This window comes from Neofelis nebulosa, chromosome 16 (assembly GCF_028018385.1).
Source record: "Neofelis nebulosa isolate mNeoNeb1 chromosome 16, mNeoNeb1.pri, whole genome shotgun sequence".
Classification (NCBI taxonomy): domain Eukaryota; kingdom Metazoa; phylum Chordata; class Mammalia; order Carnivora; family Felidae; genus Neofelis; species Neofelis nebulosa.
Window position 1 is genome coordinate 20,007,860 of NC_080797.1, and position 63,336 is coordinate 20,071,195.

A 63,336-nucleotide genomic window follows, 5' to 3' on the forward strand; every position below is an offset into this window, starting at 1 on the left:
GCAGAAGGACAGTGAGGTCTCCAGTCCCAGGAGGGAGGCCAGTGGGGAGAAGGCGTTCCAACTCCTGGCGCTGGTCAGATCCGTGCAACCAGGGACCCCCCCCCCTTCCACCTTCTTCGTTGCTCTTAGTTTGGTATTGAGTCACCTCGCCCGTTCTAGAATCCAGAGATTTGGGAGGCAGGGAGTGTATCCAGACCCAACAATCACAGAACGAGACAAGATGAATTCCCACTCCACTTGAGAAGAAATGATGTGTGTGCGCGTTCTGGCAAGTTCTCTGACCCTTTAAAAAAACAGGCTTCAAACGGATAAGTAATATCTTGCAGGCTAAGTCAGACCGTTTTGCTGTCAGAGTGAACACGAGTTGGCCTTGGGAGCTAGTGGAGAGCATTCATTTGCCTGTGAATCTTTTTACAAACCCTTACCAACTCCATAGTGAGTAAAAGAAAGCAAATTTGAGTTTGTCATATTCCTCAGGCAAAATACAGTCTGTTCTCCCAGGAAGCAAATGAATGGCTGTTTTTGAGTTTCCTATAAAATCAGCATTTCTTCCTCCCTTAGAAGTGACACAAAGTCTGATCTGAGGGTGAAAGTCGTAGCTAGGACAAAGGAAGTTGGGACATCATCAAAAGTCTGTACCAGGGTGTAATAAGAAATACATCTGGTCTTTGTCCTCTGTTCCAGGCACAGCGCTCCTAATGTACCCTTGCAGTTTCCCAGGTGAGAGGAGGGGCTTTGGATCACGCCTGAGTTCGTGTGAAAGAGGGGACTTACTGTGGGGTCCCTACATAGCCTCTGGGTGGGGCTGGTTGTGAGTCATTAGCAGGTTACAGCTTCTGGCCCCTTCCACCAATGGCAATGGAGGCTGAAGACCGAGCTCTACAAAAACTCTTGAAAACCAGATCTGATGAGCCTCTGGGCTGGTGCCAGGAGGACAGTGCAAAAGGCTTGAACAGACACTTCACTTCAGAGGACATACAGATGGTGAATAAGCACATGAAAAGATGTTCCGCGTCATTAGCCATTAGGGCAGCGTAAATTAAAAGCATAACAAGATGCCTCTATACATCTAGTATATTGGCTGACATTTTAAAAATTGATATATCAAGCATGGGTGGAGACGTGATGTACCTGAAACTCTCATTCATTGTCGGTGGGAATGCGGAATGGGGAAGTCGCTCCGGAAAATTCAAAAAGACAACCTCCAGGAACACGTCGGTGGTTGCCAGGCAAGGGCCGGGAGTGGGGAGAGGGTCCCACTCCCCAAGGGGAAGCTGGAAAGGGTGTGTGTGTGTGGGGCGGGGGGGTTGTCGGGACAGGGGGGACTGTCCTGCCCTGATTGAGGTGGGCAGCTACACAAATCTAAATGCCACAAAACCAAAAGCAGATAAAAGTCGGCTTTATTCTAGGTTAAATAATTTCTTTTTAAAAATATTTTATTTATTTTTGGGGCGCCTGGGTGGCTCAGTCGGTTAAGCGGCCAACTTCAGCTCAGGTCACGATCTCGCAGTCCGTGAGTACGAGCCCCGCGTCGGGCTCTGGGCTGATGGCTCAGAGCCCGGAACCTGCTTCCGATTCTGTGTCTCCCTCTCTCTCTGCCCCTCCCCCGTTCATGCTTTGTCTCTCTCTGTCTCAAAAATAAATAAAACGTTAAAAAAATTTTTTTTAATTTATTTTTTGAGAGAGCACAAGCAGGGGAGGGGCAGAGAGAGAGGGGGACAGAGGCTCCGTAGCGGGTTCTGCAGGGACAGCAGTGAGCCTGGATGCGGGGCACGAACCGAGAGATTGTGACCTGAGCTGAAGTCGGACTTTCAACTGACTGAGCCACCCAGGCGCCCCTATTCTAGGTTAATTTAAAAAATAAAGTAGGAGCAGGGAAGGGGAGACTGAATTAAGAGGGAAATGGTTCTTCTTGTCAATGTTTTCTTCCTTTGAAGGACGGTATCAGTCTTCTACCCACGTGAGGACACCCCCAGATGCACCCGCACCGGCTGCGGGCCAGGGGGAAGGCTTCACCACAACAGCACCGCGCTCATGGACGTCCGGGCCCCCAGAACGGCTGGAATCCAGACATTGCGGTGAAGTCCTCACTCCAGGGTTCTGTCCACCCAGAAGAAAGCGCAGGTTTTCCTTCACCCAAAATCCATTTTCCCCTACCCCGTCCTCCACGGGGCTGCTGCCTCCGCGTCTGTCTGGAGAGGGCACCCCTTTTTGTGTGCAGAGCTATCTTCCGTGGGATGTATACTTGCACTTGCTTGGACCCCCTTTAACGTCGCAAAAACGGCACTTCAGGCTGCGAAACTGCGAACTTGGCCGAAAGGCCCAGAGACCCGGGGGCTGCCGGTCGGTTTCAACCCCCAGAAGCCGGTGTCTTAGCAAACAGCCCAGCCGCAAGGTGGAAAGTGCCTGGTTCCTGGAAGGACTCTGTGGAGTAGAGAGGCACTGACAGACGAGACTACCCCCTCCAGACCATTAGATGAGAGAGAGAAACTTTTGGTTTGTTTTTAAAAAAATGGTGGTGGTGGGGCGCCCGGGTGGCTTAGTCAAGCATCCGACTTCAGTTCAGGTCATGATCTTATGGTGTGTGGGTTCGAGCCCCGCGTCGGGCTCTGTGCTGACAGCTCAGAGCCTGGAGCCTGCTTCGGATCCTGTGTCTCCTTCTCTCTCTGCCCCTCCCCCACTCATGTTCTGTCTTGCTCTTTCTCAAAAATAAATAAATATTAAAAAAAATTTTTTTTTAAACATCGTGGTATGGAGGTGCTATCTAGCTAAAGGCTGTGGGTCAAACCTGTTTAGTGGAGAAAGGGAGAGGAAAAATTGGCCTCTAGTTGCCTTCTTCCTTCCTATTCGCCTTTTTCTGGTTGATTATAATTTCCAAAGAAGACAGGTCTGGGATGTTTAAGTGGGAGGGGAGGGCAGAGGGGAGAAGGGGCAGACAGCCACCTGTGGCCTCCTTTCTCTGCTAGGGAGGCTGTCCCAGGTCTCCGTGCATCCCTTGGGGCTGCTGAGAGCTGGGCAGAAGCAAGGAGGGCAGGATAGAGTGGGGATAGAAGGAGGGAGAGAGAACAGGACACCAGAAGGAGGGCCTGCAGGCCCACAGTGCAGGACCAACACTACAGTGAATGCAAAATGCTTTTCCTTTTGTTTTGTGCAAGATTCCTGAGAAGTAGACGGCTCCCAGTGGGGCCATCTCAGAGGGCAACTCCGGGCCGCGGGAAGCCTAGCCTGTTCCTACTTCCAGGCTACTGTTCTCTTGGCACTCAGCCCATTTAATCCTCACGACAACCCTCTGAAGTGGATGGCATTCCTGTTCCTGCTTCACAGATGAAGTGACCGAGTGTCGGCCCAATAAGCCACTTCCCCTAAGTCACCCAGGCGGGATGCGGCGGACCCAGAATTCGAGGCTGGCCTCTGACATCACAGCTGGAGCCTGAACCAGTAAGCACGGCGGCCTGGCTCATGTTCTAGGTGGAGATGTTCTAGGTAGGGGCGCCTGGGTGGCTCAGTCGGTTAAGCGTCCGACTTCAGCTCAGGTCACGGTCTCGGGGTTCGTGAGTTGAGCCCCACCTCTGTGCTGTCAGTACAGAGCCTGGATCCTCAGTCTCCCTCTCTGTCTGCCTCTCTTTCAAAAATAAACATTTAAAAGAATATCACAGCAGTGACCTGAGTCCCCAGTACTCTCCGGCCACAGGGTGAGGCAGGAAAAGGCTTATGAGGGGGAGGCAGAAAACCTGGATGCAAGTCCGGGCTCAACCACTTGCTGTGTGACTTCTGAGAAATCACTTCACCTCTCTGGGCCTCCATTTCTTCATTACAAAGAAAGGGACTGTCCTGAGGACTGAGTGCACAGCATGAATGAAGCAGTCTGTAAAAAGTAACCCTCCACATGACCGTAAGATGGGATGATAGCTCTCGTCCACCTCTTCCCTCTGTTCTGGAACTTGCTGGCCTCCCGAGTTCTGGGAGCATTCCATTCCATTCCATTCCAGAGTGGGGCCCACAGAGAGGCAACTGTATTTTCTTTTCCAATAGGTAATATAGTCACAGTTCAAACATTTAAACTTACAGAAAGGTAGATGATGAAAATGTTCACTCCCATGTAACTAATGAAAGCAATTTCTTAGGTACCCATCCAGAGATGTTCTTTAGCACCTACAACCGGACAAGCATATGCATTGTTTTTCTATCCTTTTTTTTTTTTTTTTTTTTTTTTTTTTTTTTAGTTTGCTTATTTATTCTGAGAGAGATAGGAGGATGTGCATGGAGGGGCAGAGAGAGAGGGAGAGAGAATCCCAAGCAGGCTCTGCAAGATCAGCACAGAGCCCAGGGCGGGGCTTGAACTCACGAACCATGGGATCATGACCTGAGCCAAAACCAAGAGTCGGATGCTCAACCCACTGAGCCACCCAGGCGCCCCTGCACTGTTTTTCTTTTATGCTTTTTACCAAATGGTAGCATGCCAAGTCATTCGTTCATTCATTCATTCATTTGTAATTGATCATTGAAACCAGCCATCTGTAGTCTCTTCTGCTCCTGCCTTGCTTTTCTTTAGTTTTTCCACTTTACACCGTAACTGGGACATGTCTCCGGATCTGGACATCAGTGGTTCTAATTCTTTGTTCTGGCTGCTGCATCCTGTCACCTGGGCATACCGTAAGTGTGGAGTCCGTCCCCTGAGGACAGCACCCCGGATCCCTTGTCATTCCCGTAAACCACGCCTCTAGGTCATTTCACAAATGCACGTGCACAACTGGGCGTTACTTTTCTAGAAATGGAATTGCTGGGTCGCAGAATCTGTGCATTCGGCAGGTATTGCCAAATCGCCCTCCATGGAGGTTGTGTGGGTTTATGATATTGCTGGCAAAGCACGAGAACATCCTTCTCCACCTTTGCCAGTTCGGGCCATTGTTAAACCTTTGATCTTTGCCAATCTGCTCGGTGGAAAATGGGGCCTGAGTGTCACTTTCATTTGACTCTTGCATTCTAAGTGAGGTTGAGCATCTTTTTAGTGCCTAGCCGTGGACTAGGTCCTCTCCGCACACAGCCAAAGGCCATGGCCTTGCCCGCTAGCCCCCCTGCAAGATCCAGGACCAGGTTTCTGTTTCTGTCCCCCAGCTTCTTGCTGAGTCACTCAAGAAGGAAAGGGCAGCAGTCTCGGGTTATTTCTGCTCCGGGAGCCATCCGAGCTGCCAGTCCTGGGAAGACCTTGGTCTCTGGCATTCTCTGTGGGCATCTGGCACCCGTGCACACCGGATCACTGCACCTGTCAAATCCGGGCTCCCTGGTCCTCCTGGGAGAGATGGGGTGCACAGGTGGGGGTCAGGGCAGACAAGTTTACAAACTAGGCATGGAAAGATCTCAGCTAGATTTGGAGAGGGGACATTTGGAAGGAACACATGAGCAAAGTCCTAAGCTGCAAGTGACAGAGTGAGAGGGGCCCGGTCAGGCATAGGGGAGGGAGGATTTCGTTGTTGGGAAAGGCTCTCTGGGCAGGGTGTGCGGTGAGCCACGGTGAAGGAGTTGGGAAAGTTGGGGAAAGATTCTCAGCAGAAACCTCCAAAGTCATCTTGCATGAGATGCACGCACCCCGGGGCTGCTCTGTTCACCAGTTCGGGGCTGGAGCTAATCCCGGCCTGGAGTTGGAAGTAAAGGTACCCCTTGTTGCACGTGGAGGGTTCAGACGACCAGCGAGGGGCGCGGGGAGGCCGGGTACCCTCGCCGGCCCTCTCTGAGAGGTGGCTCAGCGTCCGTGGGGCAGCCCAGGTCACATCGCTGTAATTTAACCTCACTGCCGCCCTATGCATCTGGTAGCCTCTTGCTCCCGGACAGAAGATGCCAGGAGGAGCCAGTGGCTAGATTCCTGGGCCCTGGGGAGTCTGCCGCTGTGATTTCCAGACTCAAACAAAATGCAAATTTGCACTGGAGATTGCTGAGGCAGAGTCATCCTGGAGCCCTTCGAAGCACAGGGCTGCTGTGTAAGTTTATGACCTCCGGGGCATCTGACCCCACAGGAGAGCTGGGCCGTGGCATCTGTGACCTATAGTGGAGCCTGGGGCCTGTCCTAGGCTGCACCACCACCCACAGTCCGGCCTGTCTTCTCTGCTGGAGCGTTCTTCAGCGATGGACCCAGGGAGGGGCCCCCTTGTATCTTGGACCTCATTGCTGGTCCATTCCACCCCCCCCCACCCCCCCCACCCCCCCACCCCCCACAAGATGCTGCTCTGTGCCGGAGGGAACATCACCGGACAGTGGGCAAGAGGAGGCTGCCTTCCTGCAGCGGGCTTCTCAGTTGTGGCCACATCACAAAGCAGAGTTTTCAAGAACTATTGTTACAGATACTCTCCTCCCCTCCCCGGCCCCTCCCCAGCCTCCCTGGGGGAAACGTACAAAAGTTGAGGCTGTCCCCGAGGGCACCAAGAAATGCTTAATTGCTTTCTCAGAGAATTGTCACCTCCTTCTGGTTTCCTCCCCTCTCCAGTACCCCGCTCTTCCCCAATCACCAGAGGCTCTTGCTTAGAGAATTAGGGCTGTGTGCTCCCTGGCCGCGTCCCAAAGTAACCAGCAGCCGTGCGCCAAATAGCAAGCAGCTCGCTTCTCCAAATATATTGCTGCACCACCTTTGCTGAAAAATAAGAAGCTTATGTTTTGGGGAATAGATGTGCATTTTTTCTGGGAGCCAGGCCCTCACTGGCAGCAGACGGATGGCAGCCCAGGCCAGCTGAGTCAGCCAGACTTTGGCGTAAGCAGACAGTGAGTATCAAGGCAGGAACGGGAGCCAGCCAAGGAAAGCAAAATACAGAGAGATAGTTGGAGGTTCTCACCCCAGGTTAGTCAGCACCTTGTGCAACTTGATTCGGGTGAAGGGCCAAGTGGAGGGGTGTATGTGCTTTGTAAAGCGTGGGCTGGAAAGCTGTAACGGACCCCCCAAACTATATAGCAATCATTCATGTTTTATATAATGGTTCAAATTATATATAATGGCATAATGACTCAAATACCTTGGAAATCTATTTCTTAGTCATGTAACACCCCAAGGCAGGTATTCTTGATGGGCCAATGGCTTTCCTCCACATGGTGATTCAGGGACCCAAGCTCTTTCCATCTGGGTCCCCTGCCATTCCCCAGGGTCTACATCCAGCTGGCAGAGGAGGGAGGGGAGTATGGGGGGGGGGTGGGCACACCTGCTTCTTCTGGCCTTGGCTTAGAAGCCGCTGAGTTCTCTTCTGCTCACATTCTACTGGTGGGGATGAGTCACATGATCATACCTGGTTGCCAGGGCAGCTGGGAAATGTAGTTTCTGCTCCTTAATGACAAAAGCTATGAAAGCGGAGCAGAGATTTTGATGATGGCTCACTGACCATCTATCTGCCACAGGATGAAATCAAGGCAGTTAGGTCATGTGACTGGGGAGAGAGCAGTTCATTCTGAGTTTGAAGGAACTATCTGGAAGGATAATCTGAGTCTTAAACTAGGGAGTCTGGCTTAGATAATTTGCCAGAAGGGACTTCACCTCACTGTTGCCAAGGACCGCAAGATCCAGCAGCATCAGAACTGGGCGGAAATATAGGAGAGAGTTAGCAGAGAAGCGAACTTCTAAGAGACCTGGATAATTAGACCTAAGACGGGGTGTGTGCTTTTCACCTGCAGTGGGTCTATCTATAAACAGTTTGTGTCCAAACTTTCCGGCCCGCAGAGTGGAGCTGGGGTCTCTGGCAGAGGCTATGCGGACAAAGATTTGGGTGCCTCGGTGTGGAGGAGGTGCACAGCCAGAGTGCAGGATGGGGTTTTGGGAAAAAATCTGAATGCTGCCTTTTCCTTCTCACCTGGGCTCAACATATACAACCTGTGCAGACACCTGCTCTCCATTGCACAGTAACAAATGACCACAAAACTTACAGGCGTAGCAACATCCACTTATTAGCTCATAATTTTGTAGGTCGGAAGGCTGGGGTGGGCTTGACTGGGTCTCCGCTTAGGGTCTCAAAGCCAAAATCAGGTGTTGGCCAGGCTGAGCTGTTACTGGGGAATAATCTGCTCCCGGGGTCCTTTAGTTTGTGGGCGGAACCAGTTCCCTGGGGTTGCAGCACCAAGATCCCCACTTTCTTGCTGGCTGTTGGCTGGGGATCTTTCTCAGTTCCTAGAGGCTGCTCTCCAGTCTTTTCCATGCACAGCCCCCATCTTCAAAGCCGGTGATGGCGCATCAAATCCTTCCCATGCTCGGAAATCTGACTTTCCTTTTGCCACCAGAGAAAATCTGCTTTTAAAGGTCTCATGTGATGAAGTCAGGCCCACCCACATACCTGTCCTGTTTGAAGGTCAGCTGGTGAGTCACCTTAATTCTGCTGCGAATCCTTTTTGCCACATAATGTAATATAACCACAGGAGTGAAACCCAGGGAAGGAGGTCGTGGGGACATCTTAGAATTCTGACCTCCATGGGACCTGAGTCTTTGCATCCGAGACCTAGAGCGGGGTCCTTTGGAGCTAAAGAGACTTTTGTTTTCTGGTCAAAAAGCTGCCCCGCTTGGTCCACCCAGCCTCGGCAGGTGGCAGGTTGACTCACAAGTGCAGGTCTGAGAACAGAGAGGAATGCCCCCCTCTGCCGCCCCTGCAAGTACCTTTTTCTCAAAGCCTTATGGAGACTGGGCCGCCCCTGAGGAGCAGCTCAACACTACACAGAGCACTCTGCACCCGAGAGAAAGGAAGCTGGGGCTGCCATCAGGGTGCTTGCTAATGGCCCTGACTTGCCTCCCCAACACCCCTGCCCCTCCGCCCCACCCCGCACTCAGGTCTCACGCCCTGAAGAGAGCCCCACAGTTCTCCAGCCTTCCTCACACCCCCTCTCAGAGAAGGGCAGGCCTGGGCACAGTGACTTCAGGACTTGGCAGCTCCCCTGGCATTTCCTGGCCCACTTCCTGGCCACCCAGATGGTGCCCAGCCTGGAGAGGCAGCTCCCGGTTTGTTCCCCACAGATGGTCTGCCATGAGGGAGGGCAGGGGTGAGAGGAGTGGGGAGGTCCTGCCCCCTGGGCCTCTTGCTGCTGCCTCTCAACCCAGCCCCACCCCCTCACTTCCCAGCCCCGCCTCTGGTCCCTCTGATGGCTCCCAGCTTCCCCAAGGGTCTGCCCTTAACACGCTCCCAGCACTTTCTGTAACACGTGTCTACATCCTTCTGATGCCTTTTCCTGGGAGCAAAGACAGGTGGGGAGCCTCCTCTCCCCACCCCAACCTGGGGCCTGCTGCCTTCCAGCTATTCAGGAAGGGAGGCACCTGCAGCAGAAACCACTGAAAATGTTTTCTTAGCTCAAGGCCCGTCTCCTGGGGCCGTGGAGCAGAAGAGCCCTTTGTGTGGCCCCCTGCTTCCCGCCAGGAACTGGAGTCTCCACCCCACCCGACTAGACCCTGGTCTCCCTTCTCGTTGGCAAGTTCTGGGGCCTGGAGGACTTGAAGAAGGCGTCTCTTTTGGTCACCTTAACCCAAAGTTCCATGGAAAACCATCTGCCGGGACTTGCAGCCTTTCCCTTTCCCTGGAACCCCATGTAAGGCAGCAGGAGGCCTGGCAGGGTTCTCTGCAGGCAACAAGGGGTGTGGGGGGTAAAGGGCCCTGGGAGCCCTCTCGATTCCACGGGGCCGAGCAGAATGTGCAGCCCACTGGACAGATCCGCTCCACAAGGGTACCGAGTGGTGTGCGGGGATGTGATGTCTGCCCTGCTCGGAACTTCAAAGCTGTAGGGAAAGTATCCTCTTGGCCAGATGGTTATCATTCCTGCAGCCAGTGTGCGTTCAGGGAAGCATGGAGAGTACTGTCCGTCCACGTTGCTGAGGAGCTGCTGGGAGCCCCGCAGTCAACCTGACCGGACCAACCGCTTGGCTGGGGCAGGGGGCGGGGCGGGGAGAAGATGGGGTGCGAGGCTGGAAGTCAAGACCCGGAGGGCTGGCTGGTTGAGGAGTCAGGACGTCATCGTGGGGCACTGGGAAGCCACCGGAGAGCTTTGCGCAGGGACAGGGTCGGGACTGCATAGAGAGGGAGGGGTCCGCCTATGGGGAAGGAGGGGACAAGGATGCGGGTCAAGGGACCCGCCTTGGGCCAAGTGCCTCCTCTCCAGAAGCACCAACAATCTACAACTGAGTCCGCCACGAAAACGATGTCAAATCTGATCTGGCACCAAGCAGCTCTGCCAAAGGAGACTTTTGTCTTCAAGCCTCGTCTCCGCATTTTCTCCTCTGGTCGCCTAGGGTTCCCTGTGGCTTCTGCACCGGATGCTGCTCCCTTTTCTCCAGGACACCATCCCCTCTGCATCCTCAAAACCCTGCTTGTTTCCTGCCTCTCCTCCTTCTGCCCAGCCCACCTGACGTTTGCCTCTTCCCTCAGCTTTTCAGGGACCAAGCCCTGCACCAGACGGCCTTCTGGAAGAAAGGAGAGAGGCGGCAAAGTCTAGACGCAGAGCCCCTGGAATGTCCACCAGCCGCATGGAGCGTCCCTGCCCACTGCCCTCTCCTGCAGTGAGCCCCTCCAGAGTCAGAAGGGCCGTGGCTCATGGCAGCAAGGGGCCAGTCCCCTCCCCTTTCCCCCAGGCTCGGCCTCCCCACGCAAATCTTGTGTGACATGAACAGGTGGACTGACTCCATGGTCCCCAGGCTCTGGGACTCAGAAGGTCACTGTCAAGTTGTGAGCATACTCCTCCCGTGTGTGTGTGTGTGTGTGTGTGTGTGTGTGCGCAGACATCAGGAAGCAGAACCAAACCCTTGGAAAAATCAACAGCCACACCTGTTGTTCACCCAGAATCTCTCCTTCCTAAGCGTGGCCCATCCCATCTTGAGGTCAGAGAGGACCTGAGGCCGGAGGGGGTGGGGCCACGACCGGCAGGAAGTCCACGTTCAGGAGTGATTTCTTCTGCCTCTTTCCACAGAACCAAGGAGCGACCTAGACCCACCTGACCAGCACAGCCCAGGGGAGTCGGCTTTAATCCTGGCCTCTCTCGGGCTCAAAAGAATCTCGAGATCACAATAGGTAGGGTTAGATTACTTGGGCAGGCAACTCACTTCACAGATGTAGAAACTGGGGTTTGCAGAGGCCCCAGGGCTCTGGGGCCAGAACAGGATACACACTGGCAGCCAGGTCCCCTGACCCCTAGGTCGCCTGGCCTCCCAGGATGTCCGACCCCCACTCTCCAGGTCACCTGACCTCTCAGGCTGCAGCCCTTCCCCTGCAGTGAGGTTCTCCCTACATGGAAAATCCCTTCTAGTGTGTAACATAAAATAATTGTGGGGCGTCCCAATTGGGGGCGGGGCATGGGCCCTGAAAGAATCCCCGCAAGGCAGAACAAAAGACATAGAAGTTTATCGAATACGCTGCGAGGGAGCGGCGGGCAGGACAGAGGAGAGACTGTCTGCCACAGGGCAGTAGTGAGGGGCTACAGTTATGGGGCGGAGGGAGGGAGGATGGGGACACGTGGAATCTTCCCTTTTTTGGTAACCTTAGGAACTGCGACTGGCTGTCAGCCCATCCGTCGGTTAGGGCCAATGACTTAACTAGCCTGTTAACGTCAGCTCCGTGGTGGATGTGAACCCTTTTACCTCGCTTAAGTTTCCAATGCTGGAGCCTAAAAGTGGCCTCTGCAATAGTCAAGGAGTCACTCTTGAGGACAGGGACGGGGATCAAGGGGTCACCTTAGAATGCTGCCATCCACAGGGCCTGAGGCTCCCATCCGCCCCCACCTGGCCTCACCGCCAGGCCAGCTCCCGGGAGGAAGTAGCCCTCCTCCACCATCGGCCGCCCCTGTCAATCCATGAGATGTTCCAGAATCCCCAGTACATTGATTAGAACGGTGGCAGAGCGGGGGCGCGGAGGGGGGCGGTGGACAGAGCCGCAGGCAGACCACTCTCGCCTCCCAGGGGCAACTGGCACGAATCCAGGAGTTTCAGGCTGTGGTTTCAGCTCTCACCCCAGGAGTTCGCAGAGGCCTGCAGGATGCCAGAGGGGAGACAGCCCGGAACGAGCCCGTTCTTAGTGTAGGTGCCTCCCAGCCAGGACATGCCACTGTCTTTTTGCATTTCTTTCTTTTTTTCAATGTTTATTTATTTTTGAGAGAGAGAGAGCATCCGTGTCTCCTTCTCTCTGCCCCTTCCCTGTTCATGCTCTGTCTCTCTCTGTCTCTCAAAAATGAATAAACGTTAAAAAAAATTTTTTTTTTAATAAAAACAAGAAGACCGGAAGGAAGAGGTTGTGCACAAAACCTGCGGGTTCTTGTCCAACTTCTGAGACCTACTGTATCTGTGACTAAGCCGTCACCTAACCTTTCCGATTTCTGGTTTGCTTGCCTGAAAAACTGGGATGGTACTCACAGGCTGTTGGTGACAGACTGACTATACAGATGGACAATGGCCAGTCCATCCATAAAAATAGAACTGTGTGACCCACAATCTGCAGCAAGCAGCTCCAGAATCCAATCGTGACTTGCAAGAACCGGCCCAGGAAGCCAGCCTGTTAGCCGTGAGTCAGGCGTGCAGGAAATCAGACCACTATCTCTAGGGACTGCTCCCAGAAGCCAAACAATCACCCCGTATCAATCGCCCCCAAATGGCCTGGGTGTGATGGATGGGTGACAGCTTCCCGAATTCTTGTCCCTGCGTGGGACGAACTGGACAAAACCAAATCTGCACCTAATCCCTCAACCACACAAGATGCCCTGTACCTAGTGAAGCCCCTGCAGGTTCCCTGGACGCTGACCGCCCATCAAGGCACATCTGGGGTCTTCTATTTATTCCACTATGAGCTTTCCCACCTCCTGTCCCCCTTGAGTCCTTGTCAAACATGGGCGATGGTGGCTGACTTCTTGTAGCAAGCTCTGAAGCGATAGCCTTTGCTTGTTCCCCTGTGGGGTGGCTTTCATTTACTCCCATACTGGGGTCAAAGAAGTTAGAGGAGGGGCGCCTGGGTGGCTCAGTCGGTTAAGCATCCATCCGACAGGGCATGATCTCACGGTTCCTGAGTTCGAACCCTGCATTGGGCTCTGTACCTGCATGGGATTTTCTCTCTCTCCCTCTCTCTCTCCCCCGCCACCTCTCCTCTTAAAATAAATGCGAAGAAGAAGAAGAAGAAGAAGAAGAAGAAGAAGAAGAAGAAGAAGAAGAAGTAGTAGTTAGGGGATATGGGAGTTGGTTAATTGCCCAGAACTCTAGAAATGCAAGGTGGAAAGATTCCAGGTAGAAAGGTTTCCGGCTAGGACCAGAGGAGGTATTCGGAGAAGGGTAATGGCGTGAGCCTCTTGACCTCAGCCATCTGAACCTGCTCCAGGCCATTGATCTGAGCTCTGAGGCGGGCAGTATTTGGGGCAGCCTCCTCTAGGCCTGTTCTCCTCACGTGCAGCCACATAAGCACCATAAGGACGGTCCCCAGTGCAAAAAGAGGAAGCAAGAAATAAGAGGGGTGAGGCCCAGCTACCAAGGGCCACCAGGGTACGTGGCTTTCTGCGCCCATCCCCCAGCTATCCCTTCCCTTCAGAGTACCTCTGGGGACGTTTCAGCGTCTGAGTGCCTGCACCCAGGCTAAGCCCCCACAGGCACAGCATGATCAGTAGGGCAGGGAGAGCTGAAGACCCCAGTTCATGCGGTGGTGGACACGCGCCTGTGATGGAGGGATTACGTCAGGGATTATGACAGGGGATTACGTCATAACACAGGAGGAACGGGTCCTTTTCTCTCTCTGCGTACAGCTCCTTCCACAACCTTCTCTCTCCCCAGCAGTGCTCCAGGGGCCAAAGAGCAGGTGGCCCCTCCCTCTGTCCCCAGGTCTCCTCCAAACTCAGCAGGCCCCGCAGGAGCATCTCTCTCTTCCCCTCCATCCTGGCCTCTCACCCTCTCTCGTCTAGACTATGTCGCTGGCCTAAAGGGTCTCCAGCTTCCTGAGTCAATCCACTCTCCGTAGGCCCCCCCACCCCCACCAGACGGATCTTCCTACAGCACAGTCCTAACAAGCCCCTTCAGAAGCTCAGCTGGCCATACAGAGAGGCCTTTCCAACTTTACACCCAACTACTCACTGTTTTCACCTGACTCCGGGAGCTAGACAAAGGAGCATGTGCCTCATGTGTGCTTGGATGTGTAGACTGCCCCTCACACCTGCCTTCTGGATCTGGGCTCGGGGCCCCCTCCAGCATCTCCCGAAGCCTTGCCCAGTGGTTCGAGGTACAGAACCCAGTGATAAACAGGCCCGATCCGAGCTCTGCCTCCCCCCCTGACTAGTTGTGTGTTCTTTGGGCAAACTGCTTAACCTCTTTGACCCTCAGTATGCCCATCTATAAAATGGACATCATAATTCCTGCCTCGTAGTGTTACCATGAGGATTCTACAAGACGGTGCCTGCGAAACACTATGCCTGAAGCCTGGAATGTGGGAAATGCTCAGAAGATGCTACGTGTTGTACAAGGTGCTGCAGGTAATACCCTGAGGTTGGAAATGACTTTCCCAAGGTCATGCAGGCCACTGGTGTCAGAGAAGGGCCAGCTGTCTTCATTGTTTGTAGAGAGGGCACTCTGGGGAAGGAATTTGGGTTAGTTGCCTCCATGTGAGTTTGTGGCACCGAAAATTCTAGAAAGGTGGTGCCCTCTGGTCAGGAGAACCAAGACAGACAAAAACCAGTAACGACTGGCATGTCTTGGTGGCAGGCAATCCCTGGATCTTTCTGGAAGGGCCTGTCGCTCGCTCTGGCGAACCGAGAGCCCATCCCTCTGCCGGGTGGGGAAGGGCCAGCGGCAGGTGCAGGTGCCCCAGGCGAGTGTCAGTGGTCAGTTCTAGGACAAGTTGGGGGCCCTCTGGGATCTGGCTGAGTGGCTCCATTCATGGGGGAAGATGACAGGGTTACCCTCTGTCATCTTGGGTGACAGATGATCCTGGGGCTGGGACACTGAGATCTGCCAAATTCCCCATGGGTCCCAGGAAGGTGCAGACACCCCACTGGGAAACTAACAAATGAACCAACAAAACATGGTCCCCATGACCAATCATCCCAGAGGTCCAGAGATTTGGAAGACCGGATCCCCTTGGTGCACACGCGGAGTCTGGATACTCGGGAATCAGCATCCCTATCCCTGCCCCCCCCCCCACCGTATTCCCTCCTTGACTTCACTCTCCCTCTGGGTGGGGAGCCCTTGGAGGCACTCTTCTGCCCCAGCCCCGGCCTCATGAAGTCTGCGGGTCTGCCGAATGCAGCGCCAGCACGGTGCTCATGGCCATCTTGCCACCTGCAGTCAGCCGGGTGGGCGCTCGGACCAGCAGGGACACCTTGGCACAGATACACAGTTCCTGCATCCCCAGGCCCCAGGGCCACTTCAGCAGGTGGTCGAAGGAGCCCTCCCAGCAGCCCTGCCCATCAATCCCAGCCTTGTTCCCCAACAATCCTCCCACGTCCCTGGGAGACTGGGTCACTCTGTCCTCCCACAGAAAAAGAGCAACGCCCTCCCCACCGGGGCCTTGAAAGCCCTCCATGAGACCACAGCCTCCCATTCCAAACCAACTCACACATCCCTGCCCCCTTCAACTAGAGGACCCTCTCCCCTTCCACTCTCCCATCCCCACAGCACCCACTCACCCACCCCCAGCCTCCGAGAGGTGCTGAGGGAATCAGGGGCTGCAGTTCCCCCGGGGCATCTTGGCATTCCTAGCCCTGCCTGCTAAATATACATCTAGGCAAGTCCCGGAAGGAAACACCACAGACCAGTTAACTCTTTCACCTCCAGCAGCCACAAGAGGGCAGAGATGGGGTGGTGCCCAAGGAGCCTCTGCCCAGCTTAGCTGGAGGGCGGGAGAACGTCCCCTCACTGCAGCCAGAGGGATGGGATCTTAGAGCCAGGCTCCAGGGGGACCTATAGGAAGGAAACCACCCGTGCCTTCACCGCCCCCTCACGCTCCTGCCCAGAAGGCGATAAAGGAGGGCGGGGATGGGGGGCTCTTTGCTCAAATCTCATGGTGGCTTGGGGCTAAGTCAGGCCCTAACCCACTCAGCTCTCCTTTTACAGAGAAGATGAGGGAGTGCATGGCAGGAAGCCCACCTTCTCCCCGGCACAGGGGCTAGGGGGTCCCCCTTCCAGGCTACTTGAACAGAGAGGTGTGAAGGCCTGGGAGTGGCCCCAGAGAGGCAGTGGGAGTCCCGTGGAAGGCTGGCCCTGGATCAGCCTCCACCTTCCCTTCTTCCCTAAATGGTGGTCAAACACCCCAGCATGGCACCCTCAGCCTAGGTCTGCCTTTCCACCTGCACCCGAGCCTCACCAGGCCGTCCTAGCTAGGAATGGGGGGCTGCAGGCTGGCGAGCTCAGTGGGGTGGGGACTAAGGTGGGCCGGCCATAGACTCTCCCTCCTGCTTTGTGGCCAGAGGAGGAGCTCTGGAGCAGCTCTAGGGAAGGTTCCAGCCATGGATGGAACCACCCCGGGTCCCACCTCTGCTTATGACTCATGGCGGGGTTTGGCAGTCTCCCTCCCTCCTCACCTCCCCGGCCCCTTTCCCTCCATCCTTGTCATGTGGGGCCACTGCCAAGGCTCAAACTCCCTTGGATGTCCAAGTGGTTGCCACCAGCCAGGACCCACTGGCCAGGGGGTGGGTCCAGGTGGAACTGGACTAGGGTGGGGTGGGTGGGACCCCAGAGGCACTGATCAAGGCCCTGGGGCTCTGAACTCAGGCAAGCTCTCCCTGCCCCACCCCCCTCCCCCCAGCGGAGAAGGCAGTTCTGCTGAATCTGAGGCCAGCGGGAGGGGCTGGCTGGACCCTGCCATGGAGGGTGGAGGGAGGAGGCCAATGAAAGGGCCCTTCACACAGTGCCACGCACAGGAAGCCATCCCAGCCTCCAGAATGATCTGAGAAAACTACAGTGACCCGTGGGCTGCCTGGACTAACCAACCCCAGCGTGGCAGCTGGCGTGGCTTCAGGGTGGAGGAGAGTGACAAGGGGAACAGCTGGTCCCTCCCACCCCACCACTCCTTGCTGGCTCTGGGCCCCAAGGCAGGCGCGCTTTCCTTGCAGTATCTTGGCTCTTCCTCTAAATCTGATTTCAAGCCCTGCCTGAGGGTTTCCATCCAGCCGGTCCTGCAGCGCCCCCTGCTGTCTGAGTCCGTAGCGACAGGCAAATGTTCCTCCCCGGAACTCTAGCTTCACCTTTGACAACGGAGGCAGGCATGGGGAAAGCCCCCACCCCCAAGACTCCCGTGTCCCAGACCATCACTTGTTCCTGCCGGCACGTCTACAACCTGGCCGACCAAAGGGCTCAAGGCTTAATTCAGTAAGTCTTGCTCTCTGGGGGGGCCCCTCCCCAGCCTGGTTGCCAAAAACAGCAGGTCCTCCAAGAAGCCTCTCTCCTTGCTCCCAATCCCCACCCCGGGAGGACAAGGACAGCCGTGCTCCCCATTTACCCAACCAGCGGGTCTCTTTTTTTGGATGGAAAGACAAAGGGGAAAGGGCAGTGGAGCCCTTCAAGGGGAAAGCTCCAGGGTGCCGGAAATGAATCCGCAGAGGCAGCGCAGGGGCTGGGGGAGCGAGCGTGCCCAGGGAGTCCCGGGTGCTGACACCCACGTGGGAGAACCCGGCAAGCGAGTGCAGGTAGCAGGGAATGGTGGGCTATGCTGGAAAGCTGTGCAAGCATCTGAGCCCTGGAGACAGGACAGGAAGTTCTGTTGGCCACAGGAGCGACAAAGGGGACCCAGGAAACCTGGGCCACAGCACATGTGCTCTCCTGCCTGAGAACCAGGGAAAAGGGTGGGGGGCAGCGTCTCAATCAAGAGTAGGAATCTAAGGAGAGCTTTTCTGAACTAAAAGGTACTCTCAGGGGCGCCTGGGTGGCTCAGTCGGTTGGGCGGCCGACTTTGGCTCAGGTCATGATCTCACGGTTTGTGGGTTCGAGCCCTGCATCGGGCTCTGGGCTGACGGCTCGGAGCCTGGAACCCGCTTCGGATTCTGTGTCTTCCTCTCTCTCTTCCCCTCCCCTGCTCACGCTGTGTCTCTTTCTCTCAAAAATAAATAAACATTAAAAAATGTGTGGAATTGAAACGATCTACAGCCGACTCCGGGAGACGAAGGTATTTCCGCGGACGGGTTGGCGAAGAAGAGAAAGGGGGGCACCTCACCACTGCCAGGAGCCGGTGAGAGTTGATAATCAAGATGCACAAAGGAAGTTGCGTAACAATACTTCCATTTACATTTCCGCGAAGGGCTCTTGGTTTTGTTAAAGGTTACAAACGTGGTTAAAAGGGACTGTTGTCTAATACATCTTATTCGGAAAATATGACAGTGGGTCCCAAATCCGGTAAGTCCAGGACCAAGAAGTTATGTGATGCAAAGCATCCCTGACGCTGCCCTTCTCCTAATCTGCTGCACCCGGGAGGAGCAGGAACAGGACCAGGAATCCGCAGCCGGTCTCGTCACCAGCCGAGGGCCCTGAGCCACATCCTTTAACCTCCCCGTGCTCCCGCTTCCTCAGTCTGTTAAGACGGTTACCACTCAGGGGCCATTCGGAAAAACTGATGTTGCCCCCCTCCCCGTGGGTACACCTGGGGTCGTGTGAATATTAACACCCTGGTGGGGCGCCTGGGTGGCTCAGTCGGTTCAGCATCCAACTTCGGCTCAGGTCATAATCTCACAGTCAGCGCCCAGGAGGCGCTTGCGGGGGAGCCCTCGGTGCCCTATGCGCACCCAGGGGCAGCCCGGGCCGTGCTGTGCCAGCAGTGGTGGAGCTTGTGGGTCCCCACTCATCTCTCTGAAGGACCACTCATCTCTCGTGGGACCAGAGGTGTCAGAATTCAGAGGGACCAGAATTCAGAACTTTTCAGAACAGAGAAAGATCATGCGTGGCCTGTCCTCCTCTGCGTTGGGTGTAACCACACCCCCAGAGAGTCTGCAGGGAACCCCGGCATCAACACCCCATCACCCTGCGTCAGGTCAGGTCAGGTCAGGTCAGGTTTTGCCACCAAATGTGTCTGGGGCGCCTGGGGGGCTCGGCTGGTGGAGCGTCCAACTTCGGCTCAGGTCATGATCTCGCGGTTCGTGAGTTCGAGCCCCACGTTGGGCTCTGTGTTGACAGCTCAGAGCCTGGAGCCTGCTTCAGATTCTGTGACTCCCTCTCTCTCTGCCCCTGCCCCGTGGGTGCTCTCTCTCTCTCAAAAGTAGATAAATAAACTTAAAAAAATAGAATTACGGATAAAGTTTAGAATTAGGGATAAAAGCTGAAGAGCCTGCCTTTTTCCCCTTTGGGTGTGGCTGAGAGTCCCCTCCTGGACACTTGTTCTGGGGAGAAGAGGAAAGAGGGAAAGTTGAGCATTTATTCTGCACTGATGGCATGCATTTCTGGCTCTTTCGCCTCGGCCACGCCACTAAGGGGTTGAGTGCAGGCGGGCCCCAGCCTGGACCTCCCATTCAGGGGAAAGGTCAGCTCAGCCAGACTGACTAGAAAGCAGAAAGCAGCCGCTAATGTGTTTACCAAAAGCCTGGAGCAGGTGGGAGGTGCATCTGCTAATCTCTCCCAGCTGCCTTTCCCAGAGCCCAGGAGAGGCTGGGAGGGGCGGGCAGAGCCCCAGGGACCCAATCCCCTGGGCCATCTCCTCCCTCCCCATAATGGAGAAAGAGGCCTTCCTCCAAGTGGAATGGGTTAGATCCTCCCTTCCCATCCTCCTGCCCCTGGGCTGAGAGGGCACTTCCTTTCTCATCACCAACAATGAAAACCCTAGGCTATTCTGGGCCCCTGAATCTATTCTGGCTCCAGGGCAGGGAGTTGAGTGGAATCCAACCAGGATGCTTGAGACTCAAGGGGTTCTGTCGCCCCAGGGCTGGGACATCTAATCTGCTTTAAGATCATCCCCTTTCCCAAGCAAAACATTTGGTTCCCCCAGCCAGAATATGCTGGAATCCTGCAGATAACTTCCTTCCACCCTGGCCACTGGAAGCCAGAGAAGTGATTGACTCGGGGAGGGAGATATAGGCTCTGGGGGAGAGGGGTGGGGGTGGTGGTGGCTGGAAACCATTCATACTTGTCTGTCCATCCGTCCATCCATCCATCCATCCATCTTGCCTTTCATTCACTCATCCAATCAATGTCAATCTAGCCTTCATAACGTGCCAGGTGAAATGTCCCTTACAAAGGAATGAATGCCAAGGCAGCTGACACTATCAGCCTGTGCCTGGCAGAGCCCTCTCCTTGTCCCAAGAAGTGAGAGTTGCTGGTGAAGCTAATGGGAAAGCTGGAAAAATTGTACCCCCCTGCACCCGGGGAGCTGCCCTCACAGGAAGGAGCCTTAGTTGCAAAGGCTAGGGTGTCACAGTTTTGTGGGCACACCACAAAGGCAGCAGTATATCTGGCCCTGAGCCACACCCGAGCACCCTGGCTGGGCCCCTCCTCTACAATTCTGCCCCTTTGGGAATTCCCGGGGGCTTTAGCACAGGTTCCACCACCATGCCCTCTGGCTGTGACCCCAGGATGCAGGGCACGTGGGCATCATGGATGACCTCTCGGATGGTGGCCCGGAAAGTCTTGCTGACAAAGCAGTAGAGGCTGAAGTTGACTGCTGTGTTGAGCATGGCCGCCATGTTGGCCACATCCAAGGCCAGGTGGACCCTCCAGTCCCGGTGGACAGGGGCCACATACAGGTGGTAGAGCATGACAAAGATCCGGGGTGCCCAAAGGAGGGTGAAGAGCGTGGTGACGCCCAGGAGGATAGCTGTACCCTTGCCCACCCGGGGCCGCAGCCCACTCTGGCTCCTCCTCCGCAGCCGGCAGATGATGGCCGAGTTGGTGACCAGGAAAACGCCACAAGGGATGAAGTAGACGATGAGACAGTGAGCCCACTTGAGCGCCTCATCCATCATGCTGGGGGGGTCCGCGTCCCTCCACACATCCAGCCACCAGTAGAAGGGGATGCCGGTCAGCAGGGCAGCACCGAGGACAGCGACGATGGCTCGGCGGGTCCGGCCTGGGGATGAGGCGGCCCGGTGGTGCAGGGGATGGCACAGGGCGCTGTACCGGTCGACCGTGAGCAGGACAGCAATCCAGACGGAGGCATGGTTGGCAGCAAACTCCAGGATGTTGGCCGTGCGCACCACAGCCCGGGGCACCTCCCGGGCCAGCACGGCGCCCTGCAGGAGGAAACCCACGAACACGATGACCACCTGGGTGACGATATCCGAGACTGTGAGCGCCAGAAGGTAGTAGTAGGAGGGTTTCCTGGTCCTGGCGGCCAGCCGGGCCAAGGCCACTGTGGTCAGGAGGTTGACTGATGGCGACAGAGGTCACAGGGGGCAGAGGACAGAGGTGTTAGAAGGGCTACTAAGACCATGTTTCCAAGGTGTTATTATTATCTCCCTCTCCACCTGCCTGCTTGCCCAGACTTCCTTTTTCCTCTTTCCGGGTCCTTCTTAAAACTCACTTTAGGGCACCTGGGTGGCTCAGTCGGTTAAGTGTCTGACTCTTGATCTTGGCTCGGGTCATGATCTCATGGTTCATGAGTTCGAGCCCCACATCGGGCTGTGTGCTGACAGCAGAGTCTGCCTGGGATTCTCTCTCTCTCTCTCCCTCTCTCTTTCTGTCCCTCCTGTGCTTGTGCTCTAGGTCTCTCTCAAAATACATAAACTAAAAACAAAACAAAGTAAAACCTCACTTTATCAGAGAGGCTAACCAGATCAGTCCTGCCCTATCCATCCATACACCACGGCCCATTGACTTCACCCCAGGGCAAGGCCTCTGCCTTCCACACAGGCAGGGGTGGGTAATTCCCCAAGGTGGAGACCTCCTGTTCTTTCTTACATCCACTTCCCTACCTGCCCCCCGCTTTGCTGCTCTCAGAAGCGGTGGAAGGCACGGGAAGCTTTTGACTGAGTTGAGGGCAGTCCTACATGAACTTAGTCATCCTACAGCAGTGCCCACTCCTGGGTACAGAAAAGACTGTCCCTTCTGGTGAAACCTTGGCTTTAGCCATTAAGCACCCCAAATCCTGGCCCTTCATTTTTTAGTCCCCACTGTGCTTTGCTCCCCAACGAGCCAAATCACCATATAGAGTCAAAGGGTATCCTGAGAGTCTATGATCCTGGGTCTCAGGGGTACGCACAGAGGATGGGTACTCATCGAAGGAGGAGCCCCATTTCTGCCCACCCCCAACTTCCAGACCCCAGCTTCCCACTCACCAGGCAGCCCCAGGCCCAGCAGGATGCTGTAGTAGATGACAGGGATGACACCAGCCACACATGGGGACCTCTCCGGGATTTCTGGCCAATGGCCTTCCAACTCCTGGCTTGGCCCACTGCCATTGGCTGGGGGCCCCAGGGCGGCTTGAGGCTGGCCAGCTAGGGAGGGTGGAAGGATGAAGTTAGAGCCTTAGATTTCTCTCTGCAGCCTGACCCCGACCCTGAGATCTTTATTCACCCCTACTCTGTGCAGACGCCCCCAGCTAGGCCCAGCCAAATGGCAATCCCAATTGCCAGGCCCATCCCACCCCACCCCTTGGTGGCCTGGCTCCCCCATTAGAGGGAAGAAGTCCTCCATGGCGTTTCTTGCTCCCATGGATGCTGTTTCTCGATTGCATGTCTCAAGGTGCATTTCCTGCCTGGAAGGCAGGGCCCAGGAACAGGCTGTGCGGCACAGAAGGGTGGGGGTGGGGCACCTTTTGAAAATACACGTTCCAGGGCCTCGCTGCTGGGGGTCTGAGCCAGGGGGTCGGGAGTGGGGCTCAGGCAGCTGTAATTCTAGTGAGCACCCTGGGTGATTCTCATTGACGGTGACTCAACAGCCACACCCCTCCCACCACCAAGGAGTGACATTACTGGAAGGAGCAGCCCCCATCATAGGCTGGCACTATTGGAGTTGGGGCGGCCCTAGTTTCCAGATGGGGAAACTGAGTCCAGAGGAGTAAGGTGACCACATAGTCTGGTCCTTGCTCCCCTCAGCCCACACTGTAGGTCTTTAGGTTTCATGGTCCAGCTTTTGATTTCCTATGGAGGCACCCCTCCAGTGGTTCCCCCCCCCACAACCCCCGCCTCCCCTCCCACTACCCCTCCCCTGCAGCTAAACCTAGTTTCCCCGCCTACCACACTCAGTGCGTTTTGGATCAGCTTCAAGCTTCTAGATTCCTCACCTGTTCTTCACCTGCCGGCCACTGTCCTCTCCCTTCCCGGCCTGTTCTGGATACTTTACCTGCCTCTCGCCCCTCAAGCGTCATGCTCCTGGGTCCTGAGTCCTATGTCACCTCGTGGATTTTGGCGGGGGGATCCCCGCAGCTTCCGGCATGGCCAGCTTTCCAAGGGGTGGTTTGTCCCACGGTTCTTCCTGCGGCACTGAGACCTAGCTGGTCAATACAGAGAGGTCGGTGGTGGGAGGAGGGAGGAGGAGGAAGGAAAGGGTGGGGCTGAGGCTCTGGGGGTGGGGGGAGGGAATGAGTCTATACAGTGGATGCCTCTGAGAGCAAACTGGGAACCCCCAGGGTGCAGGCAGGGAAGGGGTCAGGCTGGGAAGGAGGCCTTGAGGAGGGGGCTGGATTGGGGCTCTAGATAGGCTGCCTCATGGTCCATGGCACTCTGGGGCCGGGGGAGGGGGGCGGTGAGGATTTCAGGGCAGAAGGAAGGATTCCATCTTCAGGGCTGGGGGGACCGCTACAGGGCAGGAAGGGGTGAAGCCACCACGGGCAGGGCCCAGATCTAGAAAGGGGCCTTATGGGCCCCGTTTGAAGGGGTCAGTCCAGCAGCGACAGCAGGCAGTGGGACCAGGAAGAGGCTGTCTGGGGGCCACTGGCCTGGAAGGATGGCAGGAAGCCGTGTGCAGTGATGACAGTGGCCACTCAGGGAAACCCAGACCCAGTGGCCCCCACAAGCTGTTGTTTTTCCAGCCTCGGTGAAACAGATCATCCCGCCCCACCCCCGCCCCACCCCCGCCCCAGGAATATCAGTCACTGGCAAACAAACACCAGCAGGTGCAGCGAGCGCTCTGGAGAGGCTGGAATCTGTGCCCACGGGCTCCCCCCGGCCACCCCCTTCGGGTAGTGACCAGTGCAGCCCCGGGTGGGCACCAGGGACAAACGTGTGCATTGACAGAGAGGAGAGCTGAGGCCCAGCCTGGAATCACTTCCCCTGCCCGCCTCTGGGAATGCAGCGGTGCTGGCTTCTGGGCTTCCTAAGTTAGCTCCCACATCTGGGGCTGAGAGGCCACCTGGACCCTTGTCCCCACTTCTACCTTCACATCCACTCTGGGCTATCACAGCGGACTTGCTGCCCCCTGGTGGCCGTGTCCTGACCCTGCAGGCCTCCAGAGAGTCCACTGGCTTCCGCCAGGATCTCTGGGGGGCAAAGCAGGACCAGAGCATGTGCTGCCCACTCAGGTCCCGAGGCCTTGTCCCAGCCCCTAGCTCCAGAGAATGCCAGAAGCACAGATAGTTCCCTAAGCCACCACCTCCCTGCCCCACGAGGCTATGAGTGAACAAGGAGCTGCTTACAGTCAAGTTGAAAAGACCAAAGACCAACATGTGTGAGGGGCCTTTCATTTATTTTTTTTAATGTTTGTTTATTTTTGAGAAAGAGACAGAGTGCAAGTAGGGGAGGGTCAGAGAGAGAGGGAGACACAGAATCGGAAACAGGCTCCAGGCTCTGAGCTGTCAGCATGGAGCCTGAAGCGGGGCTCGAACTCACGAACCGCGAGACCATGACCTGAGCTGAAGTCAGCCGCTCAACTGACTGAGCCCCCCCCACCGGGCGCCCCTGAGCACTTACTCTTGTTCCTACACTTTTCACCCTCATGGCAGCCCCACAGGCTAACTCTGGTGACCTCCGTTTGACACAAGAGGGGCCCGAGGCTCAGAGAAGTTAGGCAACTAGGCTAGGACCACAGAGCCACAAGGTGGCCGGTGGAATTTGAACTCAGGTTTGTTCCTCCCCCAGAGCTGTTCACCTGTCACTCCCTCACCGAGAAGAAATGGCACTGGGGCAGCAAGAGGCCACTGTGAGCTCAGACTTTGTGGAGAGGGGGATGTGGTTCAGACAGAGCACTCAGACAGGGAAGGGCATTGCAGTTCAGGGGAACGGCAAGGTAGCACGTGCTGGGGGCAGGAAAACAATCTGCCACCATGACGGGAGCGCCTGGCTTCCGGGAAGCTTTCAGTAGCTTTAGGGAAAGATTCCTTCTTGTTTATTATTAGTGTGCCCCTCTGAGTACACGGGGGGGGGGGGGGGGGTGTTCTGGAACCTATACTCATGATCCCCTGCTCCCGAGTCTAAGTGTTTAAAGGCATCCTGGCTCCGGAAGGGAGATGTTATAGATGGAAAGGAGTCTGCACTGTAGGTAGAGTTGGGTCTGGGGGCTCATCGCTCTGGGGTTGGGTATTACCCCCATCCAGTGTCTGATCACCCACTCTGCAGATTCAGAAAAATCATCCTGCCCCAAGCTTGCAAGAATTTTCAGTTGCTTTTACAGCCCTTGAGATTCCTTACCCAACAGGTATCATTTCTGTCTGAAACAGCTTCCCAGAAAAGACATCATAGGGTCATGGGAGGAAAAATCAAGCAGAAAAGTGGCATTGGCATCCTGGCTGACCGTGAGATCTCAGACAAGTCACTTAGGTTATAAACACTTTTTGTCTCGGGCAGGAAGTAGCACTTGTCTGGGAATTGTTGTAGCCTGTGAACTCATCAGACTTGCTCTCAAGACATTAAGGAGTTTCCAGATTCACAGAAACCCCGTGGAAAGAAAGTGGAGTGTCTCAGATCCTCTCTCTCGATGGCTGTGCAGGGCAAATGCCCTCCTTTCTCTCTCCTGCTCCCAGATCTCACACGCTACGCACATGCGTGCATGTGTATGCACACACACCACACATACACACGCATGCACACGGCCCAGCAAGTGTCAGACTAAGAAACTGAGGACAGAGAATGGCTGTTTCTGGAAAGTCAGTTCCTTCCTTTCTTTCTTTCTTTCTTTCTTTCTTTCTTTCTTTCTTTCTTTCTTTCCTTCTTCCTTCCTTCCTTCCTTTAAAAATTTTTAAATGTTTATTTATTTTCTGAGAGAGACAGAGACAGAGTGTGAGCGGGAGGGAGGGGCAGAGAGAGAGGGAGACACAGAATCCCAAGCAGGCCCCAGGCTCCGAGCTGTCAGCACAGAACCTGACGTTGGGGCTTGAACCCATGAACTATGTGATCATGACCTGAGCTGAACTCAGACGGTTAATTGACTGAGCCCACCCAGGTGCCCCTGGAAAGCCAGTTCTAAATCATTCAAGGAGGTTTAGGGGCAATGAAGTCAGTAATTGTAGGAGGTGGGGCCTCTCAGAGGTGGGGGGCGGGTCGGAGGTGACTTTTCTGAGTGTTCTTGGTAATCTGGGGCCTCGTGATCCCTGTACCCTTGAAATGGCATCCGTCTAACTCTGGGAGATAAATCTTAGCTTGGGGGTGTGCGTGACAATCACCCAGCATGCTTAGAAAATACAGGTGTCCTGGCTTCTAAGTAGAGCATGGGAGATTCCCACGAACATGGGCTATGCTTCCAGAAAGACAGATGCAGCCTCGGTGAGTCTGGAGTTAAGAAACGTGTTTATGGAAAGCTGGTTTTCTGAGTAGTGGGTTCTCTTACCCTCATCTCCTTATCACCAATAACATTCCTGCCGAAAAGCATTGCCCGTGGAAGCAGGGATGCTCTCAGAGGCCCAGAACCCCATCACACTGAGGATCTGTCTTGCTGGGCCGGGCCGGGGAGGTGGTACAGTCCATGGGAAGGGCAGGCAGGCAGCCAAGGGTTGGTGGATCTGGATGAGGGGAGCCAGGCGTGAAGGTCAGGGCAGCCGGGAGGGGTTTCCGCTGGGCTGGATGGTTCCATCTCTGCCAACCCGGACGAGGCAGGTGCCAGACCCAATTCTTGCTCTCTCTGCGGCGCTGGAGAGGGGGTGGGGCTGTAGGAGTCTCTGTGCTGTGCCAGCCGGGAGCAGAAATCAATGCACGGAGCTGGTGCCTGGGATCCAGACCGCGAGCGAGGGCAGGCTCCACCCCCAGTCAAGGACTCAGCCTTGGAGGAAACTGAGCTGGATCTACTTGGAGCCCCCCCACTTCAGCTCATCAACCCTGAAGGAGTCCCTCCCCGGAAGAGCTGGGCCGGGCCCCACCCGGTTCCCGGAAAGGTGAGGCCTCACAGGACACACGGACACACCCAAAGCCCTTGAGTTCTAGGCCCCACCCTCCGCTCCCTGTTCCTTTGGATTTAGAAGAGCACTCCTGTGCACCAACCCACCCAGCTCTCTGCCTCAGTTTCTCCTACACACGGGTCTGCCGTGTGTCTCCTTGGAACTCTGGGAAGGGAAAAATTACATTTGGAAGTTAGAAGCTGGTAAAAGAAGCCTTCCAAGAGATGAGCCTAGAGACCGAGGCACTCAGGGAAGGTGAATTAAAGGAAGTGACAGGGCAGACAGGTGGCCACCTCAGCATCTCCAGTCCCTATGCTCAGCTTTGTGCCAGTTGGGCCGGGGGTGTGCTGTCTGCTGAGGGCCAGCCCTGCTCTGGACAGAGGGCCTCCCGTGCAGTGGTGCCCAGCCCAGGGTGCTTTTGCTGTGCCCAGCCCTGCCACCTTAGCTCACCTTGATCCTGGAGGATGATGGTCCCAGTCCCCAGGGGGCCTCTCGAAAAGCCCATCACCCTTCCCAGAGCATGCAGGGAACCGGCTTCGACAAGGAACACGAAAGTGATACGAGTTACCCCACGGGCCCCTATTCGAGACCCTTGTCCTCCTCCCTGAAGACCTAGCCCACCCCAAAATGGAAGAGGGGGAGGGATGGGGGCCCAAGCAGCTCTTCCCTCTTCTCTTCCGGGGCCTTCTTTGCAGCCCGCTCACCATGGCACTTTAGCCAAGATGCTGCCAAGCACATTCTGGGCCAGGACGGAGACTGTGCCTGGGGATTGGGGGAGGGGACTGGGACCCTCTGGGCCAGCAGCTGCCAGAGGTCCTGGAGCCCCTTGCCTGCCCTTTGGAGAGCCTAAAACCTCCCAGGAGAGAAAGGACCAGCTCCGCTGGGTGGTAGAAGATGTGGGGGAGGGTGCCGGATCTGTCCCCCTCGGGGGCCCGCGGGCAGCACAATAGCCCCAGGCCGCCGCTCTCTGGCTTAAGTGGTTGCCTGGGCAACAGCTGGGGCCAGTTTCCACCAATCCGAAGCAGAGGCTGGGTGGGGGGAGGGAAGCTGGCCCGGAAGGGGGGTGCCATCCCCTTGTGCTGAATCCTATATAAGGAGGAGGGATGTGAGCACAGTGGTCTGGGCTTCGAGGTCCCTCCAGCGAGCTCGGGGCCGGGGCACAAAGATGCTTCGGCTGGGCTATACCAAGCCCGGGTCCTGGGCCAGCTTCTGGGCCATCCTGACCTTGGTGGGTCTGGCCACTCGAGCAGGTGAGTGGGCAGTGGGTGGGGTGAGGGTGGAGGGCAGGGAAGAGAGGCAGGACTGCTGGGCCCTAGCGGCACGAGGCCGGGAGAGGGCGGTGTCCAGCAGGCCAGGGCGATTTGATCACCGCCGACTCCGTGGAGGAGGCCGGCCTCAGAGGGAAAAATGGCAGGGCGGGCAGGCAGGGGTCTTAACGGCCAAGAAGACCTTTCCACCATCCGTTTTCCTCCAGACAAGTGGGCCCAGGCAGCGGCCGAGTGTAATGCCCTCAGCATTCGGGGCCTTCATAGTGACAGCGTGGGGAGGTGGGGTTGGGAAATTAACAGCCCACCCACCTCTCACCCTCCCCTTCTCCCTCTGTTCCCCTTTCTCTGACACACAGATGCTCTGCTGTCGTGTGAGCCTTCTCTGCCATAGTCCGCATGGGCCATGGACCTGTGTGTGTGTGTGTGTGTGTGTGTGTGTGTGTGTGTTGGGGCAGGTGCTCATCTGCTGCTCTCAGGCACCCACCTTGTCTCCCTCTGAGTCTCCTCACACTGTTCTCTGCTTGGGGAAGCTGCTGGCTGCATTTTCTATCACTGGGTTTTCTGTAACTGAGTGCATGTCCCCGTCTGACCCTCACGGCATCCCCAGAAACATGGCAGAAGGGCTGGATGGGACCGTGAGAGTCCCTTTCCAGCTGCAGCTCGACCTCTGTATTTTCTCTGGTCCCCCACAAGCCACCTCCTGCAAGTGGGCTTCAGTCTCAGAGGTCAGCACCCAAGAGGGCAGCTTGGCCTGGAAAGAGCTTTTCCTCCTGCCCACAGCCTCCTCCCATGCTGCCCCTCCTGCTCAGTGCTCTGCCCACACCCCCCCCACCCAACCCTCCCTCTGTTCCCAGCACCCCGAGCCCATCCTTCTCAGGGGCCTTTGCAGGGCTGGCTCCTTCTTGTCACTTCCTCAGGGAGCCATCCCTGATTTCTGCACCTCAAGTAGCCTTACCCTGACTCCTGTCACTTCCCTCATGTATCAAGAGTCCCAGACTACAGTGCTTATTTGTGTATGGAATGCCTGTCTAATCATCTGGTTTGTGCTTTTATCAGGAGGGGAGAGGGGTGGGGACCCAGTGGTTCCTCAACCCTTGCCTGGGGGTCTGGCATCCTGGAGATCAGTTCTGAGCATTTTTGTCCCCCACTGGTTCATGATCTCTCCCCGCCGGGAATCAACAACCCCCCTTGCAAGAGCATCATCTCAGGGTCTGCTCAGGGTCAGGTTCACAATCTTCCTCACCTAGGATGTGCCTGTGTGTGCATACACGCGTCCACAAGCTCCGTGGGCACAAACGGGTAGGCGCACGGCCTCCCCAGGCCTGCCTGCCCTCTGCCCACACCCAAGCACACACGTCTCCAGCTGGTCCCTCTGCGCCCCTAGATCACACCCCGGGGCCCAGGTGCCTTCTCAGCCGCGCCGTGTTCCTTCCTGCTGCAGCTCAGAGAGCCGATGTTGGCGGGGAATCCACGGGCACCTCCATCAACCACTCCCAGCTGCTGCTCCAACGCCTGCAAGAGCTTCTGCGGCAGGGCAATGCCAGCGATGTGGTCCTGCGGGTGCAGGCTGCGGGCACCGACGAGGTCCGGGTCTTCCACGCCCACCGCTTGCTGCTGGGCTTGCACAGTGAGCTGTTCCGGGAGCTGCTGAGTAACCAGAGTGAGGCGGTGCTTCAGGAGCCCCGGGACTGTGCTGCCGTCTTTGACAAGTTCATCAGGTGCGGAAGGGTTAGGGGGGAGACTTCACCCCTTTCCAAGGCCCTGGCTTCTCGGCCCCTTAGCGGACACGATGTCCACCCATCCCCGGGAGGTCATGGGGATGACAGTGCAGCCACCCCATGCATCCCTTCTCCCTCTGCCCTCTTGCAAAATGCAGCGTGACCCCCCTGCCCTTGGCTGCAAGCTCTGTGCGTTTTGATGTCAATTACCAGTGCTGGCAGAGCTGTTTCCAAACCTGGCCTTGGGAACTTTTAAAAACTGCAGATTCCCGGACCCGGCTCTGGATCACCGGCTTCAGGTCTGGGGTTGGGCCCAGCTATCATTTTTGTTTGTTTGTTTTAGAGCCTCCATGTGGTTTTTGTGTCTGGTCAGGGTTTGAAGTTCAGGGCCAGGGAGAGTAAGCCAGCTCTCTCTCCTATCTCCTGCTCCCTTCCGGTGCGCTGCACAAGGGCGCCATTCACACTAGAGTCAGAGAAAGTAACCCCGTTTTAATAGTTTAGACAAGACGGCTGCAGAATTCTAGGAAATAGGAAGAGGGTAACACAGAAGGGCAAAAGCCCCCCCCCCCCCCCCGCCCCCAATCCCATACAGCGCCTCTGCGGACCTCTGATTGGCTACAATTCAGTCACATGGCCACGCCCGCTGGAAGGGAGGCAGAGAAACCATCTTTTATTCCCAGAGGCAAACATGTGAGACCTAAAATGCAGCGGAAAGAAGAGACAGCTGTGGGCAGTTGTCACCACAGCCCCGCAGAGCACGTGCCAGTGGGGACCTGGCAGAAAGGGTGGCCAGGGGGATGGGAGCAGACAGCGACAGGGAGGGAGTGAGCCAGCCGGAAGACAGGAAAGACGCAGTGAGAAAGAGGAGCTTGCCAGCAAAGGGGGAGGGTAGAGGGAATTAACCCTTGTTGACGGCCTTCCCTGCAACCAGAGCCCCCCTACCCCCCCGCGCCTTGTTCCTTCTCCCCACAGCTGTCACAGCGGCCCTGTTACCCGCTTTCCCAGCGGATCAGCATAAGGTTCAGGGAAGTTGAATGATCTGCCCACTTGCTAGTAGGATATGGATCTGCACCCGGCTTGTAAACCCCACAATGGCAGGAGCCTGGTCTGTCTTGCGGCCTAGAGCGGGGCACCTGATAGATGCGCAGTAACGACATGCTGTTTCCATGTCCCCAGAGAAGCGTAAAGAAGAGGGGTGAAGCAGGATGGGCGAGGAGGGTCCTTGAGAGGAAGACAGGAAGCCTCAGGGTCCACTGCTCGCTTGCACCTTGCCCACACCCAAGGCCGGGTCCCCTGCGCGCGTGGGGCAGAGCCGGCCCTGCCCTGCCCGTGCCGCATCTCTACGCCTCTCCCGCAGGTACCTCTACTGCGGCGAGCTGACCGTGCTGCTGGCCCAGGCCATCCCCCTGCACAGGCTGGCCACCAAGTACGGCGTGGCGTCCCTGCAGCGCGGCGTGGCCGACTACATGCGCGCGCACCTGGCGGGCGGCGCGGGCCCGGCGGTGGGCTGGTACCACTACGCGGTGAGCACCGGGGACGAGGCCCTGCGCCAAAGCTGCCTGCAGTTCCTGGCCTGGAACCTGTCGGCCGTGGCAGGGAGCGCAGAGTGGGGCGCCGTGAGCCCCGAGCTGCTGGGGCAGCTCCTGCCACGCTCGGACCTGGTGCTGCAGGACGAGCTGGAGCTGTTCCACGCGCTGGAGACGTGGCTGGGCCGCGCCCGGCCGCCCCCCGCCGTGGCCGAGGGCGCGCTGCGAGCCATCCGCTACCCCATGATCCCGCCCGCGCAACTGTTCCAGCTGCAGGCGCGCTCGGCCGCCCTGGCGCGCCACGGCGACGCGGTGGCCGACCTCCTGCTGCAGGCCTACCAGTTCCACGCCGCCTCGCCGCTGCACTTCGCCAAGTTCTTCGACGTCAACGGCAGCGCCTTCCTGCCCCGCAACTACCTCGCGCCCGCCTGGGGCGCCCCGTGGGTCATCAACAACCCGGCCCGCGACGACCGCAGCACCAGCTTCCAGACGCAGCTGGGCCCGAGCGGCCACGACGCCGGCCGCCGGGTCACGTGGAACGTGCTCTTCTCGCCACGCTGGCTGCCCGTCAGCCTGCGGCCGGTCTACGCGGACGCCGCGGGCACCGCGCTGCCGGCTGCGCGTCCAGAGGACGGCCGGCCGCGCCTGGTGGTCACGCCGGCCAGCAGCGGCGGTGACGCGGCGGGTGTGAGCTTCCAGAAGACCGTGCTGGTGGGGGCGCGCCAGCACGGCCGCCTGCTGGTGCGCCACGCCTACAGTTTCCACCAGAGCAGCGAGGAGGCCGGTGACTTCTTGGCGCACGCAGACCTGCAGCGGCGCAACTCCGAGTACCTGGTGGAGAACGCTCTGCACCTGCACCTCATCGTCAAGCCGGTCTACCACACCCTCATCCGGACCCCCAAGTAGCCAAGCGGGCCGGGGGGGGGGGGGGCGGGGAGGGGCGCCTCTGGAGCGGGAAATAGAGGCCTGGCGTTGATGGCCTTCGGCATGTGGGAGGCGTGCCACGAATGGAGGTGCCTCCATTGGTTCCCTGGGCGGCCAGGTGCTGGTGGCCTTGGAGCTGGGGTGGCGTCCAGGGGAGGGGTGGTAGACCAGATGCTTGGTTTCAGGAGCTGATTTCACAGCTGCCTCGAAGGCAGTGCTCTTGGTTGAATAAACCAATGCTCAGCGAGCCGAGGGGATGATTGAAGTACCCAGCCCCCCCCGGGTAAAAACAGCCCAAGGACGGTCCCACAGGTGCGGGGTTCCCCCACCTTTCATTAGGTTTTCTCGAAGGTCCCCACCCCCACACGGAACAGGGCAGGTAAGGGCAACCAAATGGGCCAGCCTGGGAAATCTGGGGGCCTCCAGGACCCCTTGCTGGACTTTTTTTCAAGAGACTTAGCTGGGCAATTTCTGAGCCCTGACTTCCAGAGGGTGCCCCCCTCCCCTCAATTTGGCTAATTAGGCTTTGTATGGTCCTGTCCACCAAAAGACTCTGATCTTTCATGGGACCGACCCTGAGCAGGTGTGAAGGCTGGTGGGAGGGGGCATGAATGGACCTTGCTAGCCCCCCCCCCCCCCCCCCACTTCCCGGGGAGGGTCTAGAGAAAAACTCCTTTCTCCCAGGTATTTGTAGGTTGATGCAGTGGAACCGGCCAGGTGGAGATGGGTGTTGGGGAGGGAGGGAGGAAGGGAGTCGGATTGCCTCTTTATCAGTCACGAGCACCCCACATTCTAGACAAGGTCTAGATTCCAAAATAACCATCATGACCCAAATGGGATTTTATTATTATACTGCCAAGTAACAAAACCAGATATCCTCCTCTGCCCCAACCATAGTATGTGAAGTGACTGAAGTGACCTCCCCAACCATCCAGGATGACCTTGCCCCAGACTTGAGCCCAGGGGCCCTGTCCCACTAACAGCTCCCTTCACCTCACCACCCTTCCACGTCCAAGGCCGAGTCTGGCTGCACGTCTCTACAGGGTTTTGGCAACGGGGTTCTATTCAGGGCAGGGAGGCCAGGAAGTCCTGTCATCCTGGCCATGCTTCCTGGGCTCACCTCCCTTCCCCAGTGGCACCGAAAGCATGGAGGTGTTGGGTGGGCACCCTCATGATTCCTGGGCCTCAGGAGCCCCAGCCTTCTGAGATCCTGAGCTCCTGTTCGCAGGTCACCCCCATCCGCCCAGCCTCCACCTCCTATTTTCTGCTACACCCCATCCAGCCTTGGGGGCAGGAGGGCAGGTTCCAGTCCCCTCAGGTATGCCGGAAGCGTACGTCTTTGCCATGGGTGCTTGCGCCATGAGGCAGCCGGGGCCCACGGGCAGCCCGTCGAGAAATACCAGCTGGGTTGGAGGGAAGAGCGAGGGGTGAGGAGTCCCCAGGGCCTGCAACAGAGAAAGGGCTGGGAGCAGGGGGTTAGGAATTCCTCCCACCCCCTCTCTGGTCATCCAGCGGCCTTGAACTCGTCAGGGGCACAAGCCCAAGAGACCAGTCCCATAGACGTTCTGTGAGAGCCCGGTTTCCAACCGTGGACAGCCATAGGTACAGGGAAATCAACACGTCTCCTTCCTGGTCTGGCCAAGGGCTCCCTTTCCCCATTCCGTCCCTCCCTGGTACTGACCCGTGCTCTGGCTTGGAGGGAGTTTGACCTTGGCCAAAGGCAGCATGACCTTTCCCAGATGCCGGATACCAGGTGCTGGGTGTCCACACACGGGCACCCTGTGGTCCGAGATGCTCTCTGTGGGACGGGGCCCCAGGAGGTGTGTCTTGGGGCGGGAGAGCTGTGGTGGTTGGAGAACAGTGAGGTGAGTCGGAGCCGTATGGTGTATGCCCCCATGCCAGCCCGGGGGACAGAGGCATGGAGGGTGGCGCAGGGCTGGAGGTGCCCTGGGGCCTCTGGAGGAGTCCAGGCTCTCATCTACAATGAAGGGGCGCAGACACCCCATGCCCTGTCTTTTGCCTCACCCCTTGCCCCGTGACCTCAAAGGACCGGGACCTCCGTTTCCTCTTCTTGGCCTCCAGGGACTCCTCCCGTCTCTTGCCCGGGCTTTTCTTCTGGCCACGCATCCAGGGCCCGGGGCCGTCGCCGACAGGCCCGACTGCCTGGGATGGGGCCTCTCCTGTGCTGCTAGACAGGTTGTCCTCACTGGCAGCGTGCTGCAGCGTGGGGCTGGGTGGCCGCTTGCAGGCCAGAGGGCCCGGGGGCTGCGAATCGGCCTCACTCAGCGAGGGCAGAGACAGGCTGCTGCACTCCATCGCAGGTGCCAGCAGGTGGCGCCCCTCGGCGCCCAAAGCCCGCGAGCGCCGCCTGGCGGCCTTCACTGAGATGCACTTGGTGCCCGTCAGGATCTCCTTCTCTGCAGCGGGAAAGGAGCACCCAACCTGGGGTCAGGATCACATATTCCTCCCCCTCCCTCACCTCCAAGGCCCCTCCTCTGCCGAGACAGGAAATGAGTAGAGCCGGAAGGCCAGCTCTCCCACCTGCTTGCTGTTTAAGAAACCGGGGGGCAAGTTTCCAAGCCTTACTTTCATCTGTAAAGTGGGGATGGTGACATTAACCCCATAGGGTCGTTGTGAGGATTAACTGAGAAGATGGGCTTAGCCTGCAGTCAGAGGGTAGGGATTCCATCTATATTCGCTATTATAGTTATTATCGGGGGAGGGGCGGGGGGGGGGGACATGATCCTAAGTGCCATGTACTCCCCGTTCTAACTTCTGATTGTGCTGTCAGCTCTCTGTGTGTCCTTGAGCCGGTGGATAATCCTCTCTGGGCATTGGTGCCTCTCTTTACAGAATGGGTAGCACCAAAGTTTCAATGGTGCCAGGCTCAGGCTGGCAGGGGGCACACCTTTGTAGGACAAGGGGATCTCTGATAGGTTCTCACTGCTGTCGGGGGAAGAGTTGATCCTGCTGCTCAGGCTGACCGGGCCATCCTCAGGGGGCACCTGCAGGTGAAGTGATTGAGAAGAGAAAGGCATTAAGACGCCCCACTCAGCAGAGACAGTGCGGCCTCGGTGGGGGGCGGGGGGGGTGGCAGTGATGGCCATTTTGGAAAGGCTCCATCCCAACCACTGGCGGTCTACCCTGTGCTCCCACCCCCCAGCAGAGGATCCCGGGGCCAGTGGTGCTCAGTGCTCACCTCCTGGGTCACCAGGCCGCCGATCTGGATGGGGGGTGGGGTGGGCACAGAGGAGCTCTTCACGTGCCAGGCCCGGGGACTGGCTTTGAACACGCGGTTGGCTTCACTGAGGTTGGCAGAGGTGGATGAGTGGCTCTTGGCCAGGCTCGCCCCATTGAGGTCCCACCCCCACCCCGAGGGGAGAGAGAACCCAGGAGTTCGGGCTCCAGATGGGTACCTCCCCCTCCCTTTCGTTCCTGCTCCTTCTCCCCCAATTAGCTCTAGTCTGGGTTGGCATCCCTGGGCTACGGCTCAGCAGGTGGTGGCTCAGGCTGGCAGGACGGTCTGGACGTGGTCTCTGGCCTCACCTCTCCGTGCTGAGGGGCGGGAGGATGCTGTTCTGCGGGCGCTGGACCTCAGAGCTCAGCGTCTTCACACTCTCCGGGTCAGACTCCGGAGTCAGCGCGGTTCCTGCTGGGGCAATTCTGGGCAAGGAGCTGTCCTGGGGAGGGAAGGTGGAGGCAGGGGAGGGCAGTCGGAAGACTTGGTCCTGGACCAGGTGACAGCACAGGGTGACAAGGGCACACAAGGTGACCAAGAGTTTGGGGAGAGCAGTGGGTTCGTGTTCTGGCTCACAAGGGATAAACGGTGGTCTTCTGGTCACTTCCAGGGGCACTGCCTGATGGCCTGGTCTCTTGGGAGGGCGTCTGGGGCCACTTGTGATACCTCAGATAGCCAGCCCTGACCCTCACACCCTGGGTAGGGACAAGTGCTAGAGAAGAATGCCCCGGGACGGGGGCCTGACTCAGGCTGGGCAAGGCTGGGGTTGGGGTAAGAAGGAAGGGGAGTGAACTCCCTGGGGTCCCCGCCAGCCTGGTCCCATTGGCACCCCAGCTACCTGCGGGCACTGCCTTGGGCACGAGCCCCTCCGCCAGCACCTGTGCTCGCGCGCATGCGCAGGCCTGCCCACGCGCCCACCTGCAGGGCCCTAGAGGCCACCCGGTCCATGATGGTGGCCCGCTCCAGGCTGCCCTCCTCCAGCTCCCGCAGGTACACTTCATATAGGTCCTCCAGGCGTTGCGGGACGGCCAGGTTGTAGTCTGCCGGGGGGAGGAGCGGGGCTCAGCGCGTGCCCTCGGGCCCTCCGCGCGTCCGGGGCGTGGGGGGTGGGGGTGGGGACCTGGGTGGCTCGGGCGCGCGGAGCCTACCGTCGATGATCTGCCGCTGGCCTTGGATGATCTCGTCGCAGAGGCTGCGGTGCTGCTCCAGGCGGCGCACGGCCTCGCGGCGGTGGCGGAGCGCGCCGTCCCGGAGCAGCGCGTGCGACTGCATCTCCGTGTTCTCCACCTCCAGCTCGTGCACGCGACACAGCAGGCTGAGCACCTCGCGCTGCTCCTCGGAGCCGATGCGCCGCGGCAGCGTCTCCTCCAGGCGCCGGCCCCGCGCCCGCAGCTCGCGGCAGCGCTGCTCCAGCGCCAGCTAGGGACGGCGGGGGTGGGGGTGGGGGTGGGGGTCGGCGCCAGGAGGCCGGGCCCGCGAGCCGCCGCTGCCCCCACGCTGAGCCCGTCGGCGCCCCTCCAAACCCCGAGCTCCCCCCTGGGCCGAAGCTCCATTCTGAGGCCAACCCTCGAAGCCGCGTCTTGGGCCTGGCGACCAGGGGCTGGTCCTAAATGGCCCCTCCGCGCCCACCTCCTTGCCACCCTGACCGCGGCCTGCGCCTGGGGCCAGCCCCATGGATATCTGCCCCAACCCCGGCCCGTCCGATGCCCTCGGGGCTCATGGCACCGTGAAGCCCCTGGTTAGGGTGTGCGCCAGAACAGAAGGAAAAGATCTGTTATCTGGAAAACCCTAATTAAAACGGGACGACCACTTCTTGAGTCTCGGGTATGCGAAAGGCATTGATTTCGTCTTTCCAATAACCCCACTAAGACCGCAGCGTGACTACTCCCCTTTTACAGAGGAGTGAGGCACAAAAAAGGAATTCAGCGAGGTCACAGAGGGGCAAGAGCTCCCCGGTCTCCCTCTCCCCCCACCCCCCCTGCCCCGCCCCCTCTCCCTCTTCCCCCACCCCCCTGCCCCGCCCCCAGCCCCAGACACCTTCTGCTTCCGCAGCTTCTTCTGCTCGCCCACCAGGGCAGCAATGCTCTCCCGGGCCGAGGCCACTTCCGGGGGCTCCAGGGTGTCTGGCTGGTCATCGCCCGTGTCTGAGTCCTTCTCGCTGTCGTCCTTGGTGTAGGATTCCTTCCGCTGCTCCTCCCGCCATTTGAGCGCCCTGCGTGACTTCTCGTGCTCCCAGCTGCCGCAGCCGCCACCCCCGGACACGGGGGAGTCAGACCACGGGAGGGGGTGGGGGGACAGCCCGCAGCCGCAGCCCCCTCTGTCCCAGGCCCCGGCTGGGACCTGGACGGCGCCCGGGCAGGCGGTGCTCACCCGGCAATGGTGAGCAGGTGGCGGGAGATGTCGATCTGGACCTCCATGGCGTGGTTCTCCAGCTCCAGCAGCTGCCTCCGAACGTCCATCTGCTCCTGGAAGGCGCTGATGAGCTGCTCCCGCAACTGTCCCATCTCGGCCTGCTCGCCCTTTTCACTGTGAAGTTGGACCTCGGCTGCCCAGAGGATGGGATGGGGGTGGGGGGGCAGAGGAAGTGAGTGGAGGAGGGAGGGTCAGGTGGGGAAGTCTGGGCCTGGGTCGCCCCCTCCCCCCTTCATCCCTTTCTTCCCAAACCATTTCCTGTCCCACCACCTCCTCCCAAAAGACCTCCTAGATGGCTGCCTCCTCCCTCACCCCACCCCCACATCGAGGCTTCAGGCTGTGACCCAAAGGTGATTCTCAGCTCCTCTGTGTGAACCGGGCTTCCGCTCATCCTTTCAGAACCTTCACGTCAACTATAAAAAGGTGCCCCTTAGACACTTTACTGCCATCTGTTGGACAGCCATCAGAGCCAACACACAAATCTACAGAGGATGGTTGGTACTCGGTCCAGTGATGCTGGGCGCGGCCTCACAGACCTACGCTGTAGCCCCAGAGTGGTGCCCCCTGCAGCTAAATGCTCACACATCCGTCACTTGTGTGATCTCACCCAGTCTTAATTACTGTCAAGTCTCTGAAACGGAGATGAGGATTCCACCTGACAGTTGCAGGACGGAAGGCTCAGAGCAGTTGAGTGAGTAGCCCAAGGCGCCCAGCCAGAAAATGCCCGAGTCTGGATCTGAACCCAGCACCGCCTGACCCCCGCCCCCCCCCCCCCTTCCCCTCCCCGAGGGCTGCCTGAGCTGGGCTCCCAGCACACACCTTGGATGTGGCGGATGTCACCCCGCTCCGGCCGGCCCCGGGCCTGGCCCCGCCCACCCTGCTCATCGATCTTGCACTTGAGCCTCTGGATCTCGCCCCGCAGGTCCGCGATGATGCTGGTGTACTGGGCGATGTGGTAGGAGACGTTGAGCAGATTCTGTTTCACCTGCGGAGAGCACGGAACAGGGCAGAGCGGGTACGGTCACCCCAGACACTGGGGCCTGCCTGCAGGGTCTTCCTTTCTCTTCTTTCCCTAGTCTTCCTGGATGATGATAATGGCCCCAACCTTGCTTCCAGCCCCCCAACCTATCCCACCCCCTGCCTCTGCCAGACCTGTGCTCCTAAAATGCTGCTTCTGCTCATCCACCTTCACTGGCTCCCTACTGCTCCGGAGAAATGCTCTGGCTCCTTCACTGGGGCCCTCCACTATCTCGATTTTTTTTTTTTTTAAAGCACTGTTCCATGAATGTTCTGCTCTGGTTGAGGAACCGTCCTACTGTCCCCACCACTACCACAGACACCGTTTCCTTCCTGCCCTTGACACCTCTCCTCTTACTGCTGCTGGCCCTTCTGGACTGTCCTCCTCATCCTTCAGAGTCCCACTCTCAGTCCCCAAAGTGCCCCACTGAGTTCTGCCAGCTCACCCCCACCTCCCTGTTCCCTAGTGGCCTCAGCAGGTACTGTTGTCTTAGTAATATTCTGAATTATCAGTGAGCTTTTTCAAGGACATGCCTCCTTCTCCCATTAAGTTCCTTGAGGATTGGAATAAAACCGAAAGCCCCTGGACAGTAGCTGACAAAGTGCGGGGTCGGGGGAGCGTTCGCTAAGTTCTAGCTCTCAGGCGGCGAACATTCCCACCCTTCCACCCACGCGGGTAGAGAGAGACTTCCAGGACGCCTGGGGGGGGGGGGCTCAGTCGGTTGAGCGTCTGACTCTTGATTTCAGCTCAGGTCATGATCTCGTGGTTCATGAGTTCGAGCCCTGAATCAGGCTCTGCGCTGACAGCTCAGAGTCTCGGGTTCTCTTTCCCTCTCTCTCTGCCCCTGCCCCCACTCGCGCTCTCTCAAAATAAGTAAAGTTTATACATGTTAAAAAAAGACACTTCCTATAGCAGGTGGTGGGGATTCTAATGCATTTGCCTGAGGGTGACTCCGAAACCAGGCAGGGCCACCTCTAGTTTCAGTGCCCAGCTGGGGAGTCACTTAACTTCCTTCAGCCTCATTTCCCTGAACGACGAGATGGGAGCATAGTAAATCTGGCCTCACTTGAGCAACAAATGAGGTGACGTGTGAAAGCTGCCTCTGCTGGCCTGTTAGGTTACGGGCTTTGAAAATGTAAACGTCTGAACGGGCATCTCAAGGCGAAAATGGAGATGGAAGGGGATAGGGGCAGGGGGCACATGACCTTGAACAAGGAGAAGGGGGCCCTCGGGAGCGGTGCGCTTTCCGGCAGGCACGCAGGTGTTGAGGGTGTGGAAGGGCGTGGGGTGACATTGGACTAGGGAAGGAGGCCAGTGCCACGGTGGCTGGTGCCAGAGAATGGGGTGGGGTGGCAGGAATCCCTCCAGGCAGGGCCCTCACCCTGGTCTTGATGTTCTTGGCCCGGCCAGCGTAGGTCAGGGTGTTCCGGGACTCCTCAAAGGCGCTGCTCGCGGGACTGATGTGGGCGATCATCACGGTGCGGCTGTTCCCGCCCAGGGAATCCTGGATGGCAGGGAGGGCGGGCTGCTGTCAGCCGGGGAGCACCTCCCTGGGACCCTGCTCCCGCCGGGCTGTCCACAATGCCCTCCACGAGGTGTGCTCTCCTTCACTCTGTCACACGCACACTCACAGATGCTCGCACTCACCCACAGGTGCTGGTGTTGGGCCTCACATGGTCTCCCCTGGGTCCAGATGTTTCCCGCCCCCCCTGCTGTCTCTCCTCCCCACTTCTTCTTCTCCACATTCCCATTTGTAGATTTCAAGTATCTGATCCAGGTCAGGGCCTCCCGGCTTTCCCTTTCCCTCCCCTCATGAGGAAAGGCAGCGAGAAGTGCCTCCCCCTTCCCATCACCTCTGGCCTTTCAAGGGGCCCCCCGGCCCCCCCTTTCTGACTGCTGACGGCACTGTTGTTTCAGCTGGAGCGCGAGACGGGGGATGGGGACCCCTGTATGAAGGCTGAATGTGGCCTGTGGCCACCCCCTCCCTTGCTCTGTGTGAACAGCCCTGGGGAGGGGCGGGGGGGGGGGTAGGGAGAAAGCTGAGGCTCAATTGTGTCACCATCCCCACCTCCCGGTGGCCTGTGGGCACAGTAATGGGGGCAGGCTGACATGGGGCTTGGCTAACACCGCAGTTGCCATATTAGGCCACAGACTCTGTCTGGATCCTCCTTCCAGCCTGTATTATCCTGGGCCCTTCGGAAGGTTACTTAACCCCTCTGTGCCTCAGTTTCCTCATCTGCAAATGGAAATAGTATTTCCCCAATGACAAGGTTGCTTCAGGAAGAAAGAAGCCAGTGGAATGAAGCACCGAACACAGCCCAGCCAGGGGCGGGCCCCCAAATAGCAGACACCTGAACCCCCCAACCCAGGCAGCTCTTGGCTCCCTCAGGCCTGCAGCCCGGTGCGGGGTGGGGGGAGGTGTCCAGTGCATGGCTTTTCCCTCCCCGTTGCCCACTCTTTGGTTAGGGTCACCAGAGAAAATACACGACACCTGGTTAAATCTGAATTTCAGATAAATGATGAACGATTTTTTTTTTTTTAGTACAAGTATATCCCAAACGCTGCATGGGATGTACTTCTTTCTACTAACACAAATTTCATCGTTTGTCTGAAATTCCAATGTCGCTGGGCGTCTTGTATTTTTAGTTGCTGAATCGGGCAGCCCTGCTCTGGGGGCCCAGTGCCCAGGCGGGGCCGCAGCTGGTACCTTCAGGAGCCGCGTGAGCTTGCTGTCACGGTAGTTGATGTACTTGTTACTGTTCTTGTCGCTCAGCGCGTTGATGCAGTTGCCCAGGGCCAGCAGGGAGCGGTTGATGTGGGCCCCCTCCTTCATGCGCTGCCCACGGTTCTGTGTCTGGGGGGGGGGGCGGGGTGAGCAAGTGGGCAGAACCGGGGCCCTTGTGGGGCAGGGGGAGGGGCTTCACCTGCGCCCTGGGTGGTCTTGGGCCACAAGCCCCTCCCCCCCACCCCCACCAGGGGCCTGGAATGTGGAGGTGCCCCAGGGCCTGGTCTCTTCAGGGTTCAAGAAGGTGAGAGAACCTGAAGGCCTCAGGGGAGAGTGACAGACTGGAGGCTTCAGGGGAGGGCCGAGAGCCTGGCTCTTTGTCCTCCCCCAAAGACTGGCCCCATGTCACCAAGGAAGACGTGGAGGGAGGCTGACAGCTGGCAAGACCACAGGCACGTGGCTCTAGAGGGCGCCCTGGGCTTCGGGGGTGGGGTGGGGGTGGGGGTAGGAGGAGGTGTGTGTGTGTGTGTGGGGTCGTCCCCCTCCTGTCCCTGGGCCTGCAGGGACACTGTCAATGCTGAAGAAGCCCTGCTCAAAGCTGCCCGGCCCCCCAAAGCTGGCGCACCTCCTCTCCCTGGCTGCTCCCCTCCTTTGGGTCCCTCCAGGAAGCCCTCAGGCCTTCCTGGCAGAGAGGGGTGTGTTTCTTGAACCGCCACCCCCCCCCCAGCAGTGACATCACCTGGCCTCATCACTTGGGTGACCGTGAAACCTCCCGGTTTGCCTGAAGGAGGGGGGCCTGGCCTACCTACTGGGTACTGGGTGCTGTCGGGCCGAGGCCGCAGTGCCAGGCTGGCAGGGTGAGGATGGGTGTTCTGAGAAAGGGTAATGGACCCTCCTCTCTCCCCAGCGTGGTCGGCAGGGCCCCCTGAGTCCGGGGATGTGTGTCTCCCCTGCCCCAGCTCCTTATGTGGACTCGCTCATTCCCAGCGCCCCTCCTCCTGGGCAGCTGGTCTCCTTGCCTGGGGAAACCCTCCTCATCCCAGGATCTTTCCCACAAATAGCCAGGATACCCCACCCCCACCCCTTCCCCTCGTGCACCTCGGTGACATTCCTCAGTCCCTTACCGAGGGGGAGCCCTCACGCCTACCCTCCCTAGATGGCTTCCCCAACCTGATCTCCTGGGAAGCCAGGAGCTCAGCATCCCTGCCCTCCCCCCCAGGTCCCCCCAAACATTCTCCCCAGTCCTGGGGGAGCTGACCTCACCTGGGAGGCACGCTCAGAGCCAGCCAGGTCAATCATGAACAGGCGGCCCTGCCGCACCTCCTGCAGGACATTTTTGACCCGGCTGCGCTGGCGCACGGCCACCTGGAGCACGGCGTGGGAGCGGGAGGACGTCTGGTTGGCCGCCGTGGGCTCCTGGGTCCTCTGCCGGTTCCCCTTCATCAGCAGCTGCATGATCTGCGTGGAGAGGTGGGAAGGATGCCACTCCTGGGGATCTGGGAAGGACGTCCTTCCTCTTAGAGGTTGCAAAGGGGCCCAGGGTGGGGATGTGAAGGGGCCCAGGGCGGGTGGGCGGGCTGGGAGGCTGCTTATCTGGTTAGTCCCCGGGGGCAGCGCAGCCAGGAAGGGCATGAAGTCAGGGGCAAGCGCCCCCTGCTTGCGCAGTCGTACAGGATTCTCTGCGTCTGTCCTGACCCCGGCCCCAGCTGAGCCGGTGGAGCCCTGGCTGCAGTCCCCCGTCCCCTCCTGCCCACATGGGTGAATGTCCCTCTCCACTGCCCCAAGGGTTGCATGAGACTCGCCTCTTTGGCATTGATGGTGGAGACCTCAGTGATTCCAGCCACCTGGATCACCCCTTTGGAGTCCTCCCTCAGCTCTAGGTACCCCAGGGCGGGGTTCAGCAGGTCCCGGATCATCTCATTGTAGATCTGATGTGTGTGTGTGGGGGGGGAAAGGGGTGTTAATGGAGACCAATGGCAGGTGGTCCAGGCAAGGACCAGGTTCCCCATCTCTCCTGAGCAAGAAAGGGAGAGGAGCTCGCACATTCTTAGCCCCAGCCTGGGAGCCCCAGGCTCCTTTCAGGGAAACTGGTTAAGGAGAAATACCCCTGGGGCACCTGGGTGGCTCAGTCAGTTGAGCATCTGACTATCATGATCTCCCGGCTCTGAGTTGGAGCCCCGCGTCAGGCTCTGCACTGAGTGTGGAGCCTGCTTGGGATTCTCTCTCTCTCTCTCTCTCTCTCTCTCTCTCTCTCCCCCTCCCTCCCTCTCTGCCCCTCCCCTGCTTATGCTCTCTCTCTCTCAAAATAAATATTTTTTTTTTTTTTTTAAAAAGGAGAAAGACCCCTTCCTTTCTATGGTGGGGGTGGGGATAAGAGAACTTCAGCGTCCACAGGGAAACATCCGGCTGCCAGAACCTCGGAGAGAGAAACCCTCAGAAACAAGTGGGATCCCCTGTGCAGGTGGGCTGGGCACTGGGCAGAAGATGGGGACCTGACCCATGGCCAGCCCTGCCTGTTGCTAGGCAACCCTTATGCTATTTCTCCCTGCAACCTCCCCTCCCCCCCCCCCCCCCCCCAGTGCATCTTGCTGGCAGAGTCAACACCATGCCCCTGGAGCAGTGGCTGGGAGCAATCGCTGCCCTTCCTGAGCTGTCACCCAGGAGATTATCAGCTCCTGGAGGGAGCCAGGGTGGCCCGGAGCCAGGTGGAGTGCAGCCCACTGGCTCTTCTGGCCTCTGCACGCTCCCACCACTGCTGTCCCATCGGTGCCTGGCAGTCGCACTCCCGCGGGGTGGGCACGGGAGGGGCCGTGGCCGGGTAACCCAGGCCAGTGGGCTCAAGCCTGTCCAGGTACTCGGGTCTTACCTGTACCCACGCACACAGGGTTCCTGGATGTGGCCTGGCAGGGCAGATACAGCTTTAAGGCAGGGGCCCTTGATGATGGCAAGGTGCTGAGGTGTGGTGTCGTCTGGGAGGGTGGCTGAGGTCTTTGCTCAGGGACGAGGCTACTTTGGATTGTGGCAAAAGGGGCAGGGCTTGGCTTTAAAGCTCTAGGATCCTGAGTTTGACTCCCTGCTCCCTCACTTACTGTGTGACGTTGGCCTGGTTGTGTAACCTCTCTGAACCTCGGGGTTTTGGCAAAATGGGGCCAACGGAATGCGTGTGGCTGCCCTACGGGCCTCTCGCTGAAGCTGGGGTCAGGGGAGGGCTCACCTCCAGGTAGGACATGGACACCTCATATTCCATGTCATTGCTGGTCTCCTCAATGGCACGGAAGAGGTCATTGAGGGTCCGAACGTAGATGCCAGGCTCACGGTCCGTGCCCAGCATAGTGTAGGTTTTCCCACAGCCTGGGGCAGAACAAGGTGGTGGTTAAGCTGGTTGGGGGCCGGAAGCACGGCTCAGCCGGACCAGGGCTCTCCCTGCCACATCTGAGTCTGTCCCCAAGGCCAGACCCCGCAAATGGCCAGGGAGGTGGGGGGGGGGGGGCGAGGAGGATGGCATTCTCGGCGGGGGATGGGGCCTCTGCGGCCAGAGGGCCCTGGGGGCATTTGGATCAAGCCACATCCTTGACTCCTGCTTCAGCTGAGGCCAGGGGGTCAGAAGGGGCATACGGTCCTGTCCCAGGGTCTCGCCTCACCTGTGGGGCCATAAGCAAAGACAGTGGCGTTGTAGCCTGAGATGACGCCTTCGATGAGGCTCTTGGTGGTGGCCTGATACACCATCTCCTGCAGGGAAGAGGAGATTGTCAGGGGCCTGGTGTACAGGCAGGACAGAGCACACACAGCCACAGGCATGTCCTGGCCCGGGGCAGGAGCAGGTTCTGTTTCTGGGGCTCTCAGCCTGAGAAGTAGGGGTGGGGAGTGGGGGGTGGGTGTCTCTGCTTTCAGCAGCCTGAAACAGAGCTCGGGACACCTGAGACACCTGCCCCCACTGCTGGCTCCTGGCCCCCCGCCCCAAGGACGCATTACATCTGCTCCTGGGAGCATCCCCCAGATGGACAAGAAGAGGGGTATCTGGGAGGGTGTCGGCTTCCTCGAGACTCTCCTTCCGGCGCCAGATGGGCTCCAAGCACCTTCCTCCAGCTCCTGGGGGCGGGGCCAGCCTGGGGGTGTGCCATGTGGGTGCCTGCAGAGGGTGGCGTCCGTGTGCTGGCTCAGGTCTGTCTATGCGTTGAGGCTGGGCACAAGCCACGAAGGCGCACACACATTTGCACCCACAGGGACGCGGTACCATGGAGGCCAAGGAGCAAGTGGTGGAGGGAGGGCTGAGGGTCCACGGCCGGGTTGCCTGAGGGCTCCCTCCCGGGTGGGGCAAAGGTTGGAGAGGGGCTCCTGCATGTCCCTAGGCCCAGGCCCTCCCTCACCTGGGTGGCGGTGAAGTCAAAGGCCACGTCAAACAGGTAGGACTTCTCCCGGGAACGGTGTGCTCGAAGGATATCATCGGGGTCCTCCATTGGGTCCATGAGAACCACCATCTGCAAAGGTCCCCGAGGGGGCTCTGGCAGTCACCCGGGAGCCCCAGGCCCACACCAGTGGCAACACTGACCTCAGCTCTTCTGGCCCAGCACACGGGCTGAGCAGTGGGAGGGGTCCTGCTGGAGTTCCTGGAGCTGCACAGCCCCAGGCTCCTGAGCCCCAGGCTCAGCCCCTCGGGTGTCCGATCTGGGCGCTGGGCTCTGGATGCCCAAAGGGGAAGCCTCCCTAACAACTGACAATGTGTCAAAGGAGCTGATGGCGTCATGGTGCCCCAAGCCAGCCAGGCCCCAGACCTGGGTGCCCCAGGCCCCTCTACCAGAGAAGTAGGACCAGTAACAATGGCTTGCATTTGCTGTACATTTATTCTGGGTCAGGACCTACTTTATACCCTTTAGGTGCAGGGACTTGCTTAACTCCCCACTCCAAGGCCAGGCGGTAAGGCCCATAATTATTCCCACTCTACAGATGAGGAAACCGAGGCCCAGAGGAGTAACTTGTCCAAGCTCAGCTACCAGAAGCAGGAGGGGGAACCCTGGACTCAAAACCTAGGATCTGGGTTCAAAGCCTGCAGCCCCTTCACTGCCTCTGCGTGGTACCTGAGACCCTGCCTGCCTCACCCCTCTGCGCCCTGCCCCCAGCCAGTGGGGAGACCCAGGGGTGGAGCACAGGGCCGCTGGCTGCTGGGTGACAGGGGTGAGGGAAGTGGGCTAGGCTTGAGGACTGCCCACTTGTGTCAGAGAGGGGGATGTGGGGTGACTTATCAGTGGTGCCTGCAGCCTTGACCCTGAGCTGGGGGTGGATGGAGGGACCCAGGGTTGGAGGCGAGGACGAAGGTCCAGGTTGGCCATTCCGGGCTCCCTCCCTGCAGGGTAGGGGCATCTGTGCTCTGTGTGTGGGGTAAGGTGGGGTGGCTGGGGGATACACAAGGGACCTCACCAGGTTCTTCCTCTGCTCCAAGGGTGATCAAGGGGCCCATTTTCCAGAACAATCTCCAAGCCCACTCCGCACCCAGCTCCACTCTGCCCCTCCCTCGGCCCAAGTGTCCTGGGTGTGCTAAGCCTGGTCCCGGACTCTGAGGACAGGTGCAGAGGAAGAAAACTGGGTCTTGGCCAGAGGTTCTTGGCCTAGGGTAGGAGCGGGAAGAGACAGTTCCCAGACTCACAGAAATGCCAGAAGACATTCAAAGATGCGTGGGAGGGCTGGAGTCGGGGGTGGATTTAGGACGAGGCAGGGCAAGGTCTGGATGCCCATCCTACGTCTTGTTAGCAGCATGGCCTTGTGTGAACACTTTAACCCGCCTGGACCTCGGTCACCTCCTCCACCAGATGGGACAGGTATATCACCTGCCTGCAGGACTGTGAAGAGCCCAGGCGATATGTGTATGGCGGGTATGGGCACAGCACCGGACATAGACTAAGTGCTCAAGAGTCTTCATTCAAGGGGATGTGAGGAGGGACAGCGTGGGTGATGCAGGTAATGGGCCACCCCACCCTCACCATGGAGGGGGCCACCAGGGTGCCACCGACTCTGTGCCTGCCTGAGTCCCCCCAGGAGCGGAGCCTCCAGATCAGGTCCCTGTCCCCCGCCCCGGCCGCTCCATCGAGGTGCCCCCTGCAAGGCGACTCTGTGTCGGGGAGCGCCTCGGCTTGGGAGGGGCATCCAGGGGAAAACGAGTCTCAGCTGCGCTCCAGGGCCAGACTGTGGTTATAGCCAGCATGACGGTCCCACGGCAACTTTTACTTGCAGGGGAGGGCAGGTGGTAATGAGGGACGGCATGGGCGCCTTTACACCCAGCCCCTCCTCCCGGTACGTAGTAATAGTGGCTCACCTCCACTGAGCCCTTTCCCATTAATTCATAATTATTGTTCCCAGATGGGGACATCGAGGCCCAAAGTCGCATAGCTAAGGAACGGTGGGGCCCTGGTGGTCTGTGCTCCTGGGCACCTTTGTGAACCTGCTCTGACACACGCCATCTGCTCGTCCGGGGGCCGTGCCGGGTGGGGTGTGGCAGTGGGAGGGCTTCTCCCCACCAGTGAGGCCCCAGCACCCCCACTGCACACATCAGCCCTACCTAACCAGACTCTGGAGATGAGATGCTCACCGAGGAGGTAAACTGAGGCCTAACACAGGACAAGGCACTGAGGAGGACTGGCTGTCTTAGGACCATCCCAGGTTGTACAGTGACTGCATTCCCTTCCTGGGTCAGCAGGAGAGCCAGGGCCACCGCCAGCCCTGAAAAGGGCTGGAGAACAGACAAGGTGGGGGGTGGGGGGGCGGGGAGGGGGGAGGGCGGTCACTCTGAGGGACAGAGGGAGCTGAGGGCAAGGCAGCAGGAGCACGCCCCAGAGCCCAGCCCATCTCCATGGATTTGGGAGATCCACAGTGGGTCCCTCTGGGTGCACCCCCTTTGAACACCAGGATTTAGGAGGCCCAGTCCTGGGAACGCCACAGCCTGGGACTCCTGCCACACTCCTGTCAGCACTTAGGTGTACGATGCTTCACTGCCTGGACCCCTGCGATAGGTACACACCCGTGCTCACTGCGTGCAGACTGGTCTAAGACCCTTGGGGTCCCAGCAGGGCCCTCTCCTGGGAGTCTCACGGAAGAGAGAGAACAGGGAAGATAGCGCAGGTCCCCCAGAGGAGGCCGGGCTGCAGGAGTCTCACCCGGAAGTCTCATCCAACCAGGTAATTTCAGGTAAGCCAGTGGGGGGTGGGGGGCGGGGACGGAGGCTGGAACAGCTCCAGACGGGCTGGGCGGGGGCTTAGTTCGGGGTAGGAATGGGGTCACTGACTTGGCCCCCTCATAGCTTGCCAAAGCCGAGGTGGGCACAGTAAGCTGAGTGCGGGGTGCCTGGGCCTGCGCTGTTACTGGGGTGCCCACCTGTCCCCAGCCACCCCCTCGGGGCTTCGGCCCGAATGCCCTATCAGCCTCCTCCAGGATCCAGTTCCTGTGTGAGGCCCTAAAGCCAGCAGCATGAGCCCTGATCAAGTTGCAGATCCAAATGAAGATAAAGCTGCCTCCGAGCCCCCTGGCGCGGGTCCCAGGGGGATGCGACAGGAACCTGAAGGAGGTCTCCCCCCTCGGGCGCCAGCCCTCCTGCTGATGCGGGTAGGGCCGGCTGCCTGAGGGGCGGCCCCCCCCCCCCCCCCGCCCCCGCAGCGGGCTGCACGCACCGAGGCTCATTGCCCACCCATCACCTTCAAACAATCTCCGGGCACCACAAGTTCACGGCACCCTGGACATTTGGTTCCTTTGATATCCAGGCTCCTGAATCAGTACATTGTCAGCACAGCTGCCGTGACCCCTCTTAAAGAGGCCTTTGTCTGGGTCTCCATCTGCCCGGGCCCCGGCCCACGCCCCACGCTCCCGAGCATCGCCCCCTATCCCTCTCCACTCTGGCACACAATGGAGCCCTTGTGCCCCTCAGCCAGGTGAGCTGAGCCATGGGGAGGGCTGGGGACGGGCCCTCGTGGCTGCCGCCCCAGAGAGCAGCACGGGGAGTGCAGGTCAAGGGAAGCTTCTATGTACCAGGCAGTAAACTGGGGAGAGAGAAAGTGACATGTGGTTTCCCCATGTCTGACTTTACAGGAGGCAGTCGGAGCACAAGGAGGGGCACTGATCCAGCCTTACCACTACCGGAAGGCTTCCTGGAAGAGGTGGTGCCAGAATCGAGTTTTAAAGGACGAGCAGGCGGGGCGCCTGAGTGGCTCAGTCTGTTAAGTGTCGGGCTCTCGGTTTCAGCTCAGGTCATGATTTCCTGGTTCGTGAGTTCCAGCCCCACGTTGGGCTCTGCGCTGACAGGGCGGAGCCTGCTTGGGATTCTCTCTCTCTGCCCCTCCCCTGTTCACTCTCTCTGTCTCTCTCAAAATAAATCAATAAACTTAAAAAGAGAGAAGGGATGAGTAGGAGTTGGCAGAGAGATGGGAGGTGAGGCGAACATTCTAGAGAAAAGCGTGAACAAGGCTATATGGGGTGAGAGGCGAGCTGTGGGTAGTGGTTCTCAGCTCAAAAGTCCTGGGGGGGGGGGGTTCTTGTGAGAACTGCAGGGTTGGGAAGAGAGCTCAAGAATTTTCCCTCCTGTCTTCACCTCCTGGAATCTCCAGAGCACAGGCCTGAGATGGCCACAAGGCGAGCCATCTGGGCCCCCTCCGTGAGCACATGCTGTCTGTCCCCGGCTGTGAGAGGCCCCTGTGCGGCCTCCAACGTGTCTCCTAAATGTCATCCTGGTCGGCACCCAGTATCCGCCCAAGGAATGTTTGCTGAATAAAGCTGCCTTTCCGAGGACCCCCGTGTGTTCCAGGCTCAGTGCTGAGCGCCTTGCACACATTTTCTCAGATACTCCCATGATCCTTTTGTCGTAACGAGGAATCAGATAGGTAAGGTGCCAAAGCTGCACCTGACAAGGACAGAGCTGGTTTGACGGAGAGCTGCTGGGTCCCAGAATCCAGGGTCCCAACCACCAGGCCGCCTAGTGCTGCCTCCCGGGGAATGGGCCGGCCAGAAGCAGCCTGGCTGAGCGAATGCCCGCCTCGTACGGGTTGAACTGTGTCCTCCCCAAATTCAAATGCTGAAGTCCTAACTCCCCCGAGACTCCGATTGTGGCTTTATTTGGAAATAGGCTCATTGCAGATGTCATTGGTTCAGATTAGGTCCCTCTGGAGTAGGGTGGGCCTGTGTCCTGAAAAGGGGAGGTTTGGACACAGACACACATGGAAACAGACGATGTGAAGAGACACAGGGACAAGACGGCCATCTGCAAGCTGGGGAGAGAGGCCTGGACGGATCCCTCCCTCGGGGCCTCAGAAGGAGTCAACCCCTTGGACTTCTGGCCTCCAGGGCTGTGGAAAGATCCATTTCTGTGGTTAAATTCTCCCGGTCTGTGGAACTTCATTACAGCAGCCTTGCGAACCATAGACCAGCCAACCGGGCTCACCTGGTGCAGGCGGGGGGTGGGGGGGGTGGGGGGGTGGTGCGGGTTTCTGGAACCCACTTGGGACCTCGGCCAACCCCTCCCACGGCCCCAAAGTGGCGGGCTCGGCACGGGCACTCCCCTTCATAATCCCCGGGTCATAAATGTTCACACCTACGGCACGCTAGGCACCTGCCTCTGGGAGGCGTCAATGGGGACATTGATCATACAGTGCACATGGGGGCCTCCCAACGCTGGGGGGAGGCAGGAGGCCAAGCCAGGAGTGGGGGAAGTGGCCTGGGGGAAGTTCCCCCACTAACTCATCAGAGGCCCCCACTGCCTCCCTCCCAGACGTACTCTTAATTCAGTGCAGATTTTGACCTTTCCATTGTCCCAGACTGAGCCCAGAAACCCAAGACCCATGGGGACGTAGGGGGCCTCAGGCTGGGCGGAGGGTTGTCTAATCTGTAAACTATGTCCCATGAAGAACCAGGCTCCTCCCCAGCATCTCCTAGGTGAGAAATACCTCGAACAAAGCATAACAGAAATTCCTCCTGCTACAAACCACTAAGCTGCTCGGATCCGCTTTGCAGTTTTATTTTTTATTTTATTACTATTATTATTTTTTTTTGAGAGAGAGAGAGAAGTGGGGCTTACCCGAAGTGGGGCTCAAGTTTACTTAATACGGGACTCGAACTCATGAACCCTGAAATCATGTCCTGAGCCGAAGTCAGATGCTTAACCGACTGAGCCCCCCAGGCGCCCAGCTTTGCAGTTTTAACTGGCTCCTTTCTGGCCTTTAAATGGCGCACCCCAGACCAGAGCTCCCCAGTCTCGGCACTATTGACACTCTCGGCTGGATCGCAATGACAGGACCTGTCCTGTGCCCTGCAGGCTGCTTAGCAGTATCACTGGCCATTAGATGCCAGTAACATGATCTTTTCCCGGTTGTGACATTGCCAGATTGTCCCCTGGAGGGCAAAATCGCCCCCAGTTGAAAACCTCTGACCTAGACCATTCCTTCTCAAGCCTCCAAGGCTGGCAATGAAGATCTCCAAGGGAAGGGGTACCACAAATTGGGTTTAGGGGCGACCCTGCTGTGTGACGTTGAGGAAGCTGCATCACCTCTCTGGGCCTCAAGTTCCTCCTAGTTGGAAGTCGGGGAGGGCCAACAGGGCCATCGCCTTGAAAGAGGAAACCATACCAATAACTGCCAGCCTCTTCGGGAAGGCCCCCAGATCCCGGCGTGCAGCCCCTTTATTCTCGGGGCACAAACAAGGCAGAGCAAAACAGAAGCCTGATGCCAGGTGGGTATCACCTCTGTCAGGCTGTTTCTGGATTTGTGTTTGCTTTTCCTTTAAGAAGGAGGATTTGTTGCTGGTCGTATTTCTAGTAGTAAATGCACCATCCTGTGAGGGCCCAAGAAGGGAGACTTTGCTCCCAAGAAGGGTGTCCCCTTCAGGCTAGACAGAAAAGACCGGAAAGGAGCCTGCAGAGCTCAGAAATCCACCAAGGCTCAGCTGGCTGCTTAGGCCAGGCCGCCACCTGCCTACCAGACTCTGGGGGCCCTGAGGGCAAGGATGAAGGGAACCATGACCCACAGGGCGCAGATAGGGCTGCACCTCTCTCGGGTCTGCGAACACCCTCAGCAGAGTCCCTCAGGGGCCGTGCGGGAGGTGGACTCCCAGGCACACCCCCGGTTCGCTGAAGCAGCCTCTCTGGGGAAATGGGGCCCACGTCTCTGCCTTTTGAACTAGCACACCTGCCTGGTACCCACACAGCCGCTAAGTGTGGGCACCCTTACGTGAGGGCAGCCTTGTCCCCATTCGCCAAGAGGTGGGAAACAACCCAAATGCCCATCAACTGATGAGGGGCCAACAAAATGTGCCGCATCTATCCCATGGACGAGGACTCGGCCACAGAAACGAAGGAGGTGCCGACGCCTGCTGCCGTGGGGACCACCCTTGAAAACACGATGCTCAGCGACAGAAGCCAGACACGAAGGACCACAGAGTACAAGATTCCATGTATACGAAACGTCCAGAACAGGCGGATCCATAGAGACGGAAAGTAGATTGGTGGTTGGCTGGGGCAGGGAGGGGGTGGAAAGATGGGCGGGGAGATGGCTTGGCACGGGGCGGGGTGGGGGGGGGTTGGGGAACCCTCAGACCCCCTCCCAGTCACCCCCCACCAAGCTCAGCTCTTTGGGGCAACGGGGCCGAGAAGCATCTGGAAGGTGTGTGTGTAGGGAAGTGGGCGGAAGGCCAGCTGCCCCCACAGCACTCGGTGGCCCTTGGCACCTGTCACCCTGTACTTTCTCCTGCACAGCAGCTGTGTGTGTGGCTGGGGCTCTCCCTTACTCCATCTCCTACAAGCATCTCAACAGCTCTGAGGCGGGGTGGGGCAGGTTCTTAATTCCCTGTCTTCTGATGAGGACCGAGGCCCCCGCCAGGACCTGAGGGCCCCGGGCGTGGCCCCTCAGATGGGACCCCAGGAGCACCGGGGTGACATGGGGCTTGGAGCAGATAAAGGCTAATTATGGGATTACACATATTGTCAGGTGACTTAAATCCTGTAGGTAAACAGCCTGGAAGTGCTGGGAGGAGGGTCAGCAGGCTTCGGGCTTGGTTGGGGGTGGGGAGTGGGAGGGAGGAGGTGGAGCTTCCGCCCTTCCCCCCCCACACACCCCCACAGCCTCTCAGCCTGCACCTGCTCTCTGTCTGTGTTCATCCATAGCATCCCCGAGGGGTCTGGTGTCAGGGTCCAGTCCCACCCCTGTGCTACTAGGAGACCAAGCTCCTCCAAAAAGCCTTCCAGGAACACATATGTGGGGAGGTGACCATCTGGGGACCCCTGGGCTGAGACTCTGTCTGGCACCGGAGGAAGGGACGCAGGAAGTGGGCCAGGTGTCACCTCTAGGCTGGAAACCATCCTGCATTTCAGCCCTTACACAGACTAACATGTGTTAAACCCCTACTGTGTGCCAGGCACTGGGGAAGCCCCGTGCGTCCATCAGCCCACAAAATCCTTCAAAGAAGGTGTTATGATTTGGGTCCTGGATTAAAAAGGGGGCCTTAAGACCACAAGCCTGCCAGGGTACCCAGACCGTCCCCTTTACAAATCTACACCCTCAGCCTAGCTTCCCCAGAATCCGGGCACACGGCCTCTGATCCCCAAGGACACTTTGCCTGTGGGAGGGTCCCCCTTGCAGATTCTTGTTGCTACAACTTCCCGCGTCTCTAGGAGGACAATGCCTAGCTCTAAGGGAGGCTGTCCTCGGACCCCTCACAGTGGCCCAAGCCCATGGGTGATGGAGTTCTCGGACCACCTCTCCCAACTCAGGACCTCCCTGCTGCACGGCCTCCCTGCTGAGGCTCAGGAGGCCGGGCCCTCAACAGTGACCTCTGGGCTCCCCACCCCCAAGCCTGTGACCGCACCAGCAGGGGAAAAGCCACCCACCCGACACAGAGAAAAGGCAGAGCCCGGAACCCCAGGCCAGAGGAAGCTGAGCTGGGGAGCCCTTCTGTGGGGCCAGGCCACACAGGTCATGACGGCCACAAGCAGGGGAGCGACGGAAAGCAGTGGGTACAGGGAGACTCTGCATCCCAACTACACATCTGCTTTCGAGGAGGCAGGACACTGGGAGGCCGCCTGGACCCACATGCATCTTTGCTCCCCGCCATGGTGGCCTGGGGGCGCTCCTAAAGTCACCCCACTGGCCCGCCAGGCTTCAGAACTCAGGAGGAATGGACAGTGCTAAACCCACCCGCTGGCCCATCAGTGAAGCCGCTGGAGCTGCGTCCCCGAGCCTCCCTCGGGGCCTGGCAGACAGACCGTGGGGGTCACTGGACAGGGACAAAGGTCTGGAGATGGGAGACAGGTCAGAGTAGGAGGCAAGGGAAGAGGGCTGTCCGTTTTGTCTCTTGGACCCCGTGGCTTCACCTCCTACTTGCGAGGGCCTTCTCTGTCAGCGGAGGGATGGCTGGGTTTTAGGATGTCCCCGGCCTGCCGATTGCTGTGGCTACACCCAAACCGCAGGCCAGGCGAGCCACCTTTGAACCCAGTGTGGGTAGAAGGAACTCGAGGCCAGAGGCCCAGCGCTCTCCCTGCAGGACCCAGTGTCTATGTGGACAGCCCCGAGCCCACGCCACTCAGACGACCCTCCCTACATCTGTAAGCTGACAAAGGGGCAGCCCTGTTAGGATGGCCCAGGCCCAGAACCTTCTCAGAGACACGGTTTGGCCAGATTGGGCCAGACCCTCCCTCTCCACTTGCAGGGACAGAAAGGAGCCAGTGTTTGCCGTGTGTGGGCACACAATGGGCTGTTCCCTAGACCAGAGCCTTTCCATCAGCAACAGTTAATATCTGTCAGCCTCCACTCCGGCCAGGAGCCAGGAGCGGCAGAGAAAGAGAGCCATCATTGTCCCAGCCCCGAGGACCTGATATTCTTGGGGACAAGTTGGACAAACAGGGAGTGGCCCCTGCCTGGAAGGAGGCTTCTGGCTCATCAGGATGGCCCCTCTCACTCGGCCGGTCCGACAGCTCTGGGGAATTGTCAGTCGCTGATCGCTGATCGATGATGTTAGCTTACAGCTATTAAGCCCCTACTGTGTGCCCCTACCAGGCACCTGGGAAGCACTGAGCGTACTTGAACCCACAACGACCCTCTAGAGAGGACATCATGGTTGCTGCCCCCCACTTACAGATGAGACAACTGAGGCTTCTAGAAGCAACCCGCCCGAAGGCCACACAGTCGGCAAACGGCAGAGCCTACTTGACTGTTGGGTGTATTCATCCTACTCCCGCGGGGCCTCCCCAGACGGATGGGGTCCTTCCAGTCACCCCCTGCGGTGTCCATCAGAGCTGAAGGAAGAGGCTGGAGCGGGTGCCTGTCCCCAGGGGAGCCCAGAGGCCCTACGGTCTGCCTCCAGCTCACTTCTCATGGCCCTCGGGCTTCCCGAGCCCTCCCCTGCCTCCCCAAACAGACATCCTGGGCCATGGTCTAAGAGAGTGTGGTCTGGCCCCTGCCACATCCTCTGCCTCACCTCACACCTCTCGGCCCTCTCTCTCCTGCTTGAGCCACACGGGCTTCTCCTGCTACCCGAGGGCATCACAATCCCTCCCACCACAGGGCCTTTGCACAGGCAAGGCCCTCTGATTGAAATGTCTCCCTTCATGCACAACCTAAGTTCCCTTCTCCACCTCAAGCACCGTCTCCTATGGGAGCCCTCCCCGACCCCTGTGCTGGGTCAAGTCCCCCTCACAGCACTATGCGTTTCCTCGAAGCCCCTGTTGGGGTTAATTCTTTGATTTTGTCTCCCTGTACCGGACTGTAAACTAAAGGAGCGAGGGCAGGGTTTCCAGCTCTGAGCACTGCCCCCCATGTGTTGTGGGTACATGATAAATATTTACTGCCTCCTGTGCAGACGACGTGGGGCCTGCCCCGCTCACCTCATCACAATAACATGAGGACCAGGAGAACAAGCAGGCATCCAAGGACTTTGCAAAACATGAACCAGAGGTAGGCTTTAGCCCTAGACCATGTAAATATGTGCTCTGTGGGTAGCAGGCATGTTGAGGTGGGGAAGTCACGTCATGGGCACATGGAAAAGTGTGTGAAAATTTTATGGCCGGACTGAAGAGTTCAGGGCCCATCCAGGCTAGGGAAGCTTTCAGCTGCGCTTGGATCAATCTGAAAAGGCTTCTTGGAAGAAGAACCCTGGTTTGCTTGACAATGTCATCCAGGAACAACTGAGAGTTCAGTGGATGGGGAAAGGATGATGCCTCAAGCCACGTGGACCCTTCCTCCCCCGCCTCCCCTCCGGTGAGCAGGTACCTATCCCGCCAGGTATCAGCAGACCCCTGCCCTGTCCTGCCCTGCAGCTCCTGGCCACAGCCCCGGGTACCTGCTCATCTACTTTATGGGCGATGAGGGTGGCTCCTTCCTCCAGCTCTGCCACGCTGATGGGCCGGACCCGGAGCGCCACCTAGGAGGGAAGGCCAGACCCCTGAGATTAGATGGAGGGAGCTGGCTGGACAGACAGAAAGATGAGAGGACCCCAGGATTCCCCTGGGCGAGCCCTCTGGGTTCTCCTCTGTGCAGGCATCCCAGGCCTCCTTGGTCTTAAGGAAAACTCGGGGGTTCAAGGCCACCACCTGCGTGGAGGGGAGAAGGACCACAGCATGCAGGTTGCATCTGAGTCTGCAAATTTCCCCGGGGAGCCCGGGCCTCAGGGAGAGCCCCAGGGGAGACAGCAGTCTGCTTCTCCAGCCTGCATCAGTCCCACGCCCAAATTAGGCACCTGCAGCTCCCCAAGGCTTTGAACTTGGAGCCTCGGCACTGGAGCAGCCCGTCTGTGCGTCTGTGAATGATGCACTGCAGCTAAAGGCGTGGGGCTGGCTGGTGGGCAGGTTGGGGCTGGGCCCAGGGAACTTCACCGTGACATCCCGACAACCGCGGCCACATTCCCACTGAGCACAGCACTGTGAGAGTGAGAGAGCACAGGGCACCGAGAGAGCACAGCCAGGGAGAGATGATGGGTCTTCATCCTGTGCATGGGTCTCCCCCAAAGTACAAGGGGGTGCATTTCTTCTGACCAAGGGGAAATGCCTGCTGAATGCGTACATATTGCTAATAAGACCCTCCGAGGGACCTCTGCTGTCTGTCAGATCATCTCTACCGGCCCCCTCAGCCTCTGTGGGGAGGGGGGAAGCAGGAGGCTCTCCATCGCTGCCCTGGGGGCACGTCACCCGTGTGGGCCAAGGCAGCCATTTTCAAAGAGACACATTCTAAACCGCCAGAGAGAATATTCCAGAGCCTGGGGCTTTCTTGGGGCTGGGGTCCAGCTCCTCTTTGGAGCCACAAGCTCACTCTGCAGAGGCGTGGTGTCTGGGGGTGACATTATCCTCCGGTTCCATAACCACCCACTTGCTGGCGACGAAAGCCTCCCTTCCCAGGCCTCAGAAGTTAGGGGATGGGGAGAGAGGTGGGAGGGGCGGTGGCCTTGGGTCACTGAGCCTCCCCCTCATCGTGTCAACACGGCATCGTTGATAACCAGGGGTCTGTCTTCAGTCCCTACCTGCCCCCCAGACGCCTGCTCTTCATCTGCCCCAGACCCCAGGGCTCAGGGAAGAGGGCTGGCTGCTTCCCGCACTTCTAGGAAATACTGGACGGTATCTGTGTGGCAAGCCACTCTCAACCCCGTGCCAGCTCCTCGGGTATGTGGGGGCTCTTTGTCTACCTGTGACTCCCAATCCCTTTAAACTCCCAACCCCACGAGGCCAGGGGACAGCTCTGGTTCCCGAGGAAACCCCCACTTTCCCTTCTCTGGGCAGGTGGATTCAAGACCTGACTTTTCTAGATCAGAGAGCAGTGTTGCCCCAGAGACATAGGCACAAGCTTTGGGGATGGGGTGGGTCCCCTGGCGGGACGGTGTAAAGGGAGAGTGGGGTTGAAGCCAGGCTGACTTTTCAGGCCCCGGCGGGATGGCCACGGTGCCTTCCTTCTGCCGTCCAGGACTTGGGGAAAGTTGCCCTGGACAGTCCCATCCCTTGTCCTCAGTGTCCTCTTAGTGGTGGCGAGGGTACAGGTGGTGACGCCGAGTCAGGGTCTGGGTGTCGGGGGCGAGGAGGAGGAGGGTGTCGGGGTCTCACCATGAGTTGCTGGTCCTTGGAGTCCCTGCTGTCCTTCATGCTTGCGGCGGGTGGAGGGGCTCAGGCTGTGATAGCGGGCATGGCCGAGCCGCACCCCCACCGCCGCCGGGTCCCTCGCAGGCTCCCTGCGCCGCTGCCGCAGCCGCTGCCGCTGCCTGACAACCCGAAACCAACAACGCGCCCGCGGCCAAGGGCGCTGACCGGGAGGCGGGGCAAGGGGAGGGCCTCTGCGCCCCCGCCCCTTCCGCGCTGTTGGCGAGAGCTGGCCGCCTCCGCCGGGGAGGCGCCCGAGCCTGCGCCGCTTTCCGCGGGCGACTGCCCGCCCGTGCGTCCCTCCAGCCCCTACAGGGCGGCCCTGCGTCCTCCCGGCGCCGCCGCGTCCGTTTGGTAGCCCCTCGGCTCCTCCTGCGGCCCCCGGCTCGCGCCCAGGGCCCCTCTCCCGCTGCCTCCAGGGGGCGCCCGGCGGGCTCCCGCTGGCAGCCGCGCACATCCGTGGCCTGCCTGCCTCTGCCGCCGGTGTCTGTCTGTCTGGGCGTCTCGGGGCGGCGGCTGGCTGCCTGGTGTTTCCAAGGGCACGGCGTGCATCGTGGCTGCGGCTGGGGTCTCTGGCGCCTTGTCCTCACCCGCTGTCCAAAGGCAGAGGGGGTGCAGAGTTGTCTCTCCGCCCAGGCTGCCCGCCCAAGTGGTGCAGGGGAGCACCTGTATACGACTCGGGATGTTTCACATTAGAGCCCGCCTCCGTGTACCCCACTAGCAACCAAGGCCTTGGGGGCAAACCAGAATCCAGGTCAAGACAGTCGCGTCTGTATGCCCCTCTGACTCCCGGCCTGCGGAAAGAGCTGCAATCCTGGCCAAGAAAGCGTAAAGGGGACGCTGCTGTCTCCACTGTTGGTGAACAATTTACACGCCGGGAGGAGCACCGCCAATAGACTCCTGGCCTCAGGAGGCCCTAGGCAAACAGGGCTCCGGTCCCAGGTCTGCATTCAACTTGCTGAACCACCTGGAGCCAGTGTTTCCCGTCCGGGCTCTGGGCCTTACTCTCCTGATGGTGATGGTGGAGTGCCCGCCTCCGGGTCCTGGTGGTCCATCTTCCCTGTCTCCTTCCCATAGTGAAGCAGAGGCGGGCGGCCCACCCCCTGCAAGGACAGGGGTGAGGGAAGCACACTGGGGATCTCTTCCCATGGAAGGAGCTGGGTGAGGAAGAGCCGCTCATCCCCCCGGGGCTGTCCCAGACAGCCTGGCGCACATCCAGGGGCAGAGCATGATGCCAGCCTGTGCCCTGGGACTGGCTTCCCCGGCTGCCCCCGAGGGGCTTGTGCCAGGTGTAGTTATTAATAAACAGCGGCAGGAAGCCACCCGTGGCCTTGGATTCGCTACAGAGACAAACGGAGTGAAGCCTCGTGGAAACCAAACACTCCTGCGGGGGGGGGGGGGGGCGGGGGGAGGCTCCCAAGGTTTAGTTCTGTTCGGTCCAGGCTGCCTCCCCGAGGCTTTTGCTCACCAAGGCTGGCTGGTTTGCAAATGAGAATCAGGTTAAGTTTGAAGGTGTGTTAAGTTTCCCATAGAAAACACCCTCCCAGCTTGTGTATCAGACGCTGAATCTATTGGCATCAGCCACAGGAGACCCCCCTTCCCCCCTCCCGGTCGTTTGTCTTATAGCTGGTTTTCTTTTTTCTTTTCTGTTCCTCCACGTGCATAAATCCCACCCAGGATGGCCCATGGGGCTCAAGATAAGAGAAGCTTCTGAGCAGGAGGCCACAGCTCATCTTACTCAGAAACTCATCCCAAAGTCGTCTCTGTTCTCAAACTGAGGCCTCTGCTCACCTTCCGTGTTCCTGTCAAGGACACTGCTAAGCCATCATTCACTCCCCCTTCCCCCTCATCCTCTCTGTTCAAACCCTGGGGCTTTGACCTTTGCAAGTGTCTCTCCTCTTCGCCCGCAGGCCTGGCTCCAGCTTTTACGTCTTCTCACCTGGGCGACACATGGCCTCTCGCTGTGCCCGCTGCCCACGGTCCCTCCCCCCCCCCCCCCCCCCCCCCCCCCCCGCTTTTAGGGAGTGCAGCTCTAACGCATAAGCAAATGCAGGTTCCTCTCTCTCCACACCTCCTCCCACCTCCTGCCCGGCTTCATCTCCCAGGTCCCCGACACGGACTCAGGTGCCTACCCACGCTGGCTGCTTGTTTGCTCCCAAAGGCACACTGGTGCTGGGTCCTACTCTCAGGCCTTGGCACACTCAGGTCCCTCTGCCCGCTGCACCCTTTCCAGCTTCAGCCAAATTTCCCTTCCTCCTGCGTATCAGATCCCTCCTCTCCTCTATAAAACTCTGACGTGTGCCCTTAAAGACCCATCAGAGTAAGCTCCAGGAGGGCAGGGACCAGGCATCTGGTGAGCGCTCAATTCACACCCTGCACACATTAGTACCCGCCCCAGAAATTGATCGCACCCTCCCGCCCCCCGCCCCCCCCCCCCCACTGCCCACAGGCTGGGACCTCACCATGTCCCATCTGGATGGCCACAGCAGCCTGTCTGGCCTCTCTGCCTTCCAATCCACCTCCGCCGTGAAAAGCCAGGTCAGCATCGTTACCCCACTTGAGATCCTGCCATGGCTCCCCACTGTCTTCCACACAGAGCGCACCCCTGAGCCCGGAGTCCCAGCCTTCCCTGCCTCATCTTTGGCCCGTCCCCTCATCTCACCCCTGCTCTGGCCGTGCTCCACCACGGGCAGCATTCCGGATGGGCCGCCCCCTTCGGTTGTCCCTGGCTTCGTTCCGGCCTGCCTGTCCTGGAGGTCTATCCTCCGCTTGTCTGGCTAGCACACACAGATAGATAGATGGCTTCTTCAAAACTCATCTTACGTGTCCTTTCTCCCTTTTCTGGCTTTTCTGAGCTCTTGAGATCTTCATTCACATACTTGGAGCTTCCAGTGCGCAAAATCTCCCTTTTAAAAAGCCCCGCTGCGGGGCGCCTGGGTGGCTCAGTCGGTTAAGCGGCCGACTTCGGCTCAGGTCATGATCTCGTGGTCCGTGAGTTCAAGCCCCTCGTCGGGCTCTGTGCTGACAGCTCGGAGCCTGGAGCCTGCATCGGATTCTGTGTCTCCCTCTCTCTGACCCTCCCCTGTTCATGCTCTGTCTCTCTCTGTCTCAAAAATAAATAAATGTTAAAAAAAAAAATTAAAAAAAAAAAAAAAAAAGCCCCGCTGCTGGGGCGCCTGGCTGGCTCAGTCGGTTAAGCGTCCGACTTTGGCTCAGGTCATGACCTCGCGGTTCGTGGGTTCGAGCCCCGCATCGGGCTCTGTGCTGACCGCTCAGAGCCTGGAGCCTGCCTCGGATTCTGTGTCTCCCTCTCTCTCTCAAAAATAAACACTAAAAAATTTAAAAAATAAATAGAATAAAAAGGCCGCTGCTACTCTCCTGAGTGCTGATGTCATCAGTGACCATTGTTTCCATGATTTCCATGTTAATTTCTATCAGAGATAGGTGACATTCTCCACCTCTCTCCAAACGCGTCTGCAGTTGGAATCCACTGGCTTCCATGGGCCCCGAGCGCTTTCTGAAGCCCTGTGACACTCTAGGGCCCGTGGGACCGAAGTCCGCCCCTGCTTGTGAGGGGATGTGGCTACTTACAGCTTGGTGGGGGGGGGGGGGGTGGCGGTGCGTGGAAATGAATGAGCCACTAGGAAACAGGACATCCACGGAGGATTTTCCTCTTCAGAAGCCCTTCCCGCTAGGACCCCTCTCCAAGCCCCCTGTACTTCCCATAAGATGTCACTTTGTGCAACTGTCATTCTGTGTGCATTTGTCAGCTCTTGTCTCTCCCATTAGCGTGCAAGCTCCAGGACAGCAGAGTCCGTGTCCGGCTTGCATGCTGCTCCGTGGTCAGTGGCTGGCACGGGGCTGAGCTCAGGGCAAGTGCCTGAGCTGAGTGCACACTTCAGAGCCCAGCCTGCTCCGCCTTCCCAGAAGCGCCATAAAACACGGCCTCTGTCCACTGTTCCGTTTCCATCCCGCAGGCCCTTAGCACTCAGAGGTGCTGGCTCCTGGGTCTCTGGCTCCCAGAGCTAAAGGGGTGGTGGTCTGGCCCTGGGGCCTCTAACAAAGGGCCAGGGGGCCAACAGTACCCCACAGTAGCCAGAAGAGAATGTGGGACAGTGACCCCCCTGGGCTGTTGTAGACATAGGCTGAAGCTTCATCAGCAAGTGGCCGATGAAGCGATCAGTCAAGTCAGCTGGACAGAACAGAACCGGGGGAACGACATTCTCCTGCAAGTGTGCGCTGACAGGGGGGACCTGTCCTGTGGTCCCCGGGGTCCAGCCGCTGCTTCCGCCACTTTCAGACCCTGCTCAGATG

At 58.6% G+C, this 63,336-nt stretch overlaps 3 protein-coding genes across 4 annotated transcripts; 1 reads left to right on the forward strand and 2 right to left on the reverse strand.

The window, feature by feature from the left end:
* Window positions 1-20,287: 20,287 nt before the first annotated feature.
* On the reverse strand, window positions 20,288-23,301 carry GPR142 (G protein-coupled receptor 142). 2 transcript variants are annotated; one of them, XM_058703268.1, is made up of 3 exons: window positions 23,156-23,301; window positions 22,150-22,308; window positions 20,288-21,105 (listed from the first exon to the last, which is right to left on the reverse strand). In XM_058703268.1, exons 2-3 carry the CDS (start codon window positions 22,270-22,272, stop codon window positions 20,371-20,373), a joined length of 858 nt encoding a protein of 285 aa, XP_058559251.1. In that variant the 5' UTR covers window positions 22,273-22,308; window positions 23,156-23,301; the 3' UTR covers window positions 20,288-20,370. The 2 variants fall into 2 exon arrangements, with proteins under 2 accessions (XP_058559251.1, XP_058559250.1); XM_058703267.1 differs by having other exon boundaries at window positions 20,288-21,242.
* Window positions 23,302-28,207: 4,906 nt separating this feature from the next.
* Window positions 28,208-32,563, forward strand: BTBD17 (BTB domain containing 17). The gene is made up of 3 exons (XM_058703266.1): window positions 28,208-28,366; window positions 29,826-30,102; window positions 31,460-32,563. The coding sequence occupies exons 1-3, from the start codon at window positions 28,282-28,284 to the stop codon at window positions 32,532-32,534; spliced, it is 1,437 nt and encodes a 478-aa protein (XP_058559249.1). The 5' UTR covers window positions 28,208-28,281; the 3' UTR covers window positions 32,535-32,563.
* Window positions 32,564-33,368: 805 nt separating this feature from the next.
* On the reverse strand, window positions 33,369-59,365 carry KIF19 (kinesin family member 19). Its single transcript, XM_058703269.1, has 20 exons — window positions 58,990-59,365; window positions 57,243-57,323; window positions 46,313-46,423; window positions 45,587-45,674; window positions 45,160-45,296; window positions 43,748-43,873; window positions 43,209-43,403; window positions 41,928-42,074; window positions 40,602-40,724; window positions 39,022-39,187; window positions 38,161-38,335; window positions 37,828-38,026; window positions 36,939-37,209; window positions 36,709-36,830; window positions 36,099-36,232; window positions 35,752-35,857; window positions 35,461-35,557; window positions 34,578-34,969; window positions 34,234-34,393; window positions 33,369-33,997 (listed from the first exon to the last, which is right to left on the reverse strand). Exons 1-20 carry the CDS (start codon window positions 59,026-59,028, stop codon window positions 33,867-33,869), a joined length of 3,000 nt encoding a protein of 999 aa, XP_058559252.1. The 5' UTR covers window positions 59,029-59,365; the 3' UTR covers window positions 33,369-33,866.
* Between the last annotated feature and the right edge of the window lie 3,971 nt (window positions 59,366-63,336).

Bases quoted from the DNA above. Each gene is read 5' to 3' on its own strand.
- KIF19 (XM_058703269.1), bottom strand. From the start codon at position 59,028: ATGAAGGACAGCAGGGACTCCAAGGACCAGCAACTCATG. The intron at 36,831-36,938 runs GTAGGCTCCGCG...TCCCCCCGGCAG, and splicing joins CCAGCGGCAGATCATCGACG to ACTACAACCTGGCCGTCCCG. The intron at 34,970-35,460 runs GTGTGCCCCCTG...TTCCCGCTGCAG, and splicing joins GATCCCCTTGTCCTACAAAG to AGAAGGAGATCCTGACGGGC.
- GPR142 (XM_058703267.1), bottom strand. From the start codon at position 23,180: ATGACGCTTGAGGGGCGAGAGGCAG. The intron at 22,309-23,155 runs GTAAAGTATCCA...CACCCTCCCTAG, and splicing joins GCTTGAGGGGCGAGAGGCAG to CTGGCCAGCCTCAAGCCGCC. The intron at 21,243-22,149 runs GTGAGTGGGAAG...TGTCGCCATCAG, and splicing joins GCTGGGCCTGGGGCTGCCTG to TCAACCTCCTGACCACAGTG.
- BTBD17 (XM_058703266.1), top strand. From the start codon at position 28,282: ATGCTTCGGCTGGGCTATACCAAGCCCGGGTCCTGGGCCAGCTTCTGG. The intron at 28,367-29,825 runs GTGAGTGGGCAG...TTCCTGCTGCAG, and splicing joins GGGTCTGGCCACTCGAGCAG to CTCAGAGAGCCGATGTTGGC. The intron at 30,103-31,459 runs GTGCGGAAGGGT...CCTCTCCCGCAG, and splicing joins GTCTTTGACAAGTTCATCAG to GTACCTCTACTGCGGCGAGC.